General features: G+C 42.2%; 1 long non-coding RNA gene across 1 annotated transcript; it reads left to right on the top strand.

The window, feature by feature from the left end:
• Positions 1 to 36553: 36553 nt before the first annotated feature.
• On the top strand, positions 36554 to 40960 carry LOC128348884 (uncharacterized). Its single transcript, XR_008318401.1, has 2 exons — positions 36554 to 36663; positions 40336 to 40960. It is a non-coding gene; the product is annotated as an uncharacterized LOC128348884 (long non-coding RNA).
• The last annotated feature ends 31129 nt before the right edge of the window (positions 40961 to 72089 follow it).

Below are 72089 nucleotides of genomic sequence, written 5' to 3'. Positions count from 1 at the left end.
AACCTTAACACTCAGACAGAATAAGTGCTCTGAGGACCAAAGTCATGCTCAACATCATGAATATTGGGGTCAAATATTGTCCCAGGGCCATTTGTGTTCCTAACATGAGTTTCTGATGGATATGCATCAAGAATATAGCCACACAAATTTCCCCAGGATAAACCCACCAAAAGTGTGGGGGTGGGGGTGGCGGGGAGACAAAGAATAGCTTCTGTTCTCTCAGGTACCACAACCTATGGGTCAATATTGTGATCAGTCTTGGAGCAGTGTCCATAGGCCTGAATTCTAAAAAGGGGCATGTAGTTAAGGTGATCTGAAAGATCATCTTTGCTTATATGAATCTGCCTGAATTCGTCAATAAGCCTGAGAGTTCCTCCTCACAGGCCCACCACCATTAATTACAGTTGCATACAGCTGGCAGACACCAGGTGAGGGCATTTTCATTGGTGACCTCATAACTATGGAATACCCTCCCTAGGAAGATCTGATTGTCCCTCTGCCTTCTCACCTCTAGGCAGGCTGTCAAGACCTTGACCTTTGTTGTCTAAAGCACTCTTCAGATGTTACCAAAAAAGGGACGGTGTACTCATGTACACTATCCAAAGCGGGAACAGAAGTTTCACCCCACCATTCCCATTCATCATTTCTACTCCCAGACCACAAATGCTTACAGTGTTCATCTGAAGAGGCAAAAACTGTAAGCATGATGTGAGGCATTTCCATGGTCAGCAGACTTGGGTGCCTGAGGTTTCTGATCAAAGAAGCACCCAGCATCACATTTACAGCATTCACCTCTTTAGACAAATACTGTAAGCATGAGCAGCACAGGTGAGAGAGGGGTGATGGATGTGTCAGGGGTCAGGACTTCCCTTCCTTCTTAGGATGGTATACAGAAGCATTGTTTTAATTATTTTTTCAATTGTTTCTGTCCTTTTTTAATATATTCTAAACCACTTTGGGTACTCTTCATAGAAAAGCAGTCTATATGAAATAAATATGTATTTTGCAAAGTATCATCTTGTCACTCAAAAATCTAAAAGCACAGAAATCACGAGAGGACACAGATTCAGCTATGAGGTGCACAATGTACAAGTGCCTAGCAGTCTTTACCAGGAGAAAATACAACAGATGTATTTATTTCTATAAAGTATATCCCATCTTCCTGTATTGAAATATATTCAGGATGGTGTTGTATTCTATATAGTAATATTTTATGTTGTTGTTGTTAGGTTTGTCCCAGTAGAGAAGAAGGAGGAGAAAATGCAGTCGTTTCTGAATAAACCTTTAGTTGAATCTACATAAGATTTATTTGTGTCTATGAAGGAAGTAGCTATAAAACATGTTGCAATGAGATTTGGAACCAGCTAAACATATGAGCCTGCAAAGCTTGTGAATGTTCCTGCATCATTTCATTACATTACTAAACCTACATTCCTGAACTGCTGTCTGCTGTTGCTGTTGTTTATTCTTTCTTTAGCTTCCTGACTTGCACAGCCCATGAAGGTACATTTCCTTATCAATCCTGGACTCTGTTCACTGGAGGCCCACTGCCACATGGCTCAGATCCCACCACAACCTTTTTCCTTCTCCACCACAGAACCTGCTCTTCCCTGGAAACAATGGAAGTCCTATTTCTACAATTACCTCCTCACCATACAAAGCCCTGATTTTACTCCAGCAAAGCAGAAGGCTATATTGCTTCACCACCTGGGCTCTAAAGGCTATATAATCATTTGACCTCTCCTGCCACCTCTCCTGCCAGTTCTTATGAAGCTGCTCTTCAAGCCTTAGATGATCATTTCAAATTTGAATGTGATTACTGAATGTTACAAGTTAAGAACATAGGAAGCTGCCATATACCAAGCCAGACTATTGGTCGGACCAAGCCAGACTGGCAGTGGCTTCTCCAAGGTTTCAGGCAGGAGCCTCTCTCAGCCCTCTCTTGGAGATGCCAGAGAGGGAACTTGGAACCTTCTGTTCTTCCCAGAGTGGCTCCATTCCCTAAGGGGAATATCTTACAGTGCTCACACATCAGGTCTCCCATTCATATGCAACCAGGGTGGACCCTGCTTAGCTAAGGGGACAGGTCATACTTCCAAGACCAGCTCTCTTCTCTATACTAGAACTATACTAGATCCCAACTGCCAGGTGAATCTATTGAACAGTATGTCATAGCATTGTGTGCCTTAAGAATAACCTGTGAGTTTGCCAACTTTACTGATGAAATGATCAGGGATCAGATTGTTATGAAAACAAACTGTTCCAAATTTCATGAAAAAGTGCTGTTGGAGCAGAAATTTACCCTGGATAAAATGATAGATGACCAGGAGGATGGAAAATGCTCTTCACTGTTCCAAATCTCTCTCTTTGGTACCCTAAAACCAACCTCCTGAAATTCAAGCTGTTCAGTCCAAATTGAATCTTCTCATTTAGCACTGCCTCAGAAAGTGGCAGTACAAGAAAAGAGGAGCTACCGATGCTACTATAGTGGAGAGTCTGCTCACAAAGCCAATTTTGCTCACTGACCTGCATGAAAGGTCACTTGCAACAGGTACAAAAAAGGGACACTTGCTAAGGTTTGCAAGTCTGCAGTTTACTCCATTACTGATTAGGGGTCTGCACAAAACCGGAAAACCCAGTTTGGTTCTAGTAGAACCACACTCGAACCAAACTGGGCTCAGTTCAGTTTTGTATACATCAAGCTGGGTCCCAGTCCGGCTTGAGTCTGAACTGGTTCAGGCCCAGCTTGGGGTGGGGCAGAAACATTTTTTAACTCATTACCTCCTGCAGACTTCAGGAGGGGGCGGTGCTGCAGCTGTGGGAGGGCCTCCAGCAGTTCCCCCTCCCACTGCCAGCCTCCCCTCCATTCTTCAAAGGGCCATTTGGGCCCATTTGAGGGCCTTTTTGGCCATTTCTGTGCTGGTGGTGGCCATTTTTTAGGCCGCAGTGCATGCACACTGACCATTTGCATGTCTGGGTCATGACCAGTTTTGTCTGCTCTAACCAAAGTGGGTTTTCCAGTTTTGTGCACCATCAGTATCTGACCACAAAGATCACCTGGGCATGAGCTTGAATAAAGGCAAATCAGACAGTTTTTGGTGACCAGGTTTTCAAACACATTGAAAATGTAATCAGTGCTGTATCTGATAATTTGCAGAAGACTTTTACCACCCCCCTTGACTCCAGTAGAGTATCCTGATGGTCCCTGGGGAAAACTTGCTCTGGATATAATGGGGCCTTTTGATAACCAACCTACAAAACAAGAATTTGTTGTGGTGATGGTGGATTACTACTATTCCAGGTAGCCAGAAGTTTCATTTGCTGACAGAATTTCTACAAACAAGGTGATCCAGTTCAAGGCTACAGTTTTTGCGAGGGAAGATCTTCCTAAAGAACTATGACTCATAATAAACACAAGACTCTTTCCTTGTACCATCCTCAAGGGAATGGCTTGGTGGAAAGAGTGAACAGATTAGTGAAAGCAAGTTTACAACTGGCTACTATGCAACAACAACCCTGGAAAGAGGCAATCCTTGAAACTCTATATGCTTATTGAACTACTCATCCTACTACAGGCAAATCACCTTTTGAACTGCTGAGAGGATGCAAAGTCACCACCAAACCAAAAAAACAATTGATAGGTCTTTCCATGCTATCTCACTCTGAGGATGCAGAAATTTGTGATTGGGTAAGGAAGAAGCAACAAAAATATAAATTGTATGTGGATCAGAAAGAGGGTGCGAAACAGCAAACATTTCTGGTAGGGGACTTTGTAGAGTATGGCTGCCTTAAAAAGTGAGAAAGCGATGTTCCCAATATTCTGGACCAAAAAATTTATTGAAATCCAAGAAGATTAATACTGGATGATGGAAAGAAAGGAAACAGTTCTAGACTTTCCAGCATGCATACTATGAGAAAAGAGGGAAGGGAATCTGATCTCCAGAGAGGAACTGGAGAGGAATTTGATCTTGCCTCATAACCTCAAAGAGGAGGCTGATGAAAGTGATGGACTGTACTAGAAAAAAAACATCACTAACAGCTCCTGTGCTAGAGAACATATGAATTAGGGAAAGTGTGTGCAACAGGAGACAACCTAAAAGACTTCAAGACTTTGTCACTGGATTTTAAATTAATTCAGTTCTGGTTGTTATATAGGGAACAGATCTGTTGTATTCTATTTAGTAATCTTTTATATTTTATTGTTGTTAAGTTTGTCCTTGTGGAGATGCTGCAGAGAGTGTGTGGGGGTGGAGTCAGAAAGAAAACGGGAGGTAGAGGAGAAGGTTAAAATGGAGTTGCTTCTGAAAAAACCTTTAGTTAAATCTACATAAAATTGCTTTGTGTCTATGAGGGAAAATGCTATAAAACAGATGGCTTTAAAACTTCAAAGAACACTAACATTAAAAAAATAAATCATCAAATTATTGGTCCATAGTCAAACTAAGGGTTATGTGTGAGAAACACTTCCACATGTGCCTAGAAGTTAGGGATAATTTTTGGTGATCTCTCCTTCCCCCTGAAGTTGCCAGTGCCTCCTGAAATTGATTGATTGATTGTCCAATTTCTAGACCACCTTTCATAAGGCATCCCAAGTCAGTTTACAAAAGTTAAAATACAATAAAACTCCATTAAAAATCACCTTAAAATAGCTTTAAATCAGCTAAAAAACATTTTTTTAAAAACCCAAAACAGCCATAAAAAGAGATAAACAGAAGCAGGAAAGCAGAGAAACCTGGAAGCCTCTAAGGGATAAAAGCCTAAACAAAAAAAAAAAGTATTCTATTGTTTTTTAAAAGCAGCCACAAATGTCAAGGAGCAGATACTCACTGGAAGAGCATTGAAGAGCCTGGAGGCAACAACAGAAAAGGCCCTGTTCCACATGCATGACAATTTAGCCTCTCCCAATGTTGGTGCATGGAGCAAAGGCCCTTTGATGACCTTGTTGGGCGGTTGGTCCTTCAGGTATCCAGGGCCCAAACCATTAAAGAGTTTAAAGGAAACAACCAGCACCTTGAATTGGATCTCAAAGCAAATTGGCAGCCAGTGCAACTCTTTCAAAATAGGTGTAATATGCTCTGAGTGAGCAGTTCCAGAGGGAACCCTGGCAGCTGCATTCTGCACCAACTGAACTTTCTGAATATTCTTCAAAGGCAGCCCCATGTAAAATGTATTGCAGCAAATAAGAGAGCCATCAAAAAAAGATAGTGTGGTAATAATGGGAGACTTCAATTACCCACACATAAGACTGAATAAATTCACATTTAGGTAGTGAAAAAGAGGCCAAATTTCTACACATGCTAAATGACTGTTAGTCATAGAACCAACCAGAGAGATGGCGACCTTGGACTTAATCCTGAGTGGTGCCCAGGATCTGGTGCAAAATGTCAGAATTGTGGAACCATTGGACAACAGTGACCATAGCGTGATCCAATTCAACTTATATGTGAGTAGAACATTGCCAAGGAAGTCCAACACTGATGCACTGAATTTCAAAAGAGGAAACTTCTCAAAAATGAGGGGACTGATAAAAAGGAAGCTGAAAGGGAAAGTCAGAAGGGTCAAACCACTTCAGAAAGCATGGAACTTATTTAAAACCACAATAATAGAAGGTCAGTTGGAATGTATACCAAGAAGGAGGAAAGGTACCACCAAGTTCAGGAGGACGCGAGCATGGCTAACAAGTAGTCAGGAAAGCTATAAAAGGGAAGAAGACTTCATTCAGAAAATAGAAGTCCTGTCCAAATGAAGAGAACAGGAAAGAACATAAACTCTGGCAAAAGAAATGCAAGGAGCAGGGGCATAGGTAAGGGAGAGGGGGCCCATGTTCACCCCTCTCTCTGGCAGCCCCTCAGAGTGAGGCAGATAATGAATAAAATAGGGAGGGATGAAGTTGGGGGGCCCTCCCAGGTTCTTTGAACCCTTTCGCTCAATTATAGCTACACCCTTGGCAAGGAGACAATAAGGGATGCAAAAAGAGTTTGAAGATCATGTGACTAGAAGTGTCAAGGGGGAATAACAAAAACCTCTTTAAGTACATCAGCAGCAGAAAACCTGCCAGGGAGGCGGTCAGACACTTAGATGATGAGGGTGTGAAAGGGATTATTAAGGAGGATAAGGAGATTGCAGAGAAGCTGAATTAGTTCTCTCTGTCTGTCTTGACAGCGGAGGACAATGACCATATACCCTTGCCGGCACTGGGATTCTCAGGCTTGGAGATGGAAGAAATGAGCCAGTTTGAGGTGACAAGAGTAGATGTTCTTGAAAAACTAAAAATTAACAAATATCCAGGGCCAGATGGCATCCACCCAAGAGTTCTGAAGGAACTCAAAAGTGAAGTTGCTGATCCAGCAAAAATATGAAACTTGTCCCTACAGTCAGGCTCTGTACCAGAGGACTGGAAAGCAGTTAATGTAACTCCGATTTTCAAAAAGGGATCCAGGGGGAATCCAGGAAATAGCTTAACTTCTGTGCTGGGTAAATTGATGAAAAGCATACTTAAGAACACAATTGTTGAATATATAGAAGAACAGGCCTTGCTGAAGGAGAACCAGCATGGCTTCTGCAAGGGGAAGTCTTGACTCACTAGTGTTTTGGAGTTCTTTGGAAGTGTCAAATGGTTTGTTAATGTTATGTTAAAACCATTAATAAATGGTTTGTTAATGGTTTTATGCTGTTTTTAAATTGTTCTGTAATGATTGTTTTAAAACAGATTTTATGCTGGTTTTATATTGTTTTGTAATGATTTTTTTTAAGGAGATTAATTTGTGGGTTTTGTTTTTGTTGTTGTGCAACCACCCAGAGCCATTTGGATAGGGCAGTATATAAATGAAATAAATAAATAAATAAATAAATAAATAAATAAATAAATAAATAAGCAAGCAAGCAAGCAAGCAAGCAAGCATGTGGATAAAGGTGATCCAGTTGACATAGTACACTTGGACTTCCAAAAAGCTTTTGACAGAGTTCCCCACCAAAGGCTCTATCATGGAATAGGGGGCCAGGTTCATGTGTGGTTAAAGAACAGGAAACAAAGGGCAGGACTAAATGGGCAGTTTTCACAATAGAGGGAAGTCAGAAGTGGGGTGCCCCAGGGATCTGTACTGGGACCAGTGCTCTTTAACTTGTTCATAAATAATCTAGAAGTTGGGGTAAGCAGCAAAGTGGCCAAATTTGCAGATGACACTAAACTATTTAGGGTAGTAAAATCACAGATTGTGAGGAGCTCGAAAAGGAGCTCAGACTGGGTGAGTGGGTGACAAAATGGCAAATGCAGTTTAATATAAGCTAGTGTAAAGTGATGCATATTGGGTTAAAAAAACTCCAACTTCACATATACGCTGATGGGAGTGGAGCTGTCAGTGACTGAACAGGAGAGATAGCTTGGGGTCATGGTGGGCAGTTCATTCGAAGTGTTGGCCCAATGCAGCAGTGAGAAGGACCAATTCCATGCTAGGGATCATTAGGAAGGGGATTGAAAATAAGAGTGCTAGTATTATAATGCCCTTATACAAATTGGTGGTGCAACCATATCTGGAGTATTGCATTTGTCTGATCAATTACTGAAATAAAGATTCCATTCCATGTTGCATACATTTCTGGTCACCGTATCTTAAGGAGGATATTGTAGAACTCTAAAAGGTGCAGTAAAAGGCAGCCAAGAAGATCAGGGGCCTGGAAGACCTAAATACCAGTTGCAGGGGAGCAAGAGCAGGAGAGAGGGCATGCCCTCATCTCCTGCTTGTGGGCTCCACAGAGGTATTTGGTGAGCCACAGTGTGAAACAGGATGCTGGACTAGATAGGCCTTGGGCCTGATCCAGCAGGGCTATTCTTATGTCCTTATGTAATCCAGCCGTGACATGATTAAGGCACGGGTAAACGTGGACAGATTTGCCTTTTCTCGAAACTGAGCTCTTAGTTTGGCTGTAAACCAGTATAAACAGCCAACATAATTAAAGCAGCAGCAAGGTAAAACATATATTAAAGTAAAGTTGTGCCATTGAGTCAGTGTCAACTCCTGGTGACCACAGAACTATGTGGTTTTCTTTGGTAAACCACAACAGCAGGGGTTTACCATTGCCATCTCCCGCGCAGTGTGAGATGATGCCTTTCAGCATCTTCCTATATCACTGCTGCCCGATATAAGTGTTTCCCATTGTGTGGTGTTTCCCATCATCTGGGAAACATACCAGCGGGGATTCGAACCAGCAACCTCTTGCTCTCTAGGCAAGTTACTTCCCCGAGCTAAATCTTTAAGATGGTCATTCAAAGGAAACTGTTTTCAAAGGCTACCTGAATGTTGGCAACAAGGGGCCAGATGTGCCTCTCTTGGGAGGTCATTCCACATACTGGACACCTCAACAAAAAAGGCCAGACTGAAATGAGTAAATATAATCTACTTTACCCTAGACCCCTCATGGGATGCCACCACATGCTCTATCACTTTGCCCAGAAAGGAGATATTAGAAACTGTCCTAAAGTTGTTAAGGTCAGAGGGATCAAGAGAAGTTTTTTCAGTAGAGTCCTAACAACTGCCTCTAAAAACTGAAGGTATATTCCTCTGCCTCGAAGCATTAATTATCTTTTGCAATTAGTGAACCATTTCTCTGCTGGCAGCCAGAATGGCCAGGGACCTCAGAGGATCCTGCCCACATCATCAGGATGAACAAGTAGAAAAGAATTCAAATTAGAAGACCAGCCAGTGCCTGCAGCATATCAACAGATACTATAAAAAATCTGGAGCTCAAGGTGAAGAAGATATGAGTGACTCTCTACAAAATGAGAAGCAAATTGGTCAAATGAGCAATAGAGGGCTCCTTCCCAATCCTCTTGGGGATTAAGATTTTTGTTGAGGATCCTGGGACTTTCTTTGTGCCAATAAAGGGACTGGAAGACAGTTCAATTTTTTTTATAAATGGAGGCCCATACCTAGTGACTACAACCTTTTGGTGCAGCAGAACAATTTTGCACAATAACCAGTTCATTACTTCTGTTGTGATGGAGAGCAAAGCTATTAATGATACTCCAAAGGTACTCAACTAAGAGCAAATTCTGTCAAAACCAGGTTTTATGCATTGGCTAAGGGAGGCAGGGGAAGGAGTGTATGGAGGACAGCGAGGTGGAGGGAATGGGCACAGGAAACTATCAGCATCCTATTTCACCAGAAAATGTTTTACTCAGAATCATGTTTTCCTTTCGTCTGCGTGAGTTAAAAACAGAATTAAGGAAACTTTGTTCAAGGAAACAGTGCCTGGGGCCAAATGTCTGTGCTACAAGAAGGTCATAATAGATCAAGACACTGAAAAGAAATAACATTTCTTCTTACCTGCAGAAGCTCAGAAAATTCTGTTCCAAAAGTCTGTTTATAGAGTTAACCTGTAATTACTTCAAAACAGTTACATTGACCTTATAAAGTGCTCAGCTTCAAATCACCCAAACACATCCCTTTAGGGAATCTTAACAGCACCATGTGCTAATTGGTTTTTCATTGATTGATTGGGCCATTTCTTCAGACATGAATTCACCATATCAGAATCCATGGCAGTTTCATACATTTGGTTTGTACCCCTGGACACAACCTATGGGGTTTTCATGTGTGTAAAAAAATTCAACTTGCTGTGATTTCTGCTGACATTCTAAAATGTAATGCATCAACAATTTTTTTAAAAGTCCCTCTTTTAGAGAGGATCTTTGGATGCTTTGGATCCAAATGACCACTTTGGATGCTCAAAAATGCTTCCTGCAGTATATCCCCATGGAAGCTGCCACATAAGCAATATTTCACGGGGCATGACCACAGAAACTATTACATTCCGGAGGTGATCTATATGAGTAAAAAATGGGCAATCACACTCATACAAGTCACCACTGTAAATCTATGCCTTTTCAGCATGGCCACACAGATGTTATATTATAATAATAACAAACAAACAACAATAATTATAATAAACAACTAAATACAAGGACCTTCAGATTGAAATTGAGTGGCTCTGGAAAAAGAAAACAGTAGTGGTGCCAATAGTTGTTGGTGCCCTTGGTGCAGTACCAAAAGAACTTGAACACCATCTTAACACCTTGGGCATCAATAAAATTACAACACATCAGCTACAGAAGGCCACACTACTTGGGACAGCATGAATACTATGGCACTATCTTTAATTTTTCTTTAGTTATCCTAGACTCTTGGAAAGGGCTCGATAATTAAAGTACCAAATCCAGTCAATAACATCTGGTAGACTGTGTGCAAATAGCAGCAGCAGCAGCAGCCCCCAGCAAGGCACTACCTTGGCGTGGTTGTGAGGCTTGAGTGCTCTGAGGAAGGTGAGAGCTATGCTAGAGGTTCAACCATACTGGACAGGTGTCATCAGAGGAGTCAGACAAAGAGTGCCTCTCCCATCAACAATACGGTGAGACGTAACTTTAATAAATCTATAGCGGATTGGTTGTCGCCCGGGTCAACAAGGACCATGCCAGGTGCTGGAGTCCTTGGACATCTGGTGGCAAGTGGGCTACAGGACTCAGGATCTTCAGTTGAGCAAACAGCGCTGGAGAATGCAGGGTTACTGGAAGAAATGTTGCTTAACTGGAAAAAATATACAAAAATCGCCAACAAGGAAATAATGATTTGCTATTACAAGTCTAGTCCAACTAGAAGAGGTTATTTAAAAAGAATGTGCCAAATTTGGAAAGAGAAGCATCCAGATACAGAAATAACAGAACAAAGGCTAACAGACCAGAGAAGATTCATAATAAGAAATAAAGTATTCACAGAAGTTGAGCTGGAAGAACTGCAAAGAGCAACACAGGCGCAAGATATGGAAGAAGAATTACCACCAACTGAAGAAGTTGCTCAGGTGCAGGTGGAGGAGGTGTTGGAAATCGAGGATGCCATTGTCACTGAAATGCTTCAAATTCAAAACCAGGAAACCCCCCCTTTGCCTTCATCTCAAAAACCTGAATGCCATTTAACAGAAAAGCAACAAGAACTAAAGCAAAAGATAACTGAGCACATGAACCAAAGACACAACCAGGTTCGACTTCCAGCTCTAAAAACAGTTGACAAAAAACAACTTGCTCAGGCATTAAAAGATGTCAATGCTGCACTTGCAGAGATAACAACCAATAATTTGCAAGAAACAAACCAACTAATGTACAGCGCAGCAACAATAACAACACAAGAGCTCAGATATAAGATCAGTGGACTTGTAAAAAAAGAAAGTAGTACATCACCTAAATGGAAGATTAGATTAGAAAATAAAATCTCCAGGCTTAGATCAGATGCTAGTAAATGGAAAGATATGAAAGACAAGAAGCTGAAGAATGAAAACACCAAACAGTATCTGATCCAAAAATACCATCTAGATTCAAGGAAAATTAGAGAAGTCCTGGAAATAATAAAGCAGCAAATAACAGCAGTGTCAAAGATTAGCAGATATGAAGCCAGAATTACACAACACAGGCAGAATCTCCAATTCCAGTTGAATCAGGAACGTTTCTACCAAAGCATAGAAGGAGAAACTGCAAGAAACATAGAAACACCAAATAAAGAAGCAACAGTGCAATTCTGGGAAAAATTATGGGACAATCCAATAGATTATAATAAAAAAGCAGGCTGGGTAAAAGAGGTCAGAAAATGTAACCAACAAATGCAAGATCTAATAATAACACCAGAATTAATAAGTGAAAGAGCAAAGCAAATTAAAAATTGGACTGCACCAGGCAACGATGAACTGCATGGCTTTTGGCTTAAACACCTAACAAGCCTTCATAAACAACTATCAAAACAGTTCAATCACATTTTGCAAGGAGGTGATATTGAACAATGGTTAACAACTGGAAAAACCCATCTCATAATAAAAGAACCAGCAAAAGGTGCACTTCCAAGTAATTATAGACCGATGACCTGCCTGCCACCCACGTTCAAATTATTAACTGGAATAATAGCAGATGAAGTGATGCAACACTTATTAACTAACAAACAGCTTCCAGTTGAACAGAAAGGAAATTGCCCAAACACCAGAGGCACAAAAGACCAGCTGCTGATTGACAAAATGATTTTAGAAAATTGCAAGAAAAGAAAAACCAATCTAAGTGTTGCATGGATTGATTACAAGAAGGCCTTCGACTCATTGCCTCATACATGGATACTAAAATGTTTAGAAACAGCTGGTGTCAGCAAAAACATTCAGATATTTGTAAAAAAAAGCAATCAAGTTTGGACTAGACAAGTGTGCTGCATTAATAATGAACAGAGGAAAAATAACAAAAACAGAAGGAATAGAATTGCCCAAGAGAAGCAACATCAAGAACCTGGAAGAGAAAGAACATTACAAATACTTGGGCATTCTCCAGGCTGATAACATCGCACACACTGAAGTTAAAAGAAAAATTGGAAGTGAATACATCAGGAGAGTTAGAAAAATCCTCAAGTCCAAACTCAATGGCAGGAACACCATACAAGCCATAAACACATGGGCTATACCTGTTATCAGATACACTGCAGGAATAATAGATTGGACCCAGGCAGAGCTAGAGATGCTAGACCGTAAGACCAGGAAAATAATTACTATCAATCATGCTCTGCACCCCCGCAGTGATGTAGATAGGCTATACCTCCCTCGCCGCTCAGGTGGAAGAGGAATGCTGCAAGTCCATCATACAGTAGAGGAGGAGAAAAGAGGCCTTGAAGAATATATCAAGGACAGTGAAGAAGATGCACTTAAAATGGTGAATAACGAGAAACTATTAAATGCCAGTAAAACAAAGCAGGCCTACAAGAAAGAACAAGTCAAGAACCGAGCAGAAAAATGGAAAAATAAGCCACTGCATGGTCAATATTTGCACAATATAACCAGTCAGTCAGTCAGTCTTTATTAATACAGCCAATGGCCAGAATTACAAAAATAAAATCATTTAGAATTAACAACTTCATTCCGAATAACACCGCAAATATAACAGAATTTAGCAACATTGAGTAAGTTCTCCTCTTTACAATTCTTTAAAATTAAATTTAAATAATCAGTTTCAGTTAATCCTGGAAACAGGATAAGTTGAGGTGAAATGTATTTCTTCCTAATATCACTGTAAAATTGGCAATACAAAAGAACATGAGCCGTCGTCTCAACTTCTCCCGATCCACACGGACAAACACGGCAATGATAAGGAATATTTTGGAATCTCCCCTGCAGCACAGCTGTATTCAAGGCGTTACAACGGGCCAAAGTTAAAGCCCTACGAAATTTAGGTACTGTAAGAAGAGATACATATCTGGCTGGGGAATAGCTTACAGTTTCGACATTCAGGAAAACACCCCTAGGAATTAAACTCCTGTCAATCTGAGATTCCATATCGAGAATCCTTTCCTTAAGTCTGCCCCTAGCCTCCTCATAAGGCAAACTAAGAATGGCTGCAGGTGAAAATCCATAGTACTGCAATCTCGCTTCAATAGCTTCCAACCAGGCTGAGCGATAAGAATCTTGAAAAATCAATGAGACAATACCAATAGGCCTAAACATCAATTTGAGCCAATAGCTCAAAATGAAAAGCCATGCCCAGGCTTCAACTTTAATCAATCCTGCCTCAAGGCGCAGCACTACTCTGGGCACACAGCCAGGTACTTGAAAGATGTTTTTCAGAAAGGTTGATTGTATTGCCTCAACTTTCTCGAAATTGGAGTATAGCCCCAACTGAACACCATACAGTAGTTGAGCCCTTACCTTTGCATTAAATAGTTTGATGGCTGCTGGGACATACTGAGCACCTCTAGAGCGGAAAAAGGACTGGATCAAATTAGCACTTCTTCTTCCACTCTGGATAACATAATCTCTGTGCAGTAGTCGTGATCCAGTAGCAGAAAAAACAATCCCGAGATATTTGAATTGTTTCACTTGTTCAAGTTGGACTCCATTAAAAAACCAGCGATGTAAAATAGGGCGTCTTGCAAATACCACAATTTTAGTTTTGGAACAATTAACTTCCAGCAGATTCAACTTACAATAATCATCAAGGGCACGCATAGCTCTCCTTAAACCCACTTGAGTTCTAGATAAAATTACCGCATCATCAGCATAAAGCAAAATGGACAAATGTCTTGTGCCTAACTTAGGTGGATGGTGATGCAGTTGATTCAAGTGAGCGATCAATGAATTAATATATAGGTTAAACAGCAAGGGAGCCAAAATGCATCCCTGTCTAACTCCTCTAGATACCAGTACTTCCTTAGTAAGATGCCCAACTCTAGAACAACGAACTCTGATCCGAAAATTATTATGAAGCTTGCGAATGAGGCATAGAAGATGACGATCAATTGTGGATTCAGACAGCTTAGACCATAATTTATCACGCGGGATCAGGTCAAATGCAGCCCTAAAATCGATAAAGGCGGCAAAAAGAGCAGCCTTATGAGCAAGCACATATTTCCCAACAAGATGTTGAAGGATTAAAGCCGGATCCAAAACTGATCGATCCGCTCTAAATCCAAATTGCTCATCCGATAGAATGTTTTCTCTATCGCACCAATCCACCAATTTGCCATACAGATGCCTAGCATAGAGTTTAGCAATAGTACTAAGTAAACTAATTGGGCGATAGTTCTCTGGGAGTCTCCTATCTCCCTTTTTGTAGAAACAGAGGGTTTAATACTGGTTGCACAAGAACAGGAACTAAGAACAAATGCAGTAAGAGCAAAAGTAGAAAAATCAACAAAAAACAGCCAGTGCTGCCTTTGTAAAGAAGTAGATGAAACAATGGACCACCTAATCAGCTCTTGTAAAAAGATCACACAGACTGACTACAAACAAAGGCATGACAAGGCAGCAGGGATGATACACTGGAACATCTGCAAAAAATACAAGCTACCTGTAGCCAAAAATTGGTGGGAACATAAAATTGAAAAAGTGGTAGAAAACGAAGATGCAAAAATATTATGAGACTTCCGACTACAAACAGACATACATCTGCCACACAATACACCAGATATAACTGTAGTCGAGAAGAAAGAAAAAGAATTTAAAATAATCAACAGCAATACCAGGGGATAGCAGAATAGAAGAAAAAGAAATAGAAAAAAATCACAAAATACAAAGATCTACAAATTGAAACTGAAAGGCTGTGGTAGAAGAAGACCAGAATAATCCCAGTACTAATTGGCGCCCTAGGTGCAATTCCAAAACATCTTGAAGAGCACCTCAACATTATAGGGGCTACAGAAATAACCATCAGCCAACTACAAAAAACAGCTTTACTGGGAACAGCCTATATTTTGCGACAACATCTATAATAATAACAACAATATTGATTAAAAAATTCAGCCATCCCAGGTCCTTGTCTGGATAAAACAAACCAGTCAATAACACCTGTCTGACTGTGTCAACAAGAAATAATAATTCTGTGTGTCTTTCTGGAGGATGCTAAACCCCAGCTCGTGGAACATCTAGATTGGCTCTTTTTCTCTACATACTTATTTTACAATGGCCGATATTGCAAACCTCTCTTCAGCCTGAACCCAAAAGCCTATTCCTCTCACATATACCCCTACACAGCACTCTTGCTAACGTTCTAACATAGGAATAAGCAATGTAGGACCCTAAGGCCACATCTGACTTGCCAAGATTTTTCCACGGCATGCTTCTGCCATATGGAAATTTTTACATTGGACAGTGACTGAATGGAGAGTGGAGAATGGCTTTTGGAGGATCACATATAGCTAGCAGGCATTCAACAGTCTAACCATGTTTAAAAGGATACCTTTGGGTCAGGTTGTTAGATAGTGCTAATTTAAGAAGGGAGGATGCCCAGAGAGTCGTTCTTGAGCCTTCAGGGCACAATTATTTTCATGCTCTTACCATGAACCACAACTGCTGAAACACACTTCAGTAGTGAAAACTGGACTTGTCTAAGCAATTGTTAGCTAACTTGCCTAAGCAAAGAAGCTGCAAGTTTAAAAGAGGGGGAAATCTTGCAGTGGCTCTTAAATCCTAAACGGTACATAGATTGGAAATTACAGAGATCAAGTCGCCAAATGAATGAATGAATGAATGAATGAAATAGTGTAGTAGGAACCACAATGAAGGAGAAAAAATAATTGAGTCTATTTGTTAAATGCAAGATGTGAAATATCTTGATTATATCTCTGCCACTATAACCTTGTAACAGCAGAAGTTGAGCTTTAGGGAAGGGAACATCTTGACACTTGAAGACTACCAATGAAACACAGGGAAAAATTGAAAAATACATTAGCTTTAAAGCCTTAAGCATATTTGCTAGGCTAGTATTTAACAAATTATGTGCTTCATTTAAATAGTGTTGCCAGTAGCCAAATGTTTTAAATTCACCTCATTAGGCTTTAAGTCAATGGAGTTAAAAATTAAACGAAGTGAGTTTGTTTTAGTTTATGTTAAGCCCTGAATGGTTTAGGTCCAGGTTAGCTGAGAGAGCACCCTTCTCTACAAAATCCCCACCATTCATTCAAATCATCAGGAGAGGTCAGTCTTTGGGTACCACCAGCTCATCTGGTGGTGAGCTGGGATCAGGTCTTCTCAGTTGTTGCCCCTGAGTTGTGGAATGTGCTCCCTGTGGATATAAGAGGACGATCTTCTTTGGAATACTCTGGTTTCTCTTCAGATCGCATAAATCTTTTAAAAATCTTCCTTGGAGGCCTTCAGGACCCATCTTTTTATCCTGGCCTTTAATGATATCTAGTTTTGGTTTTAATTTTAATCTGGTTTAAATTGTTCTTTTTAAAAATTCTAATTGGTGTTTTTTTTTTTTAATGTAAACCAACCTGAGCCGGATGGTATATAAATTGAATGAGTAAGTGAGTGTGTGAATGAGTGAATAAATAAATGTATCATTCTACCAAAGTCTCCACATATTACACCATTACAGGAATGACAACACACTTACATAAGCTTAACCATTCAGACAAATTTCCATGAGAAAATTACCTGTAATATCCCCAAGGTAAGGGATAGTAGTGATGTTTATTCATAGGGCCACACTGTCTCTTTTCTCAGTGGCAATGGAACCCCTTTAACAGTAGTGAGATCCCCTGCTGCTGTGGTTACTCTTATATAAAGCACATATAAATAATTCCTGCTGAATAGGCTCCATACATATACCTTATTCAATTACTCATAAGGCTTGATAATGCATAGTAGGGTTATGCATTTTGTATTTTTTCTGTTTCAATTTGTACCAAATCTGAATCAACCTCATTTTGTATTTTGTCCAAAATTAAGCCTTCCGAATCACCCCAGTTTTGTTTTGTATCTGAATTAATCCGAATCTGAATCCGAATTAATTCAGATTTTAAAATGGGTCATGTGGTCAAAAGAGTGGGTGGGGGTTATAGTGCCCAATGAGTGGAAGGTACCACAAAAATTTCACAGGAATTGGGCAAACTGCTGATTTTTGGTTAATTTTTGAAGTTTGCGCGTCTTTCAGATTTTCTCCATAGGGTATGATGTTGGTTTCAGAAAAAGTATAGCTTCACGTGGAGGGTGGGGGGGAGGGGTGGGCCAGAGTGGAATGTGGTTGGTGGTAGTGCCCAGTTGGTGCAAGGAAGCTACCACAATTTTTTCAGAGGAATTTGTCAAAGGGCTAATTTTTAAAGAATTAATGAAGTTACGTGTCTTTCAGATTTTCCTTGCACAGTATAATGGAGGTTTCTGCAGTCCCATAACTCCACTTGAGGGGCACTGGGGTGGCCCAGAGCAAGTGGTAGTGTAGTGCACATAGGGTGCCAACCACCCACATGGGTTGGCAACCATGAAGTACAGGATTTTGTTGTTCTAGAGGTGTTCTGAGAGTAGATTCTCTGGTAGCATATGAGAGTGGATTCATGGTTTTTCATTAAAAATCTCATTTGCTACCAGAGAATCTAAACTCAACACCTCAGAAACAACAAAGCCCAGTGCCCCAATGGGTTAGTAATCCAGGGGGTTGGTTGGCACCCTCTAGTAATCCAGGGGAAATCTTAAAGATGCGTAAACCTCAAAAATTCCTAAGAAATCAACCCTCTGCCCTATTTGTAATCTGGGTGCACCACCCTTGGGGCACTGCCACCTAATCCACTGTTTTGCCCCTGAAGCCCCACATAAACAAGTTGAAAGAGTGAAGAGTATGACCAATGAGCCAGCGTGGTGTAGTGGTTAGACTGCTGGACTAGGAATGGGGAGACCTGAGTTCAAATCCCCATTCAGCCATGATACTAGCTGGGTGACTCTGGGCCATTCACTTCTCTTAGCCTAACCTACTTCACAGGGTTGTTGTGAGGAAAAACCTAAGTATGTAGTACACTGCTCTGGGCGCGTTTGAGGAAGAGCGGGATATAAAATGTAAAAAAATAAAATAAAACTGCCTTGGTACTATGGAACAGCTTCAAATGTTCATTTAACTGAACTGGAGTGAACCATAGCCCAAACAAATCAGCGTACTGTTCAGAATTGTTGAGATTTATCATCACTGCATTTAAGAAAGTGCAAAACCATGGATCATGGTTACAAGAAAGAGCGAAGCAACTAAGATTCCTGGGGATGTCAATAGATGGACAGGTGTGTTCCCCACCCCCCTCCTTTTGTCTCCTGTAGTCCCATGTGGATGACCTGTCCTTGCAATGGCAAAAGTTGTGAACCCCTGGCTTAGACATCATGTCCCACCAAATTACATTGTGGCCTAAATTACATTAGACTCCTTAACTTGGGCAACAAAACTTAAACACCACTATTAACTCATAAAAATCAGAAGAAAAACAAAATAGCTCTTCAAAAGACCCCTCAACAAGTCAAGAGATTTTTTCTAAACCTTTGGAAAGAAAAACCTGTCCTAACCAGCTTCTCGAAAAGCTTCTCCACACAATTTATACCAAGGCTTTTAGCAAGAGCTTTGGAATTGCATTGAGCTCCCAAAGATATTTGGGTATTTCTGTCTCAAAATGCTGTCTTCCAAATCCCTTTGCAAGGTCAGTTTGCATTTCAATCACACTGAATACAACACTTAACTAAACTATTCATGCTCAACAGTTTTTGCATCTCTTATCTTCTGCTGATCACTCAGTGCCTCAGCTGGAGTGGAGAGAGTCAGATAAGTCAATTTGAATTGCAATGCTTTTCCGAAGAACAAAGCATTCTGTCCGAAACACAATCATTTCGATTTGGAAACAAAGATCTCTGTTTTTTAATTCTTGATTTTGTTTTGGTTACAAAACCTCCGAAATTGCCATTTTCGGGCACAAAACATTTTGTGCCCAAATCGAAATGCACAAGCCTAATGCATAGTCATACTGGCTCTAGTCATACAGTATGACTATGCATTATCAAGCCTTATGGGTAATTGAATAAGGTATATGTATGGAGCCTATTCAGTAGGAATGCAACAGAGATAAAGTTCAAGACTTTTAAGAAAGTCCTTAGGTAAGATATATCTTCATGATGCCTTAGCATGTGGTTTTTTGTTTGTAACATTGTTAAACAGATATTACGGTGTTATTTATATGTGTTTTATCTTTATAGTCCTTCATGACGAAGCATATGTGAAAATAGCTGATATCTAGACAGCTTTTCAATGACTATTTGATTATACCCTGGAATATTTGAATATGCCTATCCAAGTTTACTTGTTAAAACCTTGGAATACGGAGTAAAGCTTACTATTTTTTATATATGGGAGACCCATGAAGATTTTTACAAGACCATTATTCTGGTTGGAGTGAATTACTGAAGGAAATTATTCCATTGGGTCTATGCAGAAGTTCAGCTTCTCCTTTTACATTATTGCATTTCCAAGAGTTTATTTCTATCTATTTATGGCATTTTTGCGATGGGCTTCACTGTTTTCAACTCTCCTCCCGTACTGGATGGATTTTTCCACCTAATTATGGACTTTTACTCTTTGGATACTGGAATATTCATCAGTACTTATGTATAGCTTTAGTATAGTTGTTGTATTATAATTGCTTATAATCTCATAGATTTTTGTTTATAGTTATCTATCTTGAATATTATGTTATTTATATTGATTGCATTGATATTCTATATTGTATATATGAATTTTGACTTAGAGTCTATAAAAATTTTGAGCATGTTTAATATGTTTTATTAGTTTTTCACTGCATTTTTCTTTATTTTACATGTTTTTTTCATTTGTGGATATTTTATGTGTTACCCTTTTGATTTGTGACTTTATAACTGTGGTTAAGCATCCATTTCCAAACCCTTATCATAGAGGCAGCAGTGCAGACCTGCCTGAGGATGTGGCTGCTCCATGCTTTTAGCATTTCTCACTGGCAGCCACTCGTAGAAAAGGCCACGCCCCTCCTGTCAGCCATGTAGCTATAGAGTTGCCAGGCAACCAGGATGGCAACATACCCCATCCTGGACTGACCAGCCTAACAAGCCACACAGCCACTCAGGGAGCAACAGTTATGAATGTACACAAGCACAAACACCCCAAGTGGCAGCATAAGCAGGGCACCCCATCAAGCGCTGGGAGGGGGGAGTCAAAAGGCAGACCCCAGCAAGGAAGCAGAAACAGCCAAGTTTTATTTTTCGCACAGAAAGGGTAGGGAAGGGAGGCCCAGCCCCTTCCCCGAATAAGGATGTTTGCTCCCTAAGTCTTACTCATGAGCAAGCCAATCCAGCAGTGTTGCCACTGTGGCAACACATGGTTCGGAGCACAGCAGAATTGCACATCTGCCCACGGACCATTCTCTCACGAGAGTGGCAAACTAAGGGAAACGAGGGAGGATGCTCCTCGCAGAAAGGCTGCGGGGACGGGCATTTGGGCAAGTGCTGTCCTGGTCTCAGTGACTGCCCCCAAGCCACTGTCAAACCCTGTGCCCTGCCAACCCATCCACCAGTGTGGAGATGTGCACCCCTACTTGCAGCCCACAATGGGCAACGCAGCCATCATGGGGTGGCTGGAAACCGGGGCTCTCTACTCCCGGGAATCACCACACCTCAAGATCTACATATGCCACAATGCTGGTCCTGCCCAGGAATTTAGAGGGCTGGAAGGGTCCGCTCCACAGTCCACTGTCCATGCGAATGGTTTGTGTGAGGGTGCTATTAGGGCCTGAAAAGCAGATCCAAGCAGAGAAGCTGAAGCAGTCAAGTTCTGTTTTGCACACAAAAAGGGTTCAGAAGGGGGGCCCAGCCCCTTCCCTGGGTGGGGATATTTGCTCCCTAAGTCTTACTCATGAGAAAAACCACGAGAGTGGTAGACTAAGGGGAGAGAGGGAGGATGCTCCATGCAGGAAAGCTGCAGGGACGGGCACTTGGGCATATGCTGTCCTGGTCTTGGTGACTGCCACCAAGCTACTGTCAAACACTATGCTCTGCCAACCCACCTGCCAAGGTGGAGATGTACACCTCTTCCTGCTGCCCCCAATGGGCAATGCAGCTGTCTCAAGGTGGCTGGAAAATGGGGCTCTCTACTCCTGGGAACCACTGTACCTGGAGATCAATCTACAGCACAACTCTGGCCCTGGGTCAGGAATTTTGAATAGATGGAAGGGTCCGCTCCACAGCCCACTGCCTGCACCATCCATGCAAATGGTTTGTGTGGGGGTGCCATGGGCAGGGTCTGAAAGGCAGACCCAAGCAGGGACGCTGCAGCACCCAAGTTTTATTTTTCACACAGAAAGGGTGGGGAAGAGGGGACCAGCCTCTTCCCCTTTGGGGGGTTCATGCCTCCAGAGGCTTGCTCATGAGAAGGACAGGTCACTGAGGATAGTCTTGGGTCAGCTGAGATCCTTTTTCAAGGATCTACCACCCAAGCAAAGGCTTAGTAGCCAGGCATGAAGATCAGAGTCCACGGGGACACCCCTGGACACCTCATGAGAGGCACCATCAGAGTGGAGAGCAAAGAAGTTATTTGCCTGGAGAAAGCATAGCTGATTCAAGAGGGCAATACATCTCCACCTAACACTTCCCTCATGAGAGCATCAGGCCATAGGTGCTCTGAATAGAGTGAGGATGGTTTCTGGCTCACAGCTGAGGGGAGTGCTATCCTGGGGAACGCACACCTAGTCCTGGGGACTGCGGACAATCTGCCGCAATACCCCCCCCCCCAGCCTTCCCGCACATGCATGTGCACAGGTGTACTCTTTCCAGCACCCTGAATCCACTCTCTGGTGGTGTCCGGAGAAAAGAGGCTCCCCTCTCCTATCCATATTTGCATATGGCAGGAGGACGGACCAGGAACTGGGAGTTATTGGAAAGGCCCATGCCTCTGTCCACCCCTCCACCAACACTGGACATGCACCAGGGCAAGGGGAAAGGGGGGGCAGGCTCTGGGTGCCAGGCTATGGCACATGGGGTGTGAAGACATCCTCTGGGGTATGTGCAAGGCTGCAGAAGGATTTGGGGAGAGGGAAATTGGGTTCCCCCCTATATTTTAACAAAGATAGTCGGGGGGCACTGGAGTGGGACCCCCTTGGATTCCCTGGTGATTAAGTGGTCAGCTCAGCTTGTGAGCTCGAAGTCTGTGGGTGGCGATAATACCTTAACAGGCACAGGCATATCCCAAAAAACCTGGCCCTCTCATGAGAGTATTAGCCCACTGGGAATCAAGCTGTTTGCAGTGGCTTAGTGATGGGTCTTGCTGGAGTGCCCTACCAGGGTCTCCCCTCTCGACATCTTGCCTGATCCTGGTGGGATGGACCTCCCAGCACACTTTGTCTTGCCTCATCTGCATATCCTGTTCTAGTGAATTTGGGTTCTCTCCTCCCCTCTCGCAATGAAAGCGGGATTCCATCCACCCTTGGCCCCCAAACCCCCTGGGAACTGGAGTTTGCATTGTGCTTTTAGGGTGCGGGCCACTTTTTTGGCGGGGGGCCGGTACCATGGCTGGCAGAAGTGGTGCTGGCATTGCAGAATATTTAAAGGGCTTTCCATGTGCTTTCCCTGCAGAAAGTGAGTGGGGTGCTCCAAAAATGCATGATCGTGCTTGGCACACCCTGCTGGAGATTATAGCCAATTACAGCCGTGCAGCTGATGCGGTGATGCTTTGGCCACAGTCTGGCTGGGATCGTGGAGCTGGCTGGGATCGGGCTCTGATACTGAGTGGCAGAGAGGAGCTCCCCTCTCCCTCAACTCCAGTTAGGCTAACATCGGTTTGCTGTATGTCTGCGGTGAAAATTGGAGTTAGGAATTGTAACTCCAGTTAGGGTAAACTGCAGTTATAGTGTACGTCTGAATGCACCCATTATCACACAGTCCTCACATTCCATTCAGGAGCCAGCAGCTTGCCAGAAAATCAGGGACGTGAGAGGGGAAAGTAAAAAATGGCTTTTGCCCAGACAATGGGGGTTCCCTCATGGGCTCAAGGAGATTTCTAACCCCCACTGCCTGATCAGTTATAGCTATGCACCTGCCCCATGTTCAGTGTTTTCCTCTGCAGACAAGTGCTGAACATGAATAAAACAGAATGTGTAGCTATAAACTGCATTGCTGTTGGGAGGTGTGGCTATTTGGCACGCTCCCGTTGCCCCTGAACCAGGGTACATTTCCAGAATTATTATCCAATATCCATATTAATAGCACTTCAAGAGGGCTGCAAGCACTGCCAATTATACTGAATCAGACCAGCACAGTGTCATTTGCTCTGAATGGGAGGAACCTTTCAGGGTATCAGGTACAGGCTTGAAGCTGCTATTTACTCCTTTTAAAAAAATGTAGCTAGCTAAGTTTTGAACCTGGGACATTATGGATACCAAGCACAGTTTACCACTGAGTGGATCAGATTCATGATGAGTTGCCTTAGCAGACATATGTATGAGGGAGTACACAAGGTGTTTTTTGTGGGTTTTTTAAAGAGATCTCCTTTCATAGGAGGTCACTTCCAAGTCTATGATTCAATAATTCAAAGACAGGAACAGCAAAATCAATTAAACAGCTCAAAGTGTAGGTGAATGGAAGAGACTTCAAGGATAGAGACAGGATTTTTTTTAAAAAGGTTAACATCATATTAACACACATAGAACAAATGTTAATTTCAATAGTCTCCAAAAGGACTTGATGGGATTGATCTTCCATCATTCCCCAAGTGAAAGAAGGCTGGTGGCACGACATAGATATTTTAACACATTAGCATTTGTGTCAGTTGATGAGAAAGCATTTCATACAAAAACTCATATGATCAGCAAAACATGAACGCCGCTAACTTATTGCCTGTCTGATTTTCATTTTCCATTCAAAGCTCTGAATTATTAATCTCCTTCTAAGTCAACTGATGTAATTTCTTTTCAGAGGAAAACAAAATACTTTGAGGGGAGATTCTGAAAGCACCAAATCTACTAATCACCCCATCCAAAAAAAACCAGCTATTAGCAGACTAACAAAATATCCTTGTCAAAAATGAAACTGTCACTCAGGAGAAGAAATATAGATAGTGAGTCAACAGAAGAACATAAGAACAGCCAGCCCTGCTGGATCAGGCCCTTGGCCCATCTAGTCCAGCATCCTGTTTCACACAGTGGCCCACCAGATGCCACTGGGAGCCAACAGCTCTCCTGCTGTTACTCCCCTGCAACTGGTATTCAGAGGCATCCTGCCTCTGGGACTGGAAGTGTCCTATAGCCCTCCAACTAGTAGCCATTGATAGACCTCTCCTCCAAGAAGCTATCCAGAGTCCTTTGTAAAAGATTCAGAGAAAGCTGATATGGTAACTTGACCATTAGAGGAATGGTAAAAGTGTATCTATAAATGGTGAGATGAGAAAAAGAGTTTTGCTGAGTTAAATAAAAAAAAGGTCTATCCAGTTCAGCGTTCTTTTTGCAGCGAGGGTCAAGCATGGCCTGAGGGTAAAAGCCTCCCCTGCTTTTGTCTCCAACAGCTGGAATTCAAAAGTCAGTATGGCGTGGCATTATCTCTGAACATGGAGGTTTGACTGATAGGCCAAGCCACTGATAAATCTATCCTCCATACATTTGTCCAATCCTTTTTTTAAAAAAACCCTGTCTGAATTCACTCCAATGGCTAGAAAGAAAATGCATGTTTTCCTAACTTTTCCTTACAAAGTCTGGTATGGAAATATCTGAATAACATGAAGCTCTCTTAAATAATGTCCAGCCTGTGGCCTATTGTGCCCACTGTTACAGAAGATCTTCAAGGACTAAGGGATCTTTCCCAGTCTTGTGCCTGATGCCCTTCAATGGGACCTGGGGAGCTTATTCCAAGGTATGCTCTGCCACTCAGCTATGTCCCCTCCAAATAGGAAAAGAGGAATTAAATATATTTAGGCTGCTTCTTGTGCAGCTTTTGTAATGGGGTGACTTCTGTGTATTATTATTTCTGGTAGTTATAGTAATTCAATCAGTTCTGAATATTCACTGGTCTGGAGCAACATCCAATTGACTTTGTTCCCAACTCTCTCTCTTGTTGCTTTGAACTATCTGAGATCTTAACCCTTTATGTAACAGTGCTTCTCTCAGAACTCAGCATCCCTCCTTTCCCCCCATTGTTTATATAAATCCCATCTGTTGGTTGGGGGAGGGTGGTGGCCCAGTCTGGTCCCAGATTCTCCCTCCAGGGTACTCTGTAGAGGAGCAGCTGAGGAGACGTGGGTGGGGAGGTAGAGTGGCTGTGGTCTATAAGAATAACATCTCCCTTGCTAGGATCTCTATTGAAGTTTCTGACCATATTGAATATGTAAACTTAAGTTTGGGGACCAGAGACAGACTGGGGCTTCTGTTGGTGTACCAATCACCCTGCTGCCCAACAGAGTCTCTAACTGAGCTGACGGACTTGGTCCCGGGTTTGGCATTGTGTGTGTGCCCCCACAATGTGTGTTCCACCATCAACTTTGCAATGCCTGGACCAATATGAACCAAATTGGGTACAGTTGTAGAGACACATAAGGACAATTCAACAGTATAGTTGGTGACGATGTCATCCACCCCAATTCAAGATTGGGTAAACATTTGAGGTGCAAGTGGGCAAACTTGTGAACCGCCTAACAATTTGAACTAAATTTGCTACAGCTATAGAGAAACATAAGGATGCCTCAAGGTGTAGTTTGTAATCATGTCATTCACCCCAATTCAAGATGGCAGATGCATGAATGTTTGAGGCACAAGTGGTCAAACTTGTGGACCATTTGACCAATATGAACCAAATTTGGTACAGTTGTAGCAAGTGACACATAGGGACACCTCTACAATATAGTTTGTGATTATGTCATCTACTCCAATTTGAGATGGTGGATGTGTAAAGGTTTGAGGTGCAAATGGGCTAACTTGTGAACTGCCTAACCGATTTGAACCAAATTTGTTACAGCTATAGGGACACAAAGGGACACCTCAATGGCATAGTTTGTGATTATGTCATCTACCCCAATTCAAAACAGAAGACGTGTAAATCTTTGAGGTGCAAGTGGGCTAACTTGTGGACCATCTAAGCTATTTGAACCTTATGTGGTGCAGTTGTAGTGAGTGACACATAGGGACTTCAGGTGAAATTTGATAGGGCAATTCTAGTTCACACTCACATGATTGCAAAAGTACAAGTTAGAAAGTATGTGAAGGGCCTAGCTAGAATGGAAGAGTTTAAAGGTTCATTTAGAAATGAGCCATAAATAAGCTTGGTTGGTTATTTATTTATTTAATACCAACATGCCCATCATCACTGATGGGGTGAGTGGAGGAAGGGCTTGTAGGGCTTGTACTTTTCAAAGACCTTGCAGGGTGTGGGGGAGATGTTCTGTGGAATCTATATTGATGGGGCTTGCACCATTCAAGAGCAGAGGTGAAGGGCAAGTTTTTCTTTTACTGTGACAGTAGCTCCAAATGCAGCATGTGGGGCAGGGCCTAGGGATGTGCGTGCCGACTCCACGTGGAGGCTGCAGGGAACAGCGCCACAGCCACGCACTGAATAATGGAGACAGGGCACCACCACTGGAACAGTGGCAGGGCAGGGACAAGCAGTTAAGGAGCTCATCTCCTTATTAAGAGAACTGCTCTCCACCCCACCAAGCCAGTAGGGATGTGCGAACAGGTTCAACATTCGAGAAGTTCGACGTCTAACCTGTTCGGTTTGAAGGTTTGGAGTCAAACTGAACCATCCCCTGTTCAGTCCAACTCTGGACCGAACACCCTCCGAATGTTCGGGGGTTCACAGACCTTTGTTTTGTTTTGTTTTGTTAAAGAAAATAGTTTTTTTTTTTTACTTATCCCCCTCGGGGGAGTTCCTGGAGGCAGCAAGGTGGTCCACAGAGGTTCCCCCTCCAACCACTGGCCTTCCTCATGCCCCCCTCTGGCTAGTTCGGCCGACTCTTTGGCCAGTTTTCGGCCTTCTCCTGGCAGCCCGGTGGCCATTTTGGAGGCTGCACACCTGCGCAATTGGCCCCAAAATGGCTGCCAGGCCACTGGGAGAAGGCCAAAAACTGGCCAAAGAGCCAGCCAAAGGAAGGCTGGCAGGCAGAGGAGGAACTTCCATGGATCCCCCCTCCCCCCGCCGACACCTCCAGGAACTCCCCCGAGGGGGATAAGGTTAAAAAAATCTTTTTAAAAAACATGTTTGCGAACCCCCGCGGACTGAACCAAGCTAGGTGGGGTTCATGGGGGTGCCAGACTGAACTGGCTCGGTTAGGTTCAAGTCCCATCCAGACTCGAACTGAACCGAGACAGCCAGTTCCATGCATTTCCCTACAAGCCGGTTCAAACACCGGTGCTTGAGTCAGTTTGGTGCTTCCCAAAGGAGGTTCTGAACTGTCTTGTGCACATCCCTAACAGGGCCTCCTCAGTGACTGTACCCAGGCTCTTAAGCTCCTTCCTCTGAGAGGCACACCTGGCAACTTTTAGGAAGATCATCACCTTTAGGAAGGTGGTAAAAACAGCTAAACTGTTAGCTTATTTAAGCAGCAGAAATTTATCATGTGCCTCCAGACCATACCCAGGTCTTTCCTCCCACCCTTTTTTCTTTTTTACATAGTGTATCTTAACCAACCATCCAAAGATCCCATTCATTCACTCATTCACTCACCTACCCACTCACTCCAGAACACTAAAAAACAAAAACAAAACTGTCCCTATAATGGAAATAGAAGTAAATTATTCAATCCCAGAGAAGGAAATTACAAAACAAAAAGCAAAACACAATTTTGAACTGTGTGATTAAAAACACACAGCGTACGAAGTGTGCCCTTTAAATACCAACTCCTAATTGCAATGATGTGAATATGAAAATCAATGATGTATGTTTATGAATTAGGCATTTCATTAAAATTGTCTTGATGTAAATAGCACAATCAGGTCTCTTATCAAGACTGATTGTCAATTTCCATTCTGCTATTTGTTAATAATAACTGACAAAATACCAGAGACTCTTCACATGGCTGTAAGCATCTTCGTAATGGCTTTTCTGCACAGATATATTAAATACTCTGGTGTTAAAGTCAAGATCATGGGTGATAGATTAATCTATGATGTGACAAGAATAAAAGGAGGTCATTTGCCAGGCAATAAGAAGTATAATATTTATTACACCCAAGGGTAGCTAAATACAATTCAATTACTTGACATAGAAAAAGCTGTTGCCTCCTAGCTACTCCCTATCAATATCAAACTATTTATTTCATATTGAGATCAGACTGTAAATTCCACAAGAATCAAGATCATCATCATTTGGTCAACTAGAATTGTTGTAGTTACAGAAACCGTAGGTATTAATATATCTCAGCAAGATATTCTTTCAGCCAGCAGTATGATTAATTTCACATTCTTAAAATAAAGAGAAACAAGCAAGAGCTAAGCTGCCGTTATCTAAAATGTCTTCTTAAATAAATCCATTGGCTTAGGCCAATGAAAAGGTGGAAAGCACTTCCACGCAGGGTAGTCACTCATTTCTCTCCCCCTCCCTAGCCCCCCTAGCATAACCCCTAGCACTGGCCCTAGCCCCCCACACCCAGGATGGGGCCATAGATCAGTGGTAGATCACCACCACAAGTTCAATCCCAGGTCCCTCCTGCTGATCTCACCGGTATGGAGATCCAGACCCTTTCTGTAGCCACAGAGGACATCGACACACAAGATATGGGCCCAGGAACTCCCCCTGACAGAGATAAACCGATAGCCGAGTACCCAAGGTAGTCTATCAGAGACTGAGAGCACTCAGGATTCTCCTACTTTCCTCCCTGGACTGGATTCAGGCCAGTTGGCCACTGGGATGGAAGTGTGGGATCAACTGAGTGCCCAATGTCCCCAGGGCCAGATGGGAGGATCCCGGAAGATACCTCCCTACCTCATGGAGTCTCTCTGTTGTGATACCTCTTTGCAGTCCAACCCCATGACATCCAGAAGACCAGCATAAAGTGGCCCTCCTCTCCTGGAATGTGGCTGGGTGGGATGCCCGATTCACTGATTACCTGGCCCACCATGACATCATCCTGATACAGGAATCATGGAGGAAATTTTACTTAACAGATTTCTCTCATTCTCAGTTAGGGCCGAGCCAGGGATGGGTTGTGGAAGATCCAAAGGTAGTTTGGGGATGCTAGTTTGCACTGTTCTTTGTGCAACATCAAGAGCTCTCCCACCACTCAAGCAGTATGCTATAGCAGTGTTAATCCAGTTCAGCCAGTGCTCCTTGCTGATAATTAATACTTATCTCCCTCCACAACAGCGGAAACCCAGCTTAGAACCATCTGGGCTGAACTAGAAATCTATGCAGCCGACTTCAGTCTTTCTCACCCCGCTGGTGGTCCTAGGTGGAGACTTCAACACTAGGTTGGGTCCTGATGATCACACCCTGTACACAAAACATCATTACCCCACTCCCAACCTCAAGACTGATGGACTACTTCCCAAACAAATTTCAAAGGACCAGAGGTCAAACTTTGCAGGAACTCTGCTTGGCACAAACAGCAACTAGACTTAACCTCTTCATCCTAAATGGCACTGTCAATGGCGACCAGCCAGGAGAATTTACCTATATCTCAGGCTCAAGAATAAGCAGTATCAATTACATAATCATCTCCAGGGATCTGCTTCCTTTTGTTGAGAGCCTAGAGGTTGTTGATGGCAATCACCTACCGGTCTCCCTTCAATTAAAGTCCTTCACCCATTCAACTCACACTGAGGGCCACTATCAGCCCCCAGTATCCTCAACAGGGAGAACTCTTTGCCATGATAACAGCTGAACCCCCTGGCACACCTCTGGTGATATACAGCATTCTAGTCTGTGAGCTTCAATGGCATTACTTCAATGTAGTAATGAAATCAATACAAAAATAGTGTGCCCCTGCAACATAGTGTATCACCACTTCAAACCTTGGTTTGATAAGGACTGTGTTAATGCTTTAGAAAAGCTCTCGCCACCTCTTCCCAGGTCTATAAAGCCAGCAGTGGACCAATGGCTGCAAACAACCTCATTCAGCAGAAGAGGAGGTACAAACAGCTGGTGGAACATAAGAAAAAAGAAGCCATGAAAGATAACTTGGCACGACTCATCCAGGCTCGTACTGCAACATCAATGTCTGAACCAACAATTCAGCTGTATTCTGGCACATCAGCACGTGTAGTCATAGCAATGGCTTGACCCATCTATTCTAGATTGCCATAGGCTCCCAGGGATTTGCGGGAAACACTTCTATGAACTCTACGAGGATTCTTCCATAGAAGATTGATGCCCTGGGCAAGCTATAGAGGACACGACTGCATGGACACCAGTGACAACACCTGAGATCAAGAGCCTTGTCACCCAACTGAGAACCAGGAAGGCCCTGGGGTAGGACCTCATTCCACCTGAGGCCATTAAAAACAACCTGGATTGGTGGGACCCCATTCTCACCTCACTATTTACCTTTATTGACACACATGGCTGTATCCCCAAGGATTGGGGGACAGCAATTATTGTTTCCATTTTCAAAATGGGCAGAAAGAACAACCTTGTCAACTACTGACCCATAAGCCTGTTCAACACCATTAGCAAGCTTTATGCAAGACATCTGCATTGGAAATTATGGGACTGGCTGGAGCAGGAAAATCTGTTGGCAGAGGAACAGGCTAGCTTCAGGGAAAGCTGATCCACAATCGACCAGTGCCTAGTATTGCGGCACCTTATTGAAAAATACTCTTCCTGCAACACAACCTTCCTTTATGTAGCTGTCATTTACCTTAAATGGCGGCACCGGGTGGTGGGGGAACGGTGACAAACTAGAGGTGCAGATGCTCTGCACCCGGCCCAGCTAGTTGGCCTTAAATGTGCATTGAGGGCCTTAGTATAGTATTGCAAGGAAGATCTGCTGGAACCTAATTATCATAAAACCAAAATTATAGCCTTAACTAAAAGCCCCAAGATCTGCACCTGGTCTATAGAAGGGCACAAAATTGAACATGTTCCTTGTTTTAAATACCTGGTGGTAGTCTTTCACTCCACTGGCACTATGAATACCAATGGGGACTATGCTACATTAAATGCACAGAGGAGTACCTCCTCTATCCTTAAGTTTCTCCAGACAAGAGGCAGCCATTATATACCCACAGCAATTAAATTGTATGTGGTCAAGCCGCTAGCACAGCTTCTCTACAGTGCCCAGCTGGGCCCCTTTCCCAACTTTGCCCCATTAGAGCATGTGCAATCAAAGTTCCTAAGAGCAGCCCTTCAAGTTCCAAGATGTCCCTCTAATCCCACCTTGTGACTGGAGACAGGCTTGGAGAAAGGGGAGGCAAGGGTCTGGATTACCATATTTATCTGTTGGCTTAGACTATCTCTCTGTCCCTTAGGCCTTGTCCCCCTAACCCTGAGCGATGACTTTCAGTCCAGTTGGAAACTGTTAATTATGACTAAAATATTGTCCCTGGGCCTATCCCCACCCAACTTAGTTAACATGGGCTACGATCCGGCCAAGGCTCTTATCAAACAGCGTTTTACAGACATAGAGCACCAACCTGATATAGGCAAGGCCCTGAACTTCCACATCAGTGAAGGATTCAGGTATACTACCTCTCCTGTGGCATAACTAACACAACTGGAAGTTGCAAAGCACAGGAGGGCCTTCACACTGGTGCATTGTCATGTTCTTCCCCGTGCTTGAGGGGCGATATAGGAAGATCCCACTCTCGGCACATTGATGCCCTTGCGACTCAGGGCAAGTAGAAATAACAGAGCATGTCCTCCTTCAGTGTTTGTGCTACAAGGACATCCATGCCACCTTCATTCTACTGTTATTACATAAGTATCCTGATCATACAGACCAATTTTAAACCTCTTTACTGATATTTGATAGCAACCCCATTTACAGTGTTGCCAGGTTCTGTGTGGCAGCAACTAAAATCCAGCAGGTGATGACCTCCTGCTGATGCCCAGCGCCCAACTTTATGGTCTAACTCATGCACATCTTTGCCTGCTGCCTCAGAGCACTTCATAGTAGCACAGCGCTCCCACAGTTCTACAGTGCCACAGTTTCTTGGCTTTTTATTTTGCCCTAAATTGGTAAAACTCATACTATGTCTATAGTTGCCCTTGTATGATTTTATATGTCCTTTTATGTGTCCACGTTTTTCATATAACTTTTTAATGCATTCTTGCTTCCCTCTTTTATGCCTTTTTTTAAAAAAATGATGTTTTAATGATGCCTTTTATACCATTCTTAACTACTGTTAACTGCAATTTTCAGGTCTTGGCCATTAAGGGTCATATATTTTGCAGTCTTGTTTTGCTTTAAACAGCCATAGCTTTATTTTAAATTTTACTTCTATTTCTGTTTTTTATAGTCTTTCACAATAGTCTTTCAGTATATTGTGCACCCCTAGGCTTTTAATATCTACTTTTACTTTTAATATGTAATATGTAATCACCCCTTATACTTCATGCTGCTCTGTGACCGTAATAAAAGTTGATTGAGTGATTGATTGATTGATTGATTGATTGGCATGGAGCGGGTGCAATCCTGGGCAGGTCTGCACTGCCATCTCTGTGATTATGGCTCCAGAAAGTGAACAAACCCACAGTTATTATTATTATTATTATTACATTTATATCCCGCTCTTCCTCCAAGGAGCCCAGAGCGGTGTACTACATACTTGAGTTTCTCTTTCACAACAACCCTGTGAAGTAGGTTAGGCTGAGAGAGAAGTGACTGGCCCAGAGTCACCCAGCTAGTTTCATGGCTGAATGGGGATTTGAACTCGGGTCTCCCCAGTCCTAGTCCAGCACTCTAACCACTATACCACGCTGGCTCTCGGTTATGGCCCCTCTGCATTTGGATGTAACACTGCTGTTGAAAAACCTCAGGTTACAGCGGCGAAACTGAATACTAACTGAAGGTTCAAATTGGAGTTTGGTGAGACAACCCTCAAGTTGCTTTTGCTGTGAAATATGGTTCCATGCATTCAGATGTAACAGATTTCCAACCTCTGCCCTGTTTAACTGCTGTTTTCCATTATGTAAAAATGCAGCCACACCTTATTTCCACACTCAGTAGCACTCTGATTCTGTTCTCAGCTCAGCTCCTCCCTCATCAGCTAAGCTCTACTCTGCTCCCAGCCACAGTAAACAGGGTTCTGATGTCCACAGCCGAGACCCAGATAGAAAAACTTCACATCTCCCTATCAGTCGATCCTTTACTACAACTGATGTCTTTTTTGCTTAATTATCCCTGTGATGACTCAGCCCCCACTGCCTAATCTTTGGTGGAGACTTCAGCCCCCTCTGCTTACACACTGATATATGTAACAAGTGTCTTGCACCTTTATACTACCATGGAACTTAGAAAGTTTGCCTTTTATCTGGATTTCCTGTGTGTTTACAGTTCTAAGTGAGCCAATTTCCCGGCAATAAGCTTGTATTTATTAACAACATTAAAGTGCCAATGGATTTGAACCTGTGCACTTATCTTTGCTTTAATGTGCTCGGGCTCTGTACTTTACTGGTAACATGGACTTATAAGTTTCATATGAGAAATTAAGGCACCCCCAGATGCCTAACAGGCAAAAAGAAAAATAATACATTATTAAGTGCTCATTTGCAGTGGCAGCAGCTAGTAACTATAATTTTGATGACTTAAAAAAATTAAGCTAGGGAACCAGCTGAGAGTGCCAAGTCTAGAAGAATGATTAAATACCCTTGTCTTTCACAAGGGGCTATAGAGGGAGTGAAGGGGTCTGCCAGGAGGAAGGAAGGAACTGAAAAGTTTATATGCACATGTAAAGCACCATTTGTGGAGCTTTGAATACTGGCCTTCATCTGTGTGAGGAACAAGAGAGATAACATAGTAGAACTTGATCATCATCACCATACCAGTCTCCTCAATTATGGTGTGTTTAATGGCAATTCACATACTCTTTCTCTTTGTTGCCAACCTTTGATTTCACCTTTAAGGTGTTCACAGTCTTTGCACATGAGGGAGGATGATTAATAGCTACTATTGATTTTTTTTTCCCCCAGAATGAGGAAATATAGTAACATGAAGCAGAAAAGAGCAAACTCAAGTGACTTGGAATGCTTTTCCTTCAGGAAACGGTAGCTGGAGATGGCTGGCTCTTTCAGAATGTCAGTGAGTTTGCAAATATTAACAATCTCTGCACATGTTCCTCTCTAAAGGTGACAAATGTTTCCATTTCCATTTCTGCTTGCTGCACAAGTTTGAGCACATTTACGTGGAAATTGATCAAACCCAGCAGAAAGATGGGAAATAACAGTTTATTTTACTCCTGTATTTTTCCTTATCTATACAGATCATGAAATGAGAAACACAATCGTTGTAAGGAATTATAGTACAGGTACACAGTTCATTTTTCAAAGACTTGTGATAATTAGAAGGCAATTCCTATTCTTCCAGTGGAGAATTTTGTATTAAACATGTCCCAGTAAAGGTTTAAATGACCATTAATTACGGTATTACTTGTTCTTGGTTTTACACTTCCACATGAAAATTAGTCCAGCACTTGCTCTATGGAAAGGACAGAAGCATCATTATTGATCTGACAGGATAATTAATTTATTTGGTGTCATAATTTGGCTATGTTAGGGTTAAGGGGAGTGGGTTTGAGGAAGAGGTATATCAATATATCAGATGTGCATCAGAATGAAAGCTGGTGAGAGATTAAAATGGAGGAGCATCAGAATTCATACTGAATTTGAATGGAATTGCTTTTGCAGAGTTGTCAACAAGATGCTCCTGAAATGAATGATTTAACTAGCAGCAGAAGATCTTAGGTTAGATCATAATTACATAGAGATATTTCCACAAAATACTGTTCAAGCAGCCAGCAATTCAAGAAGTAAATAGATTTGTACATTACATCTTGCAAGAAGGAATATAGCTACATAATCTAGTTTTAGCAGTATGGCTGAGTTGCTAAACATTTATTTTATCATACTGGAAACTTGCAGAGCCAGCCCAACATTTGTCCCAAGTACTGAGCCTAAGGAGAAGGCTGGGCAGCTTGTTACAGGGTACCAACCATATCTTCAGCTGGCCCTGCATAATAACTAGTCATCAGTTTGCTAGCCAAGGAAAAAGCAAAGCAATTGCAATATTAACCTCTTTCTCCTTGACTACTAAACAGCATGTTGAGATTTTAGTATCAAGTAGAAGGAGTGTCATTGGGGGTGGCCCATGGGGCACGAGCCCCAAATAAACTGTTTAGAGCCTCAAATCTCATCAGCCCAGGCTGGTGTAGTGAAATTTTTCTTACCCTGTCAGATTTCCTTACCTAGTAATGTTTTCTGATACACAAGAATGTAATTTTTCATTCCCCTCTCAGATTTCAGTACTCAACAAGTTTTTCTGGTGGGTAGTAATAGATAAATAGATAAACTTTATTACAGTCTTTGACTAGTACAGGAACATAAAGGAAGGAACATAATGTCACACCCATGCAACAATATAGCAACAATATACTTTTACAAATGTATAATTTCATAGTAAGTTATTCCACTACATTAGTCATTAGATGTTGTCATATATTCATTGCTATTAAACAAAACATAGCCACATTTTAAGTAACATTGGTATGATGGCCTGACAAGAGAAATGAAATATATACTTCATCTTGTCTGCCTACTATGTCCTTAATCAGGGGTAAAATTAGCAACACATGAGTCCCTATAAAAATGGAAATAAAACAAAATATGACCCCCATCCTCTATGGCCTGTGCATTGCATGGGTAGTAGCGTTCAGAATAAGAAACCTTACCATATCTACCATACAGAACCACCGAGGGCAATACATCAAAGCGGCCAGCACAAATGCTCTACGCTACTTAGGAGTAATTAGAGCTTGACAATAATCAGCTGGCTTAGTACTAAAGGTGAATCTCCATATTTTGAGTCATTTCAGCAGGTGCGTAACAATGATAGGGCAAGGGGAGACAGTTGTCTGGGGGCCCCACTGCCTGGAGGGGCCCCCCAGAGGCACCTCATGTGACTCCCCATTGCCCCCTGCCCAGTCCCATAGCCTCTCAGCCACTTGCCCTCTTCGCCGTCTCTCCTGCTTGTTCTGCTGACCCGCAATCGAAGCAGCAGGCAAGCTGCAAAGAGCTCCTTTTCTCCCGCCTCTCAGCTGATCGGTGGGTGGGCGGGGCTTCCACGGAGGCCTCCATGTAGGCCGCAGTGAAGCCTGAACTCGAGTAGGGCCCAAGCAAGCCAGGAAGGAGGCGGCAGCCAGAGTGTTCTCGGCAGCAGAAGACCCCTTGCTGCCCTGCTTAACCCAGACCAGCATTTGCCAGGTAGAGTGTGAACTCCTTTTTGTGGTTACCTTTCCCGCCCCCCCCCCCATATATAGGGATCTGCTTGCCATAGGGCTTGGATATGGGGGGGGGAGGGACCGAGAAGTCTCTGGATATTTATTTTGAAACAGCTTGGAAAATTTGCTGACTTAAAAAAAACTATCTAAAAAGTCCTATAAGTGGCTTGTTTCATGGCAGAAAATTGCAAAAACTTCTGGAACAGTATTTTATTAATTTTATTTATTCATTCATTCATTTATAAATGCACTTATGTTCAAGTTGTTTTGCAACCCAGAAGGTCTGAGTGAGAACTGTGAAGCACGTGTGGTGCTTTTATTTTATTTTTCTTGTGTGTGAACTGCTCCCCAATAACTTGCAGGGACTTCAGGGTAAATCTGGCCAACATGTGAATGCAGCACCTCCATTCCAGAGGAGATGTGTCTTAAAGGGCTTTAAAAGCCTCCTGTGAAAAACCTCCTGCAATCAAACTTGACTGAATTTGTTCAGAATTCTGAGAAAACAAACATAGGTTCACCCTGCATGGTTGAAAGTCTCCTTTGCTAATCTGCAGCGAGGGGCCCATTTTAATAATTCATCTTTCTAGTGTGTTCTAGGCATTAAAAGTAATACAGATGTATAGTACTCAATGTATATCACTATATATTGTGATGTGTGTGTGTGTGTATTCAGTGAAATGTATTTGCAGGCAGCATACTTATTTTGGAATATCTGACTTAAATCCTTGGGGGCCTGGGGTGTGTGGAGGCCCTGGACTTTGGGGGGGGGGGGCATTTTAAAATCTTGTCTCTGGGCCCACTCCAACCTTGCTACGCCCCTGCATTTCAGGGCCGTACTTATCTCCTGTTGCCGTTCTTTATCTAATATTCTTTGTGTTACAGCTTTTTTACTTGTTCATAGCCCATAGTTTGCAGCATTTTGGGAGAAAAGCTGTTTTTAAAACAGCTGACTTCCACCATGACTGGAAGCTATCTTCAAGTATCAGTGGGGCCAAGTTTTGTTCCCATTTTGAAGTAGGTAATAAAATCCGAGATGAATTGTGGGCAGAAAAAATGAAAACCACTTCCTTTATTCATACCGAGCATGCTTCACTGTAGTTGAGCAAGGTCAGTTGCATAGAATAAGAAAATCTGACAGGCTAAGCGGGGGGTGGGGGGAATAACTATACTAGCCTTGCATCAGCCACCTCTATGACTTCTTTCAGAGATATTATTAAGGAGGAAAAGGAGATTTCAGAAAAGCTGAATGAGTAATTTGAATCTGTTTTCACAGCGAAGCATACTGACCATATACCTGCTCCAGAACTAAGTATCTCAGGTTTGGAGGCTGAAAAACTGGATCAATTTGATGTGATGAGAGAGAATGTTCTAAACTGTCTTGAAAACCTAAAAATTAACATGTCATCAGGGCCATATGGCATCCACCCAAGAGTTCTGAAGGAACTCAAAAGCTGAAAGTATCGACTGTGCGTGACAGTTGTGAGAAAAGCCAATTCCATGCTAGGGATCATTAGTAAAGGCATTGAAAATAAAAATGCTAATATTTTAATGCCCTTATACAAATCTATGGTGCGGACACATTTTGAGTACAGTTCTGGTCACTTTATCTGAAGGAGGACATTGTAGAACTGGAAAAGGTGCAGAAAAGGGCAATCAAGATGATCAGGGGTCTGGAGCACCTTCCTTATGAGGCAATGCTACAGCATCTGGTGCTTTTTAGTTTGGAAAAGAGGCGACTATGGGGAGACATGACAGAGGAGTAGAGAGAGTGGAGTAGAAAAAGTGGACAGAGAAAAAATATTCTCCCTCTCTCACAACACTAGAACCAGGGGTCATCCCATGAAGCTGATGGCCAGGAAATTTAGGACAGACAAAAGGACTGACAAAATTATGCACTTAGCGCATAATTAATCTATGTAATTATTTGCCATGAGATGGATGGTTTTAATCCACCCTGGGTATCATGGGGTTTTTCAATGCCCTTAGAGGCACAAAACATTAATTAATTGTTGGTTAATTCTAAATTTCTGTCCATTTAGGATATTTTCAGTGACATCCCAGTAAACAAAACCTACAAAGAGCAGGTCAATACCATAAATGGTTTTGCCTCCATGATTTAAAAAAAAAAAATCTACTAAAGTACAAGCAAGCCCCATTAGAGCTACAGTCATACCCCTGAGTTAGTTGACTTGCAAAACACTCATGATCTTAGTGAAATGTATTATTCTAGGACTTGGTTTGCCTCTATAGAGAGTCTATTTTAGGAAGTATGTCTCCCAGTTTGAATGGCAGCCAACCTTCACATTTGGATTGGGCTCATTTATCACATTTGAAGAAGAAACTTGTTAAATTGCAATCTCATGCCTTTAGCCTTAAAGATTACAGCCTAGTAAATAAAATTCCACGTGGATTACGCATTCAAAAATCCCCAGCCATGTTTGGGGATGACGCAGAATTTAAACACAGGTGGATTGCTATACTGAATAAGTGTTCATTTGATCTCATGTTGTTAATAATCCAAAAGGCTCTCAAGGAGGTAGAGGTTGTTCAGAAGGAGATTGTGACTTGTGACACTCAATTGAAGGAGTCAGTTGCCCCTGATTTGTTTGAGAAAAGGTATAAGGATCTTGATGTGAACATTTTACAGTTTCACGAGACTCAAGGAATTCAAAAATTGGAAATTTGAAAGAGATAGTCAGGATTATGCATCAGGTTGTGTTTATAATTGGATCACATCTGCAGGTACCCCTAAAAAAATGCTTTAAAAATGGTTAGATGGAGGGACACTATTAGTACATCAGACACCGAGGGTACAGACACGGAGGAATCTGCCACTACTTCTAGTGATGATAGTTATATTCAGGAGGGGAGACTACGCTTGGATGGAGCTTCCAAGAGTCAGTCTAGGGGGCCCTATTCTTTTCATAGGGGCAGGAGACCTCGAGGCAGACAAAAAGAAGGGTTTTTTTGAAGATCCAGATGCAGTTAAACCTAAATCAAGGTTTATACCTAGTGGAGAGTACCCTGCAGTTCAGGTTTTCCAGAAAGTAATGGAGAGGAATATCAATATGTTTGAGTTGAATAATAAAGTATCCATGTAACTTGTGGTATATTGGGAGCACTGTGAGAGCCATCTAGACTCGTATTCTCGAACACAGATCCAGGCTAAAGAATAGAATATTGGCTGCCCCATTTGTGCCACATTTTGTTGAAAAATCCTACTCACCTGATGATTTAAATTTTTCCGTGCTGTTCAGATTTATACCAAGGTCCTTTGATATACTGGATACACATAGGATTCTCCCTGAAAAAGAATCTTACTTCATTTACAAGTTCATGACATGTATACCTAATATTTTTTTTTTGTAAATTGTGATTTCTCCTGGTTCTTTAAAAATAGGGGGGAATGAAGATCAGCCCAGCTGGCTATATTTCCACCTATCATGTGACTGATTGATTTATGTGGAGAGTATTTAACTCCAAGGTTAAGTATTGTTCATTAAGGAGTATAGCATATTCTAGCAGGTACTATAGTGCTCCTCCTAGTGACAAGGCTTTTCCAGATATAAGGTTGGTTTGGCTGTATTCTTATCATACAATTTCATTATGTACTTTGCATAACTGGTGTTTCATTATTATGTTTATTGATGTATAGACATTAGGTACTTCTGATGAAGATGTTTTTGAAATGGACTATCATCCAGGGAATCTGTCAAGTTTCAAAAGTTTCAAGATTCCTGTGCAAAGCTTCAAGTTCTCAAGGTTCCTGTGCAGAGTATATTACATCTTATTTTTGAGGATTGACTTTCAGCAAACTGGCACCATCAGCATCATATCAGTTATTTTACATGATCAGCATTCCAACCACTGTTGTCAAGAATTACATTTCATAGTCTGTGGAGTTTGTATCAGCCCACATTGTTGTAATTATCTGCTGTTGTTACATGGGTGCCTGTAGCTTGTGATTATATGTGGAGTATTGCTTTACCCTGTATTGTGTCTCTGCATTTTTTTGCCTTGCCCATTAGATCTACAGTCATACCCCTGAGTTAGTTGACTTGCAAAACATGCATGATCTTAGTGAAATGTATTCTTCTAGGACTTGGTTTGCATCTGCAAGTTTTTTGAGGTTTTTTGGTTGACCTACATTCAAAGTTCAGCATAATGACAAATCTGTGCAAAAAAAAAGTTCCTCATTTTAACCTCTTGGCACCTAGCAATGACTGCCCCTTGTGGGAAAATGTAGTTTTTAGCAGATACATCAAGTTGTGTTGAGCCTACCAGATTAGAGTACTGCCTCTGTTTTTAAAGGAGAGAGTTTTTATTTTTGTTAAGATGCTGCTCTTATTATGTTTGGGGGTGTGTGTTATTTTGGAGGAGGCCCTTCCAACTGAGGTTGTCCTTGGAAGAGGGTGATATGGTGGGGGGGTAGGAAAGGACAGGTGAGGGGAAGGCATGTTGGCTATATTAAAGTCATCGTGCCCTCCCTTCCTTTTCCCAACCAAAGAGACCCCAGTAACTCTCACAGCAGCCCATTTTGCCTGAAGCTGGTACTGTTAAATGCCATGTCCATAAATACAAAGACCACAGCCATCCAGGAGGTAATCTTGGATGAGCATGTGGACCTGGCGTGCATTACGGAAACCTGGTTAGATGAGGGGGGAGATGTAAATCTCTCCCAGCTGTGTCCACCAGGTTTCCGGGTGCAGAATCAGCCAAGGCAGGGTGAGTGGGGAGGTGGGGTTGCCCTGGTTCATCAGGAGACCATCCCCCTCACCAGATGCACTGTCTGCCAGTCTGACCAGTTTGAGTCCCTGCATGCATGATGAGATCACAAGACAAGGTTGGGATTCTGTTGGCATACTGCCCACCCTACTGTCTAACAGTCTCCCTGCCTGAACTGCTTGAGCTGGTCTCGGATGTGGTATCTAGGACCACACGGCTATTAGTCCTGGGGACTTTAATGTCCATGCTGAGACCACCTTGTCTGGTGTGGCTCAGGACTTCATGTCCTCCATGATGACCATGGGCCTGTCTCAACTAATTTCACATGTGGCAGGCCATACACATGATTTAGTCTTTGGGTCAATGATGGGCAGTGGTGCTCTGTGGATAGTCCAGGAGGCTTCGATACTGTTATGGATGGATCACTATCTGGTGAAGATTGGACTGAGGGTGGACCCAAAACACCTCTGCAGGGGTGGGGGACCAGTTAAGATGGTCCGCCCTCAGAGGCTTATGGATCCTAATGGATTCCTGATGGCTCTGGGGGCGTTTCCTGCTGAGAGAATGGACAATCTTCTTGATGGCCTGGTCTCCCTCTAGTATGAGGAGTTGGGTCGGGTGACTGACATGGTCATGCCTAGGCGCCCTCTCCCAACCCGCTGAGCCCAAGCGACTCCCTGGTATACAGGTGAATTGCGGACAACGAAGCAGGCTGGTAGATGGCCTGAGCATCGTTGGTGGAAAACTCAGAATGAATGTGACCGAACACAGGCTAGAGCCCATATTAGGGCCTACTCTATGGTGGTGATGGTGGCAAAAAAATCCTACTTTTCCGCCACCATCGCATCTGCTCAATGTCGTCCAGCGGAGCTCTTTCAAGTGGTTTGGGGCCTCCTAGGTGAGGACACCAAAGACCATCAAACAGAATCATCAGCAGCCCGCTGTGACCAATTTGCATTACATTTTGCGGATACAATTGCTTGCATCCGTTCTGACTTGGATGCTAAGATTTATGTGGTGCCGGAACTGGATGTTGCCAATGCACCATCTGGTCCTGTTATATTGGATGGTTTTCAGACCGTGCTGCCTGAGGAAGTGGACAGTCTGCTTGGAAGGCTGAGGCCTACCACATGCATGCTGGACCCTTGCCCTTCATGGTTGGTGAAGGCCTCTAGGGAGGGACTAGGTCCATGGGTGGTGGGGTTGGTGAATGCCTCACTAAGGCAGTGGGTGGTACCCCCTCAGCTGAAGGAGGCAGTCATCAGGCCCCTACTAAAAAAAGCCCTCATTGGACCCAGATGATCTGAATAACCTCTGACCAGTTTCTAACCTCCCCTTCTTGGGCAAGGTGTTGGAGAGTGTGGTGGCATCTTAGCTCCAGGCTGCCCTAGATGAATCTGATTACTTAGATCCTTTCCAGTCTGGCTTCCAGCCTAGATATGGGATGGAAACTGCCTTGGTCACCCTGGTGGGTGACCTATGCTGGGAGAGAGACAAAGGGAGTGTGACACTGTTGATTCTCCTGGACCTCTCGGCCGCTTTTGATAATATTGACCATGGTATCCTTCTGGGACATCTCTCTGGGTTGGGACTGGGGGCACAGTTATAGTGGCTCCACTCCTACCTTGGGGGTCATACCCAGAAAGTGATGCTGGGGGATGTTTGTTCCATCCCTTGGGCTATGGGGTGCCACAGGGATCTGTTCTGTCCTCCATGCTGTTTAACACCTACATGAAGCCTCTGGGAGAGGTCATCCATAGGTGTGGGCTGCAGTGCCATCAGTATGCTCTACCTATCTTTTAAGTCAGCAGATACCAGGGAGGCAGTGGATGCTCTGAACCAAGGCTTGGTGGCTGTTCTGGTCTGGATGGGGGCAAACAAGCTGAAACTTAATCCAGATAAGACGGAAGTGCTCTGGGTTGGTAAAACTGATTATCCGAGTAGTGAGGTAAATCTGGTATTGGACAAGGTCACACTCCTTCTGAAAGACAAAGTCTGCTTCTGGACCCAACACTATCCTTGGAGGCACAGGTGGCAGCGGTGTGCAGAAGTGCCTTTTACCAGCTACGGCTGGTGCGCCTGCTGCGACCCTACTTGGAGAAGTCGGACCTGACCTCAGTCACTCATGCTTTGGTAGCGTCCAGATTGGACTACTGCAATGCGCTCTATGTGGAGCTGCCCTTGAAGATGGTTCAGAAGCTTCAACTGGTTCAGAATACTGCTGCAAGGATGCTCATGGGTGCGAATCGCTTCATGAGTATTACACCAATCCTGTGTCAGCTTCTTTGGCTACCAGTCCGCTTCCAGGCTAGATTCAAGGTGCTGGTATTGACCTTTAAAGCCCTTCATGGCTTGGGGCTGGGGTACCTGTTGGACTACATTCACCTATAAGAACCTGCCAGGGCCCTCCGCTCATCATCTCAGGCCCTGCTCATGGCCCTACCACTAACAAAGATCCAATTGGCAGAGACTAGAGATAGGGCCTTTTCGGTTGTGGCCCCTCATCTTTGGAACACCCTCCCTGAAGAGCTTCACCATGCTTCCTCTCTGTGTCTTTAAGGAACACCTAAAAACACACCTTTTTAAAGAGGCTTTTTTAATGTTTCACCTGTTGTGTATATCTAGTAGGTTCTTTGGTTTTTAGTTTTTATAATTCTTCATTTTTAGCTTTAAGATTTTAATTTGTAATTTTAAAAGCTAATTTTGATTGTGGTTTTAGTTTGGATTTTTAACTAATTTGGTTAATTTTATTAGTCTGATTTTATATTGTAACTGCTTTATAAATGTTGTGAGCTGCCCTGAGAAGTAATGTACTGGAGGGGCAGGGTATACATGTTTTAAATAAATAAATAAACCCCTCAATACATTTTGTTGGTCAGGGTGCATTCAAAGTTCACCATAATGACAACTTGGAACAATCTCAGTATTTCTACCCCTTAACTCTTAACAATGGTATCTGATCCCTGTGTCACCCCTGGAAACCCCTGCAGAGCAGTATGCAAAACAGTTAAGTACCCATGTTTTAGAGAAACTTGTTCAGCCATGGTACCATTCATAAAGGAATGTGGTAGGTGCTAATTTTTTCACCAGTACAAACCTAGCAGAAAGTAGGGATGTGCAAAAAATTTCGGGCACAGAACGATCTGTGCCCGAAACGAACAATTTCGGGTGATTCGGGGCCGAACCGAATCACCCCCGATGTCCCCCGAATTTTTTCGGACACGAGCCGAATCACCCGAATTTCGGGGAAAAAAATTCGGGTGATTCGGTTCATGGTTGATTTTTGGCGATTTTTTTAAGTTTTAGTGACTTTGGGGCAGTTCGGGGGCATATCATGGGATCTGGGCAAAAGGAGTGGGGTGGGGTGGTAGTGCCTAATGGGTGCAGGCTACCACCCCAATTTCAGGGGGATTGGGCAAAGGGCTGATTTTTGGTAAATTTCTGAAAATTTCATGTCTTTGGGGCAGATTGGGGCATATTGGGGCAGAAAGTGGGGCCTGGGGCAGAATAGTGGTGTGGGTTGGTAGTGCCTAATGGGTGCAGGCTACCACCCCAATTTCAGGGGGTTTGGACAAAGGGGTGATTTTTTGAGAATTTTTGAAGTTTTGGTGACTTTGGGGCAGTTTGGGGGCAGAAAGTGGATCTGCCCCAAAAGAGTGGGGTGGGGTGGTAGTGCCTAATGGGTGGAGGCTACCACACCAATTTCAGGGGGATTGGGCAGAGGGCTGATATTTTGAGAATTTTTGAAGTTTGGGTGTCTTTGGGGCAGATTGGGGGCAGAAAGTGGATCTGCCCCAAAGGAGTGGGGTGGGCTGCTAGATAGTGTCTAATGGGTGGAGGCTACCACCCATCCCCAATTTAAGAGTGATTGGGTAGGGGGTGAATTTTGGTGAATTTATTTTTATGAGGTTTGTCTTCATAAGGTGAAGTGTGCTAAATTGATTACTTCCTCATATTATTCATAGTAAAGGAAAGTGTGAAAAAGTGAAAGTGGGGTCATGAGAGTTGTTTAATTGAAAAAAATCTCATTTGCTATGATAGAATGAGAATTCACACCTCAGAAGTTTTTTCTGAGGTGTGAATTCTCATTCTATCATAGCAAATGAGATTTTTTTCAATTAAACAACTCTCATGACCCCACTTTCACTTTTTCACACTTTCCTTTACTATGAATAATATGAGGAAGTAATCACTTTAGCACACTTCACCTTATGAAGACAAACCTCATACAAATAAATTCACCATAATTCACCCCTCTGCCCAATCACTCTTAAATTGGGGATGGGTGGTAGCCTGCAGCCATCAGGCACTATCTACCAGCCCACCCCACTCCTTTGGGGCAGATCCACTTTCTGCCCCCAATCTGCCCCAAAGACACCCAAACTTCAAAAATTCTCAAAAAATCAGCCCTCTGCCCAATCCCCCTGAAATTGGTGTGGTAGCCTCCACCCATTAGGCACTACCACCCCACCCCACTCTTTTGGGGCAGATCCACTTTCTGCCCCCAAACTGCCCCAAAGTCACCAAAACTTCAAAAATTCTCAAAAAATCACCCCTTTGTCCAAACCCCCTGAAATTGGGGTGGTAGCCTGCACCCATTAGGCACTACCAACCCACCCCACTATTATGCCCCAGGCCCCACTTTCTGCCCCAATATGCCCCAATCTGCCCCAAAGACATGAAATTTTCAGAAATTTACCAAAAATCAGCCCTTTGCCCAATCCCCCTGAAATTGGGGTGGTAGCCTGCACTCATTAGGCGCTACCACCCCACCCCACTCCTTTTGCCCAAATCCCATGCTATGCCCCCGAACTGCCCCAAAGTCACTAAAACTTTAAAAATTCACAAAAAATCAGGACTTTGCCCAATCCCCCTGAAATTGGGGTGGTAGACTCTACCCATTGGGCACTACCACCCCACCCCAAAATTTTGCCCCTGGGCCCCTTTTTACCCCCCTGAATCGATTCGGATTCAGGTTAAATCCGAATCCGAACCGAATCAAGGGTGATTCGGGTGACCCAGATTCGGGCACAAAACAGAACGGGGGTGATTCGGCTCGGGTCCGAGCCGAATCACCCGAAAATCCGAATTGCACACCCCTAGCAGAAAGTCTGCTAAAGGAAGACCAGACTTACCTTCTCAGGAGAAACAAGGCTGATATTAGCAATAGCAATAGCACTTACATTTATATACCGCTCTATAGCCGGAGCTCTCTAAGCAGTTTACAATGATTTTAGCATATTGCCCCCAACATTCTGGGTACTCATTTTACCGACCTCGGAAGGATGGAAGGCTGAGTCAACCTTGAGCCCCTGGTCAGGATCGAACTTGTAACCTTCTGGTTACAGGGCGGCAGTTTTACCACTGCGCCACCAGGGGCTCTTTCCTAATTCTTTCCTATTCCTAATGAAATGCAGCCAAGTTCCAGAGAACAGTTTTCATATCGATTTGCTTTTAATGGGTAGGTGTCCATGGTTTCAAATGTACCCAGGAAGTCTAAAGCTGTTGTTTTGTTGTTCACCTCACTACAATGCAGCTGTGTGCCAGCTGTGTAAAACAGAAGTACTGATCTGTGTATTCTGACATAAATTTTTTCATGAGTTGCTACTGCTAATAATTTAATCTTAATGCCCTTTTCCTAATATTTTTGTACTATTTTGATTTTTTTTAAAGCATTTGCCTTGTAAAGCTTTTTATGAGTTAATGAAAAATGTTAATGTGTTTTCCTTGGTTAGTTACTCCTAAGAAAAGTAAGGATTTTTTTCTGAGTTATTTAATACTGTCACTGGTTTTTCATTGGCTAAGTGGGGGGTACACAATTACCCCATGACCACAACAATGTCAGGTTTGGGGGTACAGAGCAACCCCATAATGTTTGCATTTTATGACATCTGGTTAAGGGTTAAGCGGGGTTTGGGTAAATTCACGGAGGACAGATCTACCAATGACCTGTCAACTAGTTTGGTGGCTATAGGCTGCCTTGCAGCTTCAGAGGCAAGATGCCTCTGAATACCAGTTGCAGAGGAGCAACAGCAGGAGAGAGGGCATGCCCTCCCCTCTTGCTTTTGGGCTTCCCAGAGGCATCTGGTGGACCACTGTGTGAAACAGGATGCTGGACTATAGGCCTTGGGCCTGATCCAGCAGTGCTGTTCTTAAAGGAAGTGCAGAAGTGAGGATGCCTGCATAGAGTCTAGGAGAGAGCACCTAGCCTCACCTAGTTCTCTGCTGCTTCCACCTTCATAGATGCTGTATTATAATATTATAGATTTTAACAAGCAAATTCAATTAATTTTTGTGGGGATATGCTTGAGTTTAATAATCAAATAGGAGGCTTTGGGCCCAGGGCCCAAATCTTTTAAATTCCTGGCAGCAACCCTGTCAAATGGGAAAGTAAGAGTAGAGGAACAGGGTATGCAGCATCAAGGCCAATTAGGGAACCCTCAGCTCCTTTAGGACAAGGAGCTATCTTCTCATTCCTTTCTGTTACGTAAACTCTTTTTTAAAAAGAACAATATATAAATATTGCTAACACCATCATGATGGTATTATACATATCAATAGCTAGGTCTTCTCTTTGGAAAAAGTTAAGACAAAGCCAATTTGCTACTGAGCACCTCGTGTACAATGAGCATTGACCCAAAGCTACAGTGATATGAAGCAGACAGTGCTTTCCTACCTCTACATGCTTGATGTAGCTATAAAAATAAATAGCCACATCTTATTTCAGCAGGCCACAACTAACCTGGGCAAAAGAAGGTACATTTTATACAGCTCATGCTTACTCTCATGCCATGCCACTGGTGACTGCCAGATAATCAGCCCACTAATGTTGAGTCCTAAAACATGAATGGATAACAGAATCATAGTCCTAATGTTAGGAGTTAGTCTAAGAGAGCCATCTAATGCTGAGGTAGTATGTATGGATGCTGATCCACTTTATGGAAGTAAGGGGTATGCCATGAGGCACAAATCTGGGGGCCCAGGTCCATGCACTCACTCTCCTAGAGGGCCCCATGATGTTCCCCAAGGGAAAAGGGGGCCTCTCTTATATTTCTAGAATAACTTGGCCTAGACTGAAATTGAAATTTGGCACAGATGTAGGACAGGTTATCAGGACTCTCTGTATTAATTTTGAAGTGTAATGATCAATCTCTTGATTTTAAAGATTTTTTTTAATTTAAAAAATTCTAAAAGTCATATAACTGGCTTGTTTCATGGCAGAAAATTACAAAAACTTCTGAGACCAAAGCCTCCCCCCCACAACCCCCCCCCCACCATTATTCCATTCCAATGTGGAGGAATCTTTGCCTTCATTAAAATATGGGTAAACATCACCTCCCTCTCACCCAGCATGCTTTTCATATTTCTTGAATGGCTTGGCCTAGTTCTGGAATTGGGCACAGATGTATGGCAGGTTAGCAGAACAGTGTATTAATCTTGAAGCAGATTGGGCAATCCATTGATTTTTTTAATGATTTCTTTTTAAAGAAACTTCAAAAAATCCTATAAATGGCTTGTTTCATAGTATGAAATTACAAAAAATTATGGAACTGAACCCCCCCCTCCCCACAGACTATCATTTCACCATTATATAAAGGAGTCTGCCTTTTCCAGAATGGCTGGGCTTAGAGTTCTGAAATTGGGCACACATGTAGCCTAAAGACTCTGACCAATTTCCTTGAAATAAAAATAAACAATCCTGTGATTTTTAATGCATTTTCCCTGCTGCAGTAAAGCTGCTACAAAGATTATCTCTATCCATTGAATGCTCCACACCTAGTGAAAGTGGAACTAACTGTTACATCTGAATAAACAAACTTCCCCCACACCACAAATGCGCTATGCTCAATGTGGTTTGTGAACCAAAAGATATGCATGAGAACTGTGAAGCAAGGGGCATGTGTTGTGATTTTAATTTATTTTCCTTGTGAATGCACTATATGTCCAAGTTGGTTTCAAGTTTGAACTGTGGGGCATGGGACACATGTTGTGTCCCAGTTAGTTTATGAATGGTCAAGCAGCTCTGTTAATCCATTGGGGCTTGTATAGGTTTTTTTGTTTCTTTGTTCTTTGGCAAATGCACTCTTGCCCAGATCTGTGGGTTTGCTGTGAATGATCAAGAAGATGTATGGATCCTTTGGGGTTGTGTGGTGGTTTTTTCCCTTCCCAAATGCACTCTGGCCCAGACCTGTGGGTTTGTGGTGAAATGTGTATATATATGGAGAGGATGCTTGCTTTGCAGGGGGGAGGGGTTGGGACGTTCATTAGGTCCAGGGTCCAAAATTACCTAGCTGCACCTCTGATGGGATGTTGGAACACCAGAAGCTGAAATGCAGGAGGCACAAGAAATTTAAGGAGCAACAGTTACTGCTACTACTACTGATATTTATATACCACTCTTCAGTCATGGAAGCCGCATGGAATTTCCAGCTGACAGGTTTGCAGCATGTATGTATTGAACAACCAATCAAAGCTAGGTTTACTGCAGGCCAGACAGCTTTGAAGATGTTGTTGCTTTACTTTAAGAGGTTCCCAAAGATAACTGACTAGTAGCCTATGTCTGGGATAGTTCATAAATTTGGGTCACTGCCACAGACCAAGGAAGTCCCAGTCTGAGACTTGCATTCCCTGACCTAGTGAATGTGCACACTTTTGCATCAGTGAAAGAACTGGTTCTTCTTGCATGCATAGTTTTCTATTGAAAAACTTCCAACATATCTAAGGAATAACTGGAATTGTGTTATTCCTCTGACCTGTGAAAATGCTAAAATAAAAACCTAAGCACATCTTCAACAACATTCACGATGAAAAAACATACCAGAGTGGGGGATTTCCAGGATTTGCCCATCCACAAATTTGCCTCTGGATACAATAGTTATGTTCTAAGTGGAGTTTTATCTATATTTGTCACTTTGATAGATATTAACAGCACGAATTGGTTGAACTGAGCACCAAAACCATAGAAAAATCAAATAAAGTAGTATTGGTTTATTTAATGGGAGGCCTTCATCTCATTGCTGCAGAACAGCCAGTTCAGTCTAGTAGACAGAGCTGGATATGAATCCTGGGGTCATGCCTTCTCAAACTTTTCTCAGAAAGACTCAAGATAATTCACATGGTACAGAAAAAACAAATTCTGTTATACACACGTTATTTCACACATTTCACGGTGAAAGTATATTGTAGAGAGTCAAGGTCAGCATGTTCTCTGCAGCATGATTTCACAATGGAAGTATGGCAAATAAATGCATGTAAGCTGCCTGACACATTTCAAGGTTCACTGTGGAAACATATGGTAGCTTTACTGCTCTGTCTTGCAGCCACTGAAAATACATTTCCCATTATATGTTTTTCTCTCTTTTCCAGAACATGTGGTTTCACTTATTTGTGACATGGTTTTGTCACATCATCCATTGCCCTGAGCCCCACCAGTGGCAGCAAACTATATGGAGCAGGGACAAGGGAAATGTACAACATGGCACCATCCCATCTCAGCAGTGAGGGGAAACTACACATGACAGAGAAAAGGGGGAAAGTGCATAATAGGGAGGCTGTTTAGTCGCCACTCAGGCCTACTATATTTTCTACTGCGGCCCCTGGTTCCCTGAAATATGGCTGCCTTGAAAGTTAGGTTTGTCAGAACAGCAAGAGAGAATGTTCCGAATGTTTTTTAAGTACATAAAAACATTAAAAGCTTTAAAAAGATAATGCTATCTAGGCTTTGCTGGAAAATCTTTCAAAACATAACTAGACAAAGCCTGCCCTCTAGAGAGCATTACCTTTCCAAACTGATTCACATTCAGTAACTAGCCAAGAGACAAGAACTGATGAACTTATTTCTGGGTGCACTGCAAAGCACAGCAGCAAGTTGAGACCCTTGGCGTAAAAGATAAAATGGACTGGCATGTTTTTGTACAAAGAGTAATCAACTGGTCAATAGCTAGATATATATGTGCTACATTGCCTATATAAATATAGGCTGTCCTTGCTATAGAAAGTGTGCCTCTCACATATAAATGGTGCACATTGCAAGGTTCCCCCCCCTGTTTATATCAACACAGGGATATGCAAAACATTTCGACATTGAAACATTTCAACTCGAAACGGGCCATTTTGAGTGTTTCAAGCTAGAAACAAAATGTCATTTAAATAAAGGGCCTATTCCAAGCTTGGAACAAAATAACTCCAATTCGATTTGAAATGATTCACTGTTTCAAGCACCATTTTAGAGGCCTGTTTTTCCCTTGCCAATTGGTTTTCTTGGTTGGCTTGATACAAATCAAGTTTTGTCATGGGCAACTGTGTCCCCACTGGCTGAGTGGAGGGGGGGAGACAGTGGGGAGCTGCAAGGAGCAAGTTTCAAAATGTAGGGGTCCTATACTATGATGTAGGACCCTATGGGGGGTTTGGGGGGAAAGATTAAATAAATGTTTAAAATCACCTGCTTGACCATTGTGGGTTGGGTGGTAGGTAGCACCCATCATGCCCTAGCACCCAACACACTTTGGTATCACTAGGAGCTGCACATGGGGAACAATTTGGTGTTCTGAGTTTCCCCTTAGTTCCCTATGGCCAAAACACTCAAAACGTTTCAAGTTCTGTTCCAGCAAAACAACCGGTTCAAATACTGTTTCGATAAAATGTTTCAGTCATCTGCATTTTGTTTCAAGCTCAAAACAAAATGCAAAATCCATTTTATATACATTCCTAGTCTGTAGTACACGACAGTCTTACAGAGAAGCCTAACTGTGATGAGTGCTTATAATAACTTTCTGTGAGTTACAGACAGAACCTGCCCAAGACATTTTAACGATGGAGGTAGAATTTTGTTTGTTTGATTGATTTGATTTGTATACCACCCTTCCAAACTGTTTCGATAAAATGTTTGTCATCTGCATTTTGTTTCAAGCTCAAAACAAAATGCAAAATCCATTTTATATACATTCCTAGTCTGTAGTACACGACAGTCTAACAGAGAAGCCTAACTGTGATGAGTGCTTATAATAACTTTCTGTGAGTTACAGACAGAACCTGCCCAAGACATTTTAACGATGGAGGTAGAATTTTGTTTGTTTGATTGATTTGATTTGTATACCACCCTTCCAAAATGGCTGAGGGCAGAAGGGAGCAAAATATTAGATGCTGCTCCCTTCCTTCCTCCCCACCATGGTGCAGACCCCATCACATCTCCACAAGAAACAATAAAACATGAAAGGAACAAATGCCTATGGATGAAATAGAGATTTTGTCTGTAACAGTGATGGTGGGGATAGAAAGGGAATATATAGCATTCCCAAACATACAGCAGAGGGTGGTGAGATCAGGGCTAAATCTGTGCTAGGGCTCAATCCCAAGATCAGTTTTCAGGGCCACACAGAAGACATTTAATATCCTGATGTGCAAATCCTCCTTTGCTCAAATTATATTTGAGGTTTTAATTATGAGCTTCCTCCACAAATTCTTGAGAAGATTGCTCTTTAAAAGAATCCTAAATTTCTTTGTAATGTTGTTGTTATTGTTGTTTACATAGTCAGACAGGTGTTATTGACTGGTTTGTTTTATCCAGAAATCAAGTCCTTCCCAAGGACCTGGGATGGCTGAATTTTATTATAAATGTTGTTGCTGTTGTTGTTGTTATAGATATCATTGCAGAATATAGGCTGTTCCCAGTAATGTTGCTTTTTGTAACTGGCTGATGGTGATTTCTGTGGCCCCTATGGTGTTGAGGTGCTCTTCAAGTTGTTTTGGAATTGCACTTAGGGCGCCAGTTACCACTGGGATTATTTTGGTCTTCTTCTCCCACAGCCTTTCAATTTCAATTTGCAGATCTTTGTTCTTTGTTTTTTCTATTTCTTTTTCTTCTCTTCTGCTATCCCCTGGTATTGCTATGTCAGTTATTTTAACTTGTTTTTCTTTCTTCTCGACTACAGTTATATCTGGTGCATTGTGTGGCAGATGTTTGTCTGTTTGTAGTCGGAAGTCCCATAATATTTTTGCATCTTCATTTTGTTGGAAGTAAAGGACTTTGCGCTGTCTCTTTGCCTCAGACAGTGGAGGACAGACTAGTAAGTCAGAGGGCTAGAAGGTCAAAGACATTTGGTCATCACTTCCTGCTGCTCTGATGCTATCCCTTTGAAATGTAGATTGCTAATCTTAGGGGATTCAACTTCCTTCTCCTCCTCTCTCTTGCTACCTGGCTGTTGACCTTGCAACATGGCAAGTCTCTTGCCCTGCACCATATGTGCAGAGAAGATGGTGAATCCATCTGCATCCATTTAGATAGATAGATTAGAGATCCTAAATCCTCACTTTCTTATCTAGAATGGAGTTCCTTAATAAATGCCTTTTATATTGATTTGAAACTAGCAATTGGCTCCAAGTTACTTTACTCTTAGCACACATGCATGCATAACTAAATCCGCTGTGTTTGTGCCTCTGTGCACTCTGCTATATTGAAAAAGGGATTCTCTCACCACAGAGAATTTCCAACAGGTTATGGGCCCAGCCAGTTATGGGAGCAGTATTTTGAGCTGCGTGTGCTGCAACTAGAGAGTTAGGTTTGTTCCAGGAGATCCATTGAGATCTAGCGTGGACACTTTGAATTGCTAATCTACAGCAACTGCCTTTTGGAGCCGGTGAGCATGGCTGCATACCTGGAGGGAAAACTCAGGCTTACCATCCTGGAAGCGGATAATTACTTGGAATGGAAGACTCGACTGAAGATTGCACTGAAAGCAGAGGGACTCCACCAAGTTACTGAGGAAGACCCGCCGCCAGATGGAACCTCGGATGCTGAGAAAAAGGAGAAGGAACTCTGGCTAATTAAGGACCGAAAATCACAAGCGATGATTGCAGCTTCCGTGAGTAAAACTTTCCTTTATGCTATTTGTGATCTTGGAACCTCAAAGGAGATGCTAAACAAGCTAGATTCTATGCATATGAGGAAAGGATGGGCATACACGTTTAATTTACGCCGAAAATTGCAAGATCTCCAATATAAAGATGGGGACTGTTTCTCTACTTTTATTGGGACTTTGGAAGATTTCTTTTTTCAATTTAGACAAGCAGGAGAGGAATTTACAGAGAGTCAAAAGCTGGAGACTCTGTTCTTGAGCTTGCCTGCTTCCTATAGCACTATAATTGGGCAATTGGAAACCCACACCAATCTAAACTTTGAAAAGGCTGTAGAAACATTGTCTTCGGAGGCTAACCGAAGAAACCTTTTAAACTCACGCTATGAAAGTGAACTGGCTAGCAACTTTGCTCTTAAAGCAACAATTGATCATTCCAGACATAACCCGAGATGGGGAGGGAATGCTGGAGGAAATGCTGCAAGAGGGAACCGCATGGGCACCTCACATTTGCATACAAAGAGAGCCGATTTCACCAGAGAAACTCAGCCCAGAGAGAGAGGTCACATGACCGCCAGTGCTGAAATGAGGTCAGCTGGAAACAAAGCCTTCAGGTGTTTCCTATGTAACGAATTTGGCCACCGGGTGGCGCATTGTCCCAAGAATCAGACCAGGAGGTCTGGGAATATCAGTCAAACAAAGGAGAATGAAAATAGAGATTCCAAGTATACAGACAGACATTTCAACAAGAACTATAGTGTTAATTTAATGAAAAATAATGAAAAGCTGATTTTAGATTCTGGGTCATCTGTCCATATTTCTAAAAATCTAAGTTTCTATACTGAACTGTTTGATATTCCTGAAGAGACCGTTTATTTGGGCAATAATACTACAATTAAAGCAAAGAAAAAGGGCGAAGGAATTTTATATTGCAAATTGCTGGATGGATCTGTTAAACCATTTTTTCTGAGAGATGTTTTGTATATCCCTGAATTCTCAAGCTCCTTGATTTCAATATCCAAGCTAGAGCAACAAGGCTGTGAATTGTATATTAAAAATGGACAATGTGTTGTTACCCAGAATGGAGAAGTTTGCCTTGTGGGCTCAGAATTTCAAGGTCTTTATCATGTGGAAGAGCAATTTACAGACAGAGAAAGACCAGCCCAGTCCAGACCTGAGGCATACCAGCCTAATGTAATGAACCTAGCCAAGTTGTGTCAGCATGGAAACTGCTTACAATTATGGCACAGAAGACTAGGACACAGAAGTTTTGAATCAATTCAAAACATGAAGGAACAGGGATTAGCTAATGGCATTGATTTTGTACCATGTGACACTGTAACTAACTGTGTTTCTTGTCTCGAGTTCAAAGCAGTAAACAAGCCATTCCCAAAGCATAATGAAAGGAAGACGAAAGGACCCTTGGATCTGATCCACAGTGACATATCTGGACCACTACCAGCAACCATAGGTAATCATAAATATTTTCTAACTATAACAGATGATTTCTCACGATACACGTGTGTTTATTTACTGAAGGAAAAATCAGAGATGCTGGAGAAATTAAAACAATATGTGGCGATGGCAAGCAACAAATTTGGCTCGAAGCCAAAGATCCTGTGCACAGACAATGGAGGAGAATACATGTCCAATGCTACACAGCAGTTCTTGAGAGAACATGGAATTGTGCATCAAACTACGGTGCCTTACTGCCCGCCCCAAAATGGAATCGCAGAAAGAATGAACAGAACTCTACTGGACATGGTAAGATGCATGCTTGCTGACGCACACCTCCCACAGAAATTCTGGGGAGAAGGCATCATGACTGCTACATACATACACAACAGAATGAACACAAAACCTATTGAAACAACACCTTATGAACTTTGGCATGGTCATAAGCCGTCCATGACACATCTGCGTGTCTTTGGAAGCACGGCTTACTCATACATCCCAAAGGAAAAAAGGACTAAGTTAGGGCCTAGGGCCACAAAAGGGATTTTTGTAGGCTACGCAGCACAATCCAAAGCCTACAGAATTCTGGATCCTGACACCAACAGGATAACCATAAGCAGAGCAGTGTGTTTTGAAGAGGATGAAAGAGCTACACCTTCAGAGGGGGCCTACACTGAAGCAAGCAACCAGACCAAGCACCCTGATGACTGGATTATGCTTCCTGATCTCAGAGGAACTGAGGAGGAGGAGGAGACAGCAGATCCAGATCCAACCACACTTGACACAGAGACCCCCAGCGATCCACCAGACGCACCTGAGGTGATAGAAGGGACCACAGAGGGTGAGGTGAGGCGATCAACGCGCTCAAACAGAGGTGTTCCAGCTCCGAGGCTGTCCTACCTCGCAAGAACAGCGGAACAACCAGAACCTTCATCATGGGAGGAAATATCCCAGCTACCACAACCAGAAGCCCAGAAGTGGAAACAGGCTGCAATTGAAGAGCTTGAGGCTCTACAGAAAAACAAAACCTGGACTCTTACTAAGTTACCACAAGGAAGAAAAGTTATTGGCTGCAAATGGGTTTTCAAACTCAAACATGATGCTGATGGTGAGATTCAGCGCTACAAAGCCAGATTAGTAGCAAAAGGATATTCACAAAAATATGGAGAAGATTATGATGAAACCTTTGCACCAGTGGTTAAACATACCACAGTAAGGACTCTGTTAAGTATTGCTGCTAGCAAAGGAATGCATGTTGAGCACCTAGACGTGAAAACTGCATTCTTGCATGGTGAACTAGAAGAGGACATTTACATGCAACAACCACCAGGTTTCTTACAGGAAGGCAAAGAGGACTATGTATGCAAACTGCAAAAGAGCATTTATGGTTTAAAACAAGCTGCCAGAGCATGGAATATAAAACTGAATGATATGCTGCTTCAAGCAAACTTCAAAAGAAGTGAAGCTGATCCCTGCCTGTACACGAGATGCAGAGATGGGAAATGGACTTACATTTTGGCGTATGTTGATGATTTGATTTTTGCCTATGAAAATCCAGATGACAGCAAGGAAATAATGGATCATCTGAACAAAGAAGTGGAAGTCAAGCAACTTGGCAACATTGCACACTACTTGGGCATTCAAGTACAAAGAGAGAAAGATGGAAGTTTCCTGATCAACCAAGAACAGAAAATTAAAGACTTGATAAACTTGCTCAGACTGGAAAATGCAAATCCTACACCAACTCCAATGGAAGTGAACTACATAAAGCAAGAAGATCAAACTGAGCCACTATCTGACAACCATAGATATCGTGAAGCATTGGGTAAGCTTTTATACATTAGTACACTCACTAGGCCAGATATTAGTACAGCAGTTGGTTTACTTTGTAGAAAGACTGCATCACCAACAGTCAAGGACTGGAATGCAATGAAAAGACTTGTTAGGTACCTAAAGGTTACTGCACACTTTAAGCTCAAGCTGCCAGCTAATAGTGAACCAAAACTAGAAGCATACGTAGATGCAGACTGGGGTGGAGATATAACAGACAGGAAATCCACCAGTGGTCACATAATTTTCTATGGAGATGGAGCGATAAGCTGGTCAAGCAGAAAACAAGACATAGTAGCATCATCAACCACTGAAGCGGAATATGTATCAGCTGCACAGGGCTGTCACGAGATACAATGGCTGTGTCAACTACTGAAGGACCTAGGTACAGATGTACCACAGCCCATACCAGTGTATGAAGACAACCAAAGCTGCATTCAACTCTCCAAACAAGAAGATGTAAAGAGGAGTACCAGACATATTGATGTGAAGTACCATGTAGTGAGAAGTCTGCAGAAAGATGGACTAATCAAGTTGCTCTACTGCCCGACAAATGAAATGCTCGCAGACTTACTCACTAAGCCACTACCAAGACCCTGCTTTGAAAAGCTGAGAGAGAAAATGAATATTGTGAACTGAGTCACGAGACAACGAGAGGGGGTGTTGGAAGTAAAGGACTTTGCGCTGTCTCTTTGCCTCAGACAGTGGAGGACAGACTAGTAAGTCAGAGGGCTAGAAGGTCAAAGACATTTGGTCATCACTTCCTGCTGCTCTGATGCTATCCCTTTGAAATGTAGATTGCTAATCTTAGGGGATTCAACTTCCTTCTTCCTCCTCTCTCTTGCTACCTGGCTGTTGACCTTGCAACATGGCAAGTCTCTTGCCCTGCACCATATGTGCAGAGAAGATGGTGAATCCATCTGCATCCATTTAGATAGATAGATTAGAGATCCTAAATCCTCACTTTCTTATCTAGAATGGAGTTCCTTAATAAATGCCTTTTATATTGATTTGAAACTAGCAATTGGCTCCAAGTTACTTTACTCTTAGCACACATGCATGCATAACTAAATCCGCTGTGTTTGTGCCTCTGTGCACTCTGCTATATTGAAAAAGGGATTCTCTCACCACAGAGAATTTCCAACACATTTTCTACAACTTTTTCAATTTCATGGTCCCATTGTTGTTGGTTGGTGGATTTCTATACCACCTTTCCAAAAATGGCTCAGGGCGGTTTACACAAAATAAATAAATAAATAAGTTGGATCCCTGTCCCCAAAGAGCTCACAATCTAAAAGAAACATAAGACAGACACCAGCAACAGTCACTGGAGGTACTGTGCTGGGGGTGGATAGGGCCAATACAATAGGTAATACAAGTAATGTACAACATTACAATAGGTAATGTTGTAGCCATCTTGCAATGCTGCTTGGGAACTGCAGTGCAAGGAGAGGCAGGCAGCCACCCCTTGTCTAAGCAGCAATGTTGTCACAAGACCTGACAATCTGTACCTTTATTGGCTGCTGGGATGTGCAAACAGCAGCAACAGCTTTGGCAACACCAGCGGTCTTGTCTACCAGATAGGCAGCTGCCACCCTACACCAAGAACCTGTTCTAGTGATTTATGTTCTCCACTGCCCACCAGTCCTCCCCACTACATACAAGGGGAGCTTGATGCTGGTAAGTGACAGTATAGGTTCCTGGTAGAAATGGAAATAGCTGGGGTAGGAAGCAAGACTTTGTGATTTGAAGATTGAGATTCAGAAGCCATATACCGTCCTCCAGCAATGGGGATCCTAAGACTAGGCTAAAATACAACTATCAAGTAGGAAAATAGTTTCTCATTAAGACGGAGTAAAGTGTTAACATAATCAGGTTCTGAGCATGCACCAATAGCAGAGATCAGCCTCTCCAGCAGTCTCATGAATGTCAACCACACAGATGCAAATATGAGCGATCACCTCAAAATATGCCTCATTGTTAATTATGCATGTCTAAGAGTTTCAGGGTAGGGGTCTCTAAAAATAAATGTTAAACATAGTGGAAAATGTGTATTGTAAGCCCATTATTTGAAAACTTTAACAGCATCACTAATCTTAGAAAATATTTGTCCTATTTCAATATTTATTTAAAAGATGTTTATACTATTCTAAAAAAAATCCATAGTGGTTACAAAATAATACAATAAAAATAACATCCAGTAACAGACAAATCAAATCAGTAAACCAATCTACAACAGCAAAACCCAGCATCACAAACATAAGAAGGGCAAGGCACATCAAAGTCAAAGGCCCTATGAAAAAAAGGGTCCAAAAAGTCTGCCAGATGGAGGCTGAATTAACCTCTCTTGGGAGACGATTCCAGAGCATTGGGGCTCCCACAGAAAAGACTCTGCTCCTTGTCTAGCCTCTACATGAGATGAAACCTGGAGCAAAATTTCATTTTATTTATTGTTAAATTTATATACCACCTTTCATTAAAAACAATCCCAAGGCTTTTAAGCCATTAAATGCCACTTTAGGATGTTACATGAACCTACCCCAAGCTGCTCAGGCCATAAGCTCACTTTCTCTCATTTTCATGCCAAATATTTATTCATCTGAGATTTTATCAACTTCCTTTACCCGCTCCCAAACCACACGGCACTTGAACCCATGTACGTCACACTAGAAACAGTAAAACTACTGCAATAAAAAACACAATGAAAATCAAAGTCCGCCAGCATAAACGACAGTCCAAATACTTCCAACCAAAGTCCCAACAGAAAACATCCAGTTCCAATTGCCATTAACCAGCAAGACAGCCTTTCTGGAAGTGCTACATCATCCAGAAAGGCCAGCAAAGATGCAGCCAGCTATTCTTGACTTGGCAGAGTGTTCTGCAAAGTCATGTCATCATGGAAAAGGTGTAGCTTTCCAAGTCCTTAACGTTCTCACTTCCATCAAGGACACAAAGAAGCAGGGTCCCCATGGCAAATCTAAGGGAGCAGGGAGGCCCATCTGGCAGGAGGTCTTTGTGTATTGTACTTAATGTTTCCTAAATGAAATAAAACATAAAATATTACTATGAACTCAGTAACACAAATAGTTAACAGCAAATTAAAAATATATGCATAGCTGAAGAACAATTGTCTTTTACTCTGGCAAAAAATCAATAAATGGCTTCCAAATTTAAACCAATCTATTATGCTGTTGTCTACCTATTTTAATCTAATGTAATTAGTTCTGTCATCACTGTGAACTTATGTAGTTTGGCTTCCCATTATCTGTTTTTTGTGGGTGATTATTAGCCCTAAGGAGGAAGTTGAGGATTTTATCCAAGATCTTGAAATAAAGATTTTGAACACTAAAAGCAATAATTGTGTAACACAACAGACCCATGACGTTTTTGTTATTGTCAAATTTATATACCACCTTTCATTAATCGCAAGGCAGTTTACAAAAGTTAAAAAACATACAATAAAAATGAACTATTAAAAATATTAAGCTAAAAATATGAGAGAGAGAGAGATGACTTATTTTTGCATCTGCTTAAATATCATGGCCAAGATGAGTTTTATTTCACAGAATGCCAATAAACTAAACTCTTGTAGAAAGAGGAAAAGTTTAGCCACTAAGTTAAAACATAATGCGGGAGGAGTAATCTTTCTATAAGAAATATACTTGAAGACCAAATATGAGTTTAATTTATCTAAAATTAAGCTTGGAAATGTATATGCCTCATGTGCATTAAATAAAATCAGAGGTGTGATCATAAGAACACATCCAAAACTATATTTTGAACCTATACTACAGCAGCAATTAAGGATAGGGAAGGAAGGTATATTATTATAGAAGAGATATTATATGGGATGAAACTTACTTTGGTAGATATACATGCCTCCAGTCAAATGTCAAACAAAATTTTTAAGAGGTCTTCTGTTAGTCTACATTTTGGCTTTGGGGAGTTAGTCTATGGAAAAAAATCTGTTTAGTCAGATTTCACGTTAGACTTTCAGTTTCTTTTGTGTGTGTTTGGTATTTCCCTGATACTGTTCTAAGTGTGCTTTTGCTTTTTCATACATACATGTCCTTTGCAACTGGGTAACCACGGTTTTTAAAGTGTGCCACCCCAACATAATCTGGAGTGCTTTTTGAAGTATTCTTGTGACCTACTGATTATTTTTATCTGTAACTAAAAGCTGAGAAAGCCTCAGACCAAAGCAGTCTGTAGCATTTGAATAAAACTGTTTTTCTTTTGTTCTTTGCATTTTACAAACCTCTTCAAGTGCATTTTAACTCAGGAAGGGGGGCTGAAAGGGGTTTTACTCTGGAGTAAACACACCTCAGTTTGGTCCACAGCCATCAGTTTTCTCACCACACATAGGCTTGCATGTGGAAGGTTTTTGTATACTTTTCCAATAGCAAAAGAAAGAGAATTTCCCTGGGATTTCCACCCAAGCCCTGGGGGGGGGGGTGTCAAGCTCTGCCAATAAATGAGTGGTAGCAGCAACCTATCAATGATTACAGGAAAGTTTAAGGAGAAGCTTTATTCAGAAAGCATAGAGAAGATTCAGCATTTTTCTTTCCCTCACATGGGCTTGCTCAGAGACAAAGACTTGTAATCCACTGCGTGGTTCTGTCACAGAATATTGAAATGCTAATCAGCAGACTTCATACTATTTTTAGCCTTAATATCCTATTTGTGTTCATTCATTCATTGTCTCAATGAAAGGGCTGTTTGACTATTTATTAAAGTAAGTTCTATTCCACTCTATAGGCACAAAGGCCTCACAAGGTGGCTTACATTGTGTCAATGCCACTTAAGATAAATATATACCATAAACACTGAGAGTGTATCAGTGGGCTAAGGAGAAGTCTTGTTATCTTGACTCACTCTCTGTTGCAGTCTAGTAGATGTGGCTGTAGAAGGATACAGTTCTTTCTTGGAAAGGAGGGATCAATTAGCTTTCCCAGGCCAATAGAGGGGCTTTAAGGATTTGCAAACAGGTTTGGGGGTTCGCGGTTCACGGTTTTGGTTTGGGGGTTCAAGGGTCAACCCCCCCAGTTCACAGACCTCCCGCAAGTTCGGGGGTTCGCAGACCAAAAATTGTTTGTTGGTTTAAAAAAACTTTTTACCTTCTACTCCCCTCAGGGGAGTTCCTGGAGGTGGTGGTGGGGGGTTCATGGAAGTTCCCCCTCCCGCCGCCGGCCTTCTAAATCACCCCCTCGCCCCGTTCAGGCACCACACAGAGGCCATGTGCACAGGTGCCCAGCCCCCAACAAGGCTGCCAGGCCGCTGGGTGAAGGATGAAAACTGGCCGAAGAGTGCTCGAACGGAGTGAGGAGGGGAGACGAGGAGTGCCCAAACAGTTAAAAAATAAATTTTTAAAAAAAATTCGGTCCATGAACCCCCTGAACCTGAACCAAACGGAGCGTTGAGGGGTTGCCAGACCAAACTGGCCTGGTTGGGTTCAGGGCCGGTTCGGCCTTGAACCAAACCAGGCCAGCCGGTTTTGTGCATATCCCTAAGGGGCTTCACTGTGATTGTGTTATCTTACCATTTGTAATTTGCCTTTGGTTCAAAGGGAGTTGGGAAGTTGAAGTCCAGGGGTGCCATTTCTGGTTTTGGTAAGGTGAGGCAAAGAAATGTCGGTGGTGATAGTGAAAAGATTCACAGCAAGATACAAAAGCCCGTACTTCAATATATTCAAGATTAAATAGTGAAAAAGCAGTGCATTTTATAAATATTTGTTATGGTTGTTTTCCTAAGATGCATAGACTGATCCTGAACTTGTGATCTGAAACATTGGAATGACAAATCCACCCACTCACAGTGAGTGACTCACCTTAAATGATGCCCTGGATTTTGGCACATAATTATGTTTTTAAAAGTTGTATATGTAGGGAGAAATATTTTCAAGTTAATTAAGGCAAAGCACCATACTACACCGCCACAAAACTGTGAAATTCTTAACTTCCACATCTTTTAACACCTCATTGAACTAAGCTGCACACCTGTATTATGGACCAAGGTTAAAATCAATGGCATAAATGAGGTGTTCACCTTCATTAAAGTGTTTTAGTGTCTTCCCGTAATTTTAATTCATGTCACTAAATGGCATTTCCATTTGGCTGAAAAGGCCACCATGTAAGCAATGAGGATGCTGCACTTCCACAATCTAAAACTGTATGATGCAGTGTGACATGAAAACAAAAATATGTTATGCTCAACTGATTCTCATTCTTTCCATCATTGCTTGATTTAAAACAGGGGCACTTAATGGCACAGAGTGCACTTGTTCTGCTGTGGCAAATGCACATCTAGTTTTTATAGCTTAATGAGAAAGCTTTCCTCTTTCCTGATCTGTTTTCAGTTGAGTATGTAGCAGTCATTTGCAGTTCCCACTCATGACATTCAGTGGCTGTGTTAAGCTTGGACCTAGGAGAGCTGCTTTGAAAATCTAGTACAGCCTTTAGCTCAGTGGGGGCCTTGATTAAGTCACCGTCTCTCATCTTCATTCCCCTGTTTGTAAAATGCAAATGACAGAAATAAATTTTACTTCTTAGAATTCAAATTGCAGGAATAAATTTTACCTGGCAGATCTCTCTTTGTGAGGACAAATCAGATGAAAAACTGAAGTGTTTTGCAACAAATCAAAATGTTCTTATTAATTAAAACAAAGTTAGTGGTATTGGGTATCTGAACAAAATGGTTCAGAGAACATAAGTGATTAAAGCTATTACTGCACTAGCTTTTAACAGAGAGCGTGATTATTCTGAGTTTGCTTGGCACAGCTACTGCCATTTTATAGCAATCCAGCACCTTTTTGTTTTTTAAGAAGTCAGCAAAATGCATCTGACTTCCTTCTCATATGTATTTCGATGTTTAGCACTTAGAAAATGTTTGGCACCTGCCTGTGGATCCAGCAGGGCTGTTCTTATGTCCTTATGTTCTTAAAATAACTGGAAAGACTGTTCCAGAGAGGAGTATTTGAAGTTTCCAATTCAGGTAGCAAGGTCAGTGGGGCAGTCTGTGTTCAATAAATGAACATTGGCTCCCTCTTTCTTTCTTTTTTTGGTGGCATCTCTGGCACTGCAAAAATAATTCACTTTAATTTTTTACTAACTGCTACTGCTGCCCCTCCTCTGGTTGCTGCCCCTACTGCTCATCACCCTCACCACTTGCCTCCTGCCCATCACTCCTTGACCCCGCTGTTCATCACCCACATGGCTCGGTAGCCAGTTCATGCAGGAACAGCAGGGCCAGAGGCAAATGGTGGAGGCAAGAGGTGGCAGGGCAGGAGACAAGCCACAACAGTGGCAAGTGTCAGAAGTGGGGAGGGGGGAGGGGCAGATGACAGGGGCCCTGGCGGTGTTGCTGCTTGTGTTCATTGGGCACATTTGAACACTGCTGGCTTAGCTACTCCCCTGTCCCAATTTAAATATATTATTTTGCGTGTCAGAGCACACACAACCTGCCCAGCTCCACTCTCCAGAAAGCTGAAGGCATGGAGATACAAAGTCCACATTACAAAGAAGGGACTTAGGACTTTTAAAAGGAAGAGGAGGATTCCCTCTCTCCGCTGTTATTTGACTTCAGGAGGAGACAGGTGGACTGCTTTTTAAGACCTGGGAAACCTAGAAGGCCAGAGCCATTTTAGGCTTTTGATATGGACAGAAACAAAGACTGTTGGAACATAAAAGGTTTTTTGGCCCTGTTTGGTCATTCCATATTAGCCAAGCAGAGAAGCATCTGCTTAGGCATTCCTGTATTTGTTTGTTTTCATGCTTTTTTTTTTTTTTTGGTCACCTTCTTAGTTGTTCAGACCCGCTCGCTTTCTCATTTTGAGGTGCTTCTGTTCAGTGTACCTCCTAAACTCAAGCCTCAGCCAGTTTTTTAAAAATATATATAATTGTATTTGCTTGGAAGAGAAATGTTGGCTGTTTTCCAGGCAAAAGGTCATTCTGGCAAAGTGTTTTCCTAAAAGGCAATATTCAGGTTCATTTGCAAAAGACCTGTAGCAAGCCAAAGGAAATGCCCTTCGCTGATTGCATTATGGCACAAGCAGGAGAAATGCAGAACAGGCTCACCTGAGAGTTGCAAAAAGGAACAAAGGAGAAAGGAACAAAGAAGAAAAGAATGCAAGCTCTTTTCCTTCAAATTTGATAAAGAGTCAGGGCTAAGATGAACTCCCCATCCAACTTTCCTACCCATTATTATCAGAACCCAGCAAGTATATATCAGAGGGTGTGATGTTCCCTCCTCCCCTCTCTTTGTCCAGGTGATTGCTTCAGAAATCTCCTTTTTAGGAATATCCTTTGTCAAGGGGCATACAGGAAACCACCACCCAGACATAACCTAATAAAAAATTAATAGCACCCCTCACTGCCTGGGTGTGCCAATGAGCTCGCTTTATGCTTGAGCACTCCATTTATGGAACAACCTCCCCAGTGAGTTTCATCTGGCTGAATCACTTTGTTTTTTTAGATGCCAGGTGAAGACTTTTTTGTTCACTTTTTTGTTCACCTTTTAAATTTTGGTCTAATTTTAACTGTTTAAAAATGTCTTTTAAGTTGTTTTGTATTTTCTCCCGCCACCCAACACACTCTCTCTCTCTCTCTCTCTCTCTCTCTCTCTCTCTCTCTCTCTCTCTCTCTCACTTTTTGGTCTGTTATTATTTAATTTGTTGTATGTTTTAATCTCATGTTTTAATGTTGTGCTGTAAGCTGCCCAGGGAACAATTTGTTACTGGTTGGGTAACAAAGTTTAAATATAAAATAAAATAATATTAATAATAATAATGCCTTATCAGGAGCAGTAATTCCTGAAGTTATCAGGAAACTCCTGAAGGAGACCATCTGCTGGACTCTCTCTAGCCTCAGGGCATGTTTTTGCCTATAAGAACCCCCTTCAAACATGGAATCACACTTTTGCATTCGCTTTTGCTTTTTTGCATCTGCCACCACGCTCTTTCCACTTAGCTCTCTTGCAAGTCCACATTCTGGCCACGGCTCCCTTGCATTTGAACTGAGGCTTGTGCTTTGCATTTGTCATCCACATTTGCCATTGGACATGGCACCCTATGCTGTCCAGGTGTGCCAATGAGCTCATTTTATGGTTAAGCTCCCCCAAAAGAAGGATTTCCCACAGCTAGACAGTTATGAAAAATGCCTTTTTCTTTCCTTTCACCCTTAAGCCTCCACCACCCTACCTAATATGCCTAATCAAGCATCTTTTCATTTCCTGTACCCCTGTTATCCCTCAATAAAGCAATTATTTCTTTTCAAAGACACATCTCCATCCTCTTTCTTTCCAGTGTGTCCATGTCACAGCTGCCTGTTCTGCACAGCTCTTAAGGTATTTGTATTACTGTTCATGGGTCTGCAGCATTTGACACTAATTTCCCCCACTTGAGCCAAAACGTAAGTCATGGAGGATGGTAGCTGACCTGCCTCCCACAGAACTCGTAACATAGTAAACATTTTAGAAGAGGGCTATCTAGCATAGTTGACTTAAAATGTATGCTTTTAGATGTATAATGGAAAAATATTTTTCTGTAAAAAAAACAAAGAAGGTGAGAAAATTTATAAGAAAGAAAATGTTTAAATATGAAACTTGCTGGTTTCATGATGAGGAGAAACATCTACTTGCAAAGATCACTGAATCAATTTTTAAAATGACCACAATCCAGAGAGGTGTGTGCACAGCACTCACACCTTCCTTTAAGAGATTTTTCTCTCAGCAGCTTATCCCCACAAAATCCTCAAATTACTACTAAAACTCCTGAGCTTAAGCAGCAGTTTGGAAAAGTGTTTCAAGGTAAAATACTGCTGAGGAATCACCTGAAAGGTGATTTGTGTCTTATGTTTGACAGCTAAAATCATGGCTGAAGCAGGGCAGAGGAAGGGAAGCCCCCCCAACATATCAAGACCCCCTTTCAGCTGCATTTATTATTCACCAAGATGGGGCAAATCTATTATTTGAGTAATAATTCATGCAGTTAATCTGGAAGATAGGTGGAAATTTAGCTAGGAAGCAGGAGGCACACATATTTCATGCCAGCCATCAGAATGACTTCCTTAAATTGATTTGTGGCTTTCCTTTCATGGTTGGCATCATTTATTGCCAAAATTAATTACACATGGATAAAATGTTTTACAACATTTTTTAAAATGGCAGTATAATACACAGAGATAAACCATAATGAAACATACTGAACATTTCTGTATAACCATTTCATATATGACATTTTTCCACACACATCACTTCCAAATGCATGTGTACACAGGCAAGTAAGCATTCATGTTCTTCACACATATATAGGTACTTTTCCCCTAAACTGTGTAGGACTAATGTCATTTGTGAAGCAGCCTTGAACTACTCCACAGTTATTATGTGAACATTTTTAAAGTGTAGTTAAACTTCAATTCCCATTCTACAAAAATATAATGATCTCAAGGGTGTGTAACACAGTGGTGAAAATCCCTTAAAGAACAGTGCATACATGAGTAATAACAGAAAATAGCTGACCCAGGCACAGAACATCTGCACCTCTAGTTCTCCCTTCCTCCCCCTCCATTTCATGGGTCAGCCAGTTCTCCTCCCATCCCTTCAGCCAGTCTCCCTCTCTGCCATCAGCTCTCATCCTCCTCATGAGGAGGCCAGAAGCCCAATTTTCACTGCCTGCTCAGCTGCTCACAGTGGCAGCACCACCTCCTCCTCAACCTCCCTCCCACCCCCCAGCTCTCGTTGTCCTTGCGAGGAGCCCAGTGGCCCATTTTTGTCGGCTGCTCAGCTGCTTGCAGTGGCAGTGGCAGTGGCAGCGCCTTCTCCTCAACCTCCCCCCACCTTCCTCCCCCCCACCATCTGAACATGTGATCTCTCACCCCAAAGTCTAAAGTAAGAGAATCCCAGGAGAGTTATGCCACATGATTTCTCTGTGTGTGTAGAAAGCAGTGTTCCCTTTAACAGAGATCCCCAGATGTTGATGACTACAACTCCCAGAATCCCCAAGCCAAAGCCATTGCAGCTGGGGATTCTGGGAGCTGTAGTCAACAACATCTGGGAATCCTTGTTAGAGGGGACACTGGTAGAAAGGGTGTGAGATATTCAACAACCATTGGCTGGTCATTAGATCTAATCCATACACATTTGCAAATACTTTCCAATCTTTCTTTGTGTGTTTGCAAATATTAACTAACAGTTATTGTATGTATGTGTTTCTTCCCAAGTGCTCAAAGTCAGCAGATTTTCCAGAGAAATACAGCAAACACAGTACTGACATAATTGGGCATCTACCCTGAAGGCAGACATCACATGAGGTAACAAGGGATAAGATCGAGGTAGAACATCTTTTTCCTTAGGTTGCACGGAAAAGGGGATGATTTTCCATTGCCTTTCATATTTGCCTGTTGCTGGTCCTACAATATTCCATAAGACATACTTCTCATTTGGCTTTTCTTTTCATTCATCAACAAAAATGAGTGAAGGTTAAAATCTGAGAAGACCATTGACATCATCATCATCATGTCTAGTAACAAAATATCCTAAGAACTAACTTTAGGGCGGGTTGGAAAAAGAGAGGAGGATAGCAAAATTGCTATTTTCACATATTTTTCAAAGGGCTTCCAGGCAAATGATGGCTGGACACACTGTGGAATTTCTGATCATCCTGTCATGTGATGATGTCACAAAGCCACTTGGTTGCATTATTTAGTCACCTACCCTAATAATGTCAGCAGGCTAGACTCAGCTAAAGTTGCTAATCTTTGATTTCAAAATTCTGGCCCACCTGGATTAGAGCAAAACCTATGACCAGAGCACAGGCAGACAAAATCATAATAGAAGCTGGTGAGTCAGGGACCTGAGACTGAGGAGAACCTGGCAGGTTGAAGCAGAGACTGGATGAATTTGGTAGCTCAGGATGGAAGCAGGACAGTTATGACATACCCACCGATATTTCACAGATGAAGATAAGGTCACATTTGTTACATCCCAACTCCCTCACACCATGGAGCACTCACAGAATGCCCCACCATACACACACACAATAGTGGTGTGTCCCCCCCCCAAAAAAAATAGTGTCACATTGCTGAAGTGTCTGCTCTGCCTGCTTCATAGTCCATTTGTTAACTTTGTCTTCTCTCCGTTTAGAAGCTAGGCAGGGTGCTTGTTCTTTTTGTAAGACCTCTTTTTCCTACAATAGGCCATCAACCATTTAAAATAGATCTCAGCAGCTACAGGGTGGGAAATGGCAGATTGTGAATTGCACGGTGCCTTAGTGTTGGGGTTTTGCACATGCAAGCATTTACATGAATATGCAGAAAAGGCAAAAAGCTAGGGAACAGCTGAACCCTGAAAAATAACAGCTCTAGCAAATCACACTAAACCTTTTACTATTCTCAGAAGACAAAAATGTGGACAAAGAAGTGACTGTGATCTTCCAGGACAAGTACCAGAAAAAGAGACAATTGTGATGTGGGTGGTGCCTGGCTAGAAAGTGGCAGGCCATGGGTGGAGCCTTGAAGGTAGGGTGTGCACGAACTGGTTCAGAGGCCCTTTTCTGGACCTCTGGACCAGTTCAATGGCCCGGTGGTTTGGCCGGTTCATGCACATCCCTACTTGAAGATTGTATAGTTCACTGACTTTTCAAACCCCAATGTTTGTTACCAGACAAAACACAACTTTATTTGACGAATCACTAAAATACTGGCTAACTGATCACTCTAGGTAAGGCCCTATTCCACTGAAAGCAATGTTCTGGCTTCTTGAGCTCTATATCTAAATACCTTACATTAGTACTGTACTGCTGCTAGCCGTGTAAGCCTGCCCAAGTCTTACAAGGGACTGTCATTGACACCAGATAATTGTACATGAGACTATACAAGTAGGGCAGGCAGGATGAGATGGAGTAATAAAAGTTTTGTGCATGGCATTACTCTGAGTAACCATGCCCACCCCCCAAAGCATACATATCAATTTTAGACACAAACATTAATAAATGAACCTGTAAGAGAGAAACGTTGATAAGCAGCTTTGAATTAGATTTTAAAATATGCAGTGTTCAAACAGTTAGTGACATTTTGTCAAGGAGCCAATTTGTCAGTGTCTTGCATATTATTTTTGTATCATAATCCAACAGCATGTCTTTTACAGTTCCATCTTATTTCTCATTTTCATGAATAAAAGATGTCCTTTGCTACTAATACAAGCTGACTTGTGGCCACCCATCTTGCCCCTTGTATCCCTACAGGGAATGAATTTCCTTCCAAGTTTAAATGACAGCATTGGAGTACTCTTTATTGATTTCATAGCATAGAATGAGCATCTTTGTGGGGCTCACATATCTTCCAAGACAAATTCCTCATGTTTAAAATAAGGCTGTGGTCCTGAGAACACTGACTTGGAAGTAAAGCATGTGGAAATCAATGGGGATTACTTCTAAGTAAACATAATTAGGCTCAAATTCTAATTCAGTGGCAATGGGACTTCTGAAAGTGATTAGGATCAAGTTGTAACTTATTCAAAGGGGCAATCATCAAGAACCTCAGATCTTTGACCGATTATGTTGTCCAAAGTCATAAATGATGTAATAATATGCAACTCATTTGAGTTCACCAGAGCCTGGTCACTTTATAATCACTCTGAATTTGAGCCTTCTGTCTGCTACCCAAAATGAAACAAGCAGCTCCACATTTTACATGGCAGAAACTATTGCCATGGGTACTCATAATATGTGGAACCATTCTTACTGTTATCCAAGAGTGGCTGTAATTAATGAAGAGTGAGCAATTAGGGAACATAAAACAGAGAAGGATGCAAGACTGATAGTAGTTAGAATTACAACCATTCTGCCACTCTATTTTTGGAAACCCTATCACTAAGTTAACTATTTTGCAAGTAGAGGGAGAACTGCGGGTTTTTTTAAACACTTTCTACCCTTCACAGTTTATTTATTTATTTAAGATATTTTTATACCACCCAAAACTTGCATCTCTGGGTAGTTTACAACAAAACCCAGAAAAGTTAAAACATTAGTTAAAACAAATAATGACAACAGAGAAATTAAAACATTGGTTAAAATAAATGACAGGGAAAAGTTAAAACATTACAACAATTTAAAACTTTTAAACAATATTTTAAAACAATGTTAAAACTATTAAAGCGGTATTTAATTAAAAGCCTGGGTGAACAGATGTGTCTTTCAAACTTTTTCTAAAATTGTCAGAGTTGGGGAGGCTCTTATTTCAGCAAGGAGTACATTCCAACGCTTCAGGGCAGCAGCGAAGAAGGCCCGTCACTGAGTAGCCACCAGACGAGGTGGTGGCAACTGCAGATGGACCTTTCCTGATGATCTCAATGGGTAGTGGGGTTTATGATGAAGAAGACATTCTCTTAAATACTCAGGGCCCAAGCCATTTAGGGCTTTATAGGTTATAACCAGTACCTTGTATTTTGCCCAGAAACTTATCAGCAGCCAGTGTAGCTCTTTCAATACAGGAGTAATATGGTCTCTCCGAGATGACCCAGAGAACAACCTGGCTGCCACATTCTGAACAAGCTGTAG

The sequence above is a fragment of the Hemicordylus capensis genome, chromosome 3, assembly GCF_027244095.1.
Source record: "Hemicordylus capensis ecotype Gifberg chromosome 3, rHemCap1.1.pri, whole genome shotgun sequence".
Lineage (NCBI taxonomy): Eukaryota > Metazoa > Chordata > Lepidosauria > Squamata > Cordylidae > Hemicordylus > Hemicordylus capensis.
The sequence above is the reverse complement of the archived record's forward strand: the minus strand, read 5'-3'. Positions and strand labels throughout refer to the sequence as shown.